The 72,089-nt window shown below is 37.8% G+C and overlaps 3 protein-coding genes across 6 annotated transcripts; 1 reads left to right on the plus strand and 2 right to left on the minus strand.

Moving 5' to 3' along the window:
- Positions 1–30,077: 30,077 nt before the first annotated feature.
- On the minus strand, positions 30,078–42,275 carry LOC103339113 (alpha-L-arabinofuranosidase 1-like). Of its 2 annotated transcripts, none has more exons than XM_008242392.3 (18): positions 42,064–42,275; positions 41,409–41,604; positions 41,058–41,112; positions 40,057–40,268; positions 39,643–39,764; positions 39,387–39,540; positions 37,913–37,982; positions 36,068–36,213; positions 35,924–35,969; positions 35,787–35,839; positions 34,924–35,068; positions 33,715–33,833; positions 33,505–33,576; positions 33,322–33,425; positions 32,764–32,820; positions 32,449–32,647; positions 31,137–31,283; positions 30,078–30,458 (listed from the first exon to the last, which is right to left on the minus strand). In XM_008242392.3, exons 2-18 carry the CDS (start codon positions 41,580–41,582, stop codon positions 30,300–30,302), a joined length of 2,034 nt encoding a protein of 677 aa, XP_008240614.2. In that variant the 5' UTR covers positions 41,583–41,604; positions 42,064–42,275; the 3' UTR covers positions 30,078–30,299. The 2 variants fall into 2 exon arrangements, with proteins under 2 accessions (XP_008240614.2, XP_008240615.2); XM_008242393.3 differs by having other exon boundaries at positions 41,959–42,086.
- Positions 42,276–49,561: 7,286 nt separating this feature from the next.
- Positions 49,562–54,298, minus strand: LOC103339115 (histone-lysine N-methyltransferase, H3 lysine-9 specific SUVH1-like). Its single transcript, XM_008242394.3, has 3 exons — positions 54,123–54,298; positions 51,212–53,692; positions 49,562–49,962 (listed from the first exon to the last, which is right to left on the minus strand). Exon 2 carries the CDS (start codon positions 53,471–53,473, stop codon positions 51,266–51,268), a length of 2,208 nt encoding a protein of 735 aa, XP_008240616.2. The 5' UTR covers positions 53,474–53,692; positions 54,123–54,298; the 3' UTR covers positions 49,562–49,962; positions 51,212–51,265.
- A 4,195-nt stretch (positions 54,299–58,493) lies between these two features.
- LOC103339124 (crossover junction endonuclease MUS81-like) lies at positions 58,494–66,384 on the plus strand. Of its 3 annotated transcripts, none has more exons than XM_008242404.3 (12): positions 58,500–58,676; positions 58,772–58,850; positions 58,981–59,067; positions 59,181–59,306; positions 59,826–60,060; positions 61,002–61,150; positions 61,901–61,958; positions 63,137–63,295; positions 64,240–64,319; positions 64,609–64,846; positions 65,306–65,392; positions 66,157–66,384. In XM_008242404.3, the coding sequence occupies exons 1-12, from the start codon at positions 58,619–58,621 to the stop codon at positions 66,259–66,261; spliced, it is 1,461 nt and encodes a 486-aa protein (XP_008240626.2). In that variant the 5' UTR covers positions 58,500–58,618; the 3' UTR covers positions 66,262–66,384. The 3 variants fall into 3 exon arrangements, with proteins under 3 accessions (XP_088899639.1, XP_008240626.2, XP_016651679.2); XM_016796193.2 differs by having other exon boundaries at positions 58,624–58,676; positions 58,971–59,067; XM_089043513.1 differs by lacking the exons at positions 61,002–61,150; positions 61,901–61,958 and having other exon boundaries at positions 58,494–58,676.
- Positions 66,385–72,089: the final 5,705 nt, after the last annotated feature.

The following is a 72,089-nucleotide window of genomic DNA, read 5'->3' on the forward strand; positions in this document are numbered from 1 at the left end:
GCAAGAAGAAATACTGTATTCGCAAATATATAATAAAGAAGTTAGATCTTTAATTATGTGTAGGCATATCTATATAAGATAGCAAAATATGCATATTTTTCCTGCTGGAACTTTGAAGAAAAATAATTTCTGTAAGGAAAATATTGTAAGCATTCTAGAAAATATTACAGGAAACAAATTCTTGAAATGCTACAACAAACCAGTTTTTCTCCAGCCTAGTAAGAAATGCAGCTTCACCTAGGGCTGCTAGGAGACTTCCAGTTGTGACGGCATTACCTTACCTTGGGACCACTACATGATGTATGATCAAAATGATGAGACATAGAAAACATGTTTTTGGCATCGTCTGCATAGAACTTTACATGAAAACAGGTGATTCCGTGTTGCCAAATCAATGATCCGATGCATTGAATGGTAAAAAAAAAATTCATTAGCAAGTGCAATACAAGTGGTGGTGTTATGAAATTTACATGAAAATCAAACAAATCAGCTGGATGATCCAACTTTTGAGAAGATCCGTCACAGTTTGAAATTATTTTGATGTCTGGATAGCCACGTTTTATGGCACTATAGAACTTAAGGTAATTTCCTGGTCAAGAAAAAGAGGAAAAGCATAAGCGTCGTTGAGAATATAAAATCCTCTATTATATATATTACATTGAATCACAAAATCTAAAATTCAAGGTCCCTGCATCCTTTGCCAATTGCTTATGTGTTGGATGTGCAATTTTAACATGTGTTAGGCTGGCCAGATGACTCGCTCAACTTGAACACATTTGAGAGGGTGTGTTAATAATATAAAAACTCCACATGGGTTTTATATTCTAACCAGTGCGTGACAACATGTAAAATCTAGGCTCTCTCCACTACCAAGTAAGAGCAATCCTTAAATATCTATATTGCAATTAAGAATTTTGCAACCATGGGCTTGTAAGTTTATTTGGAGGAAATAACAGGTTACGAAACGGAAAATCAATAAGGCTTGTCTCCCAAATTTACAAGTAGATCCCATGTATGTTGCATTGAAATCAGTGGAAATTGTCCTCTAGAATTCTACTCATTCGAGAATTTGGGAAGTGAAGCGGAAAAATGTCACAGGTTGGAAAACAAGGGTTTTCAAGAATCTACCTCTTTGAAGTGTTAGTGTTTTCTTGTATTTGGGAGGCAGAGTGATGAAGAAGAAAAGAAAGATGAGAGCATTTTAGATTTTGGCAAAGATTACTCTGCTATACGTGTAGCAGAGGAATGTTCTATTCCATTCAGTCTCTCTCTCTCGCTTACAATCTCACACACTTTGTGTGAGGGGTTATATGACCGTTAGGATTAATAGCTGGATCCCTTACATATCAAGGAGATCTTAGCCATCCCTTTAGTCATCCAATAGAAAGCTTACACTTGGCTTACAAAGTGAGTTAAAACAAAAACTGTATTTAACTACTTGATAAATCTGCTTACGTGTTTATAAATCAATACTCCCCTTTAAATCTTGAGCTGATTTAACTCTAAGCGTACTCCTGAGATAATTGAATCGATCCTTGGGTAATGGTTTGATGAAGTGATACCTTCTATCAATATGCTTTGTCTTCCAATGAAACACAAGATTCTTAGTAATGGCAATTGCAGATGTATTGTCACACTGCAATGGAGTTGCTTCTGTCTGAAGTTCTCCAAAATCTTCTAACACAAATCTAAGCCAAATGGCATGTGCAGTGGCTTCTGATGCACTGATGTACTCTACCTCTGCAGTAGACAATGCAACACATTTTGCTTGACTGAAGCCCAAGAGAAAACACCACTGCCAAAAGAGAATGCATATCTAGATGTGCTCTTACTATCTTCAATTGCTCCACCCCAATCATTGTCACATAAACCAATCAGCATTGCATTTTTTTCCTTTCACATACTGTAGACCATAGTCTAAAGTCCCGTTAATATACCTTAGCACTCGTTTGGTAGTTCTATAGTGCTTACTTGTAGGGCAGTGCATGAATCCAGCAAGCAGGCTAGAGGCATGCATAATATCTAGTCTAGTAGCAGTTAGGTACAAGAGGCTACCTACAATGCTTCTATATTGCTCCTCACTTGTTGCTCCACTTCCATCATCTTTAGTTAGCTTCTTAGTTGCTGCAAGGGGTGTGGTCATAGTCTTGCACTCATTCAAACCAAACTTGTTCAATAGAGAGCTTGTATATTTCTTTTGGTGGATGAATATGCTGGATCTTGTTTGAACCGCTCCCATACCAAGAAAATGATGCAGGAGGCCCAAATCTGTCATCTCATATTTCATCATCATATCTTCCTTGAATTCATCTAACAATTCCTTGCTATTTCCTGTATAGATAATGTCATCTACATAGATAGAGACAATTAGAATGTCTTTGTCTTCCCTTGTCTTGGTATACAATGTAGCTTTCTTAGACTTTTCTCAAAACCACACTTAGTGAAGTAGGTGTCTATCTCTCCATACCAGGCTCTAGGTGCCTATTTTAATCCATAAAGAGCTTTGTGCAGCCTATACACTTTGTCTTCCTTGCCTTTGATCACAAACACCCTCTAGTTGGTCTATATAGACCTCTTCTTACAATACACCATTTAGAAAAGCTGATTTTACATCAAGTTGATATAGCTTCCATGCTTTCTGAGCAGCTAGAACAATGAGACTTCTAATGATGTCCAATCTAGCCACAAGAGCATAGGTTTCATTGTAGTCCAATCCCGGTTTCTGAGCATACCCTTTGGCGACTATCCTTGCCTTATTCTTTTGGACTAAACCATCCAAGTTTAGCTTGGTTTTGTATACCCACTTGACTCCAATAACTGGTTTCTTAGTTGGTATGTCCACCAGTTCCCATGTACCATTTTTCTCAATCATGTGCAGTTCATCTTCCATAGCTTTCAGCCACGAACTATCTTGAGCTGCCTCTACATATTTCTCTGGTTCAATGATGCGTGGATTGCACTGTGCAAGCACATCATCTAGTCTTCTCCATTTCAATGGTGAGTGATCATAAGCTTAAGTGTTCCTTTCTTCACTGCTTATGTCACTTGAGATGTGTTGTGATGGTGCTTGAGAAGATAATGGACTCCTTTCATATCGAATTTGAGTATGAGGTGTTGGTGCAGTAATCTCATTTTTATCTCCTATAACGAAGCCATGCTCACTTTGACTTTCATCAGGAAATGGTGTCACAGCTCTGCCAGAGTTTTTTGTCCAGTTCCAAGATCCCTCTTCATCAAAGGTGACATCTCTAGACAAAGTGAGTTTCTTGGAGATTGGATCAAAAATTCTATAGCCTTTCTCACAAGTTGCATAGCCAACAAACACTCCCTTCACACTTTTAGATTCAAGTTTGTGTCTTAGTTCAGCTGGCACATGAACATAGCACAAAAAACCAAAGGTTTTTAGATGTGCAATACCAGGCTTTCTTTTACTGTAGGCTTCAAACAGTGTAATATTGTTCAAAGCCTTTGTAGGACATCTATTCAAGATGTATACAGCTGTGTGAACAACTTCTGCCCAAAGGAAATACGGTATTTCCATCTCATGTAGAATAGACTTGGCCATTTTAACTACTGTTCTATTCTTCCTTTCTTCCACTCCATTCTGTTGAGGAGTGTAGGCCATTGTGAGCTGACTTTGAATGCCATGATCTTCACAAAACTGCACAAACTCATAAGATAGAAACTCTCCCCCTCTGTCACTCCTTCAACATTTCACCTTGTATCCGGATTGCAGTTCACTCATGGATCTAAATTTCTTGAAATAGCTTAAGGCTTCTGACTTGTTTCTTAAAAAATAGACCCAAATCATCCTTGTAGAGTCATCAATGAGTAGCATGAAGTATTTGTTCCCTACAATGGACTCATTTCTCACAGGTCCACAAAGATCAACATGAATTAATTCAAGAGGAACATTTTCTCTAAGAGCTTGGCCTTTTGGAAAACTGTTTATGTGTTGTTTGCCAAATTGACAACCTTCACACACTCCACTTTGTTCTTCTAGTTGTGGCAGTCCTTGCACCATGTCTTTATCTCTCAATTGTTTTAGCCCTCTAAAATGCAAATGTCCTAGCCTTTTGTGCCAAGTCCATGTGCACCGAGTGATACTAGCCTTCATGACCAATTAGTTCTCTGCTAGAAAGGGTAAAGGATAGCATCTGTTTCTCTTCATTGGAACCTTGATGATGAGACAGTTCATTGAAGAGTCATCAAACACTTTACACATGCCTTCTCCAAACACCAAGCAGTATCCATGCTCATCCATTCGCCCAACACTCAACAGATTTTCTTTCAATCATGGAAGATACATCACTTCTCTAATGAATTTCTTTCCTTTAGTTGTGTCAATAACTAATGAACCCATGCCAGCCACATTCACAAGTTCACCAGTTAGCATTTGCACTTTTCCAGCCACATTTGTCCTTACATCAACGAGCAAATCCACTTTTCCAGTCATATGGTTGCTACAACCACTGTCAATGTATCATTCCCCTTGTGTTTTTGTCTCAGTGGTTGCACAGTTAGCATAGAACAAGTTCCCAGACACTTCCATTTGACTTGCACAGTTTGCCTTCTGCACAGACTTTCCTGCAGTGGATTCCTAGCCAAATGACCAAATCTGTCACAATTGTAATACTTTGGCTTGCCTTTATACTTGCATTCTCCAAAGTGATACTTGGAGCACACCTCGCACTGAGGTTTTACAGCTTCTTGGCCTCCTAGTTGAGATGATCTGTGAGCCTATGTAGGATTGTTGTTGTGAAATTATTGGAAGCGCATAATCCGCACAAGTAACTTAGAAGTAAGTAGAGTATCGTTCCCACAAAGATTGTAATTTGCTATTAACTACCAATTATGATTAATTCAAAAGTTTATTTGAACAGTTGATTAAGATGATTGATTGATTTAAGTAAACTAAAATAATTATGAAAAATAGCAATTTAATTAATGATGGAAAATCAAGTTGATGAGACACTAGAGCATCCGATTTCACTATAACCAATTCCACTTAATTCTTATAGCCAATTAACCAATTCCACTATCCATGTTGACAGTTGGTTTCTCCTAATTCATTCGATATCCCCTCTCAGGCTCAACCAAAAGTACTCTGAATTAACAACCTATTCTCTCTCGAGTAATAGATTTACAAAACCAAGAACCTATTAAGTTCTATGAGAACCTATAAGAAAACTACATGAGTCATGTTAGTCCTTCTCAAGCACTCATTCAAGACATGGTCTTAGTTACGAGAAGCAAACACCAAACATCTCCTCTCGGTCTCCGCTTGGATCATCAAATCAATTAAATATTGGCCAGATATTCAAAGCATTAAGAGCAGTAACAAATACTCAACATGGGATAATAATTAGAAATTAATATAACTATAAAAATTAAGTATTCATGGTTAAGCTACATTGTAGCCCTAGCAAAGGAAATTAGTTCATGACAGAAGAAAATATAAACAGGAGAATTATTGTCATAAAACAGATTTGGCCGATAGACTTGATCTTCAGAATCTCCACAGGAACACCTTTGAAAGCTCCTCAAGTAGTGCAGCATCAAATTCTTGGCTCTCGCTCTGATATATTTGTCGGTGTATGAAAGTTGTATATGGGAAGATGACGGTATGAAGAAATGATATGAAGAGATCTTAGGGTGACCTTATATAGTGTAAAACAACTAAACCCTACTCTAAAAAGGCCTAGAAAAACTCTCCTCAAGCAAAACAAAATCCCAAACAATTAAGGAAACAAACTAGGAAAGAATCCTTCTTTGATGACTTGGAAACACGTCAGCCAACTTGCACGCACGTTTTGGGATCGTTCCACTTCCTAGAAAATTCTGGAAAAATATGAGAAACGTAGCTTTATCTCTAAGCTTTCCAAGCATCACCAAACAACAGATAAGTGTTATTCACCTTAATCCAATTCAATTTAATACAATTTCTGAGCATAATTCATGCCAAGACAATCTTCCGTAATAAACGAGGCTGAAGGGACCAACTTGGCAAATGACTGAAAGACTTGTTGCCGGATCAATTGCCCAAGTCTGTCCAAATGACACCATTATTTTGTCTTCTCTGATGGATCAATCCACCGAGTGTTTCCCACACAGATAAATGCTGCACTGGCTTCTCAAAGAAGCTAATAAGTTTCAAAATTGGCAGCCCATCCCACATGTCACATTGCCTTTTAAAAGTTGTTTGTACCATAGTTGACCCTACCACTCACCTCATGACATGTGGAAAGAGTACGGAGTTAGGAAACATTTTGACTCACCAACAGACTGGTTAAAGGTGCGAATGGGCATAGGTGACCAATTCATCACAAGGCATAGTCGTCACCCGCTGATCGGCTTGCGCTCCCTGAAGCTTATGAGAAGTAACGATTGGTACTCCATGCCAATTATAAAGGATCTCGAAAAGTCCCCACTGATATCTTGCAGGCTCGTGTCGACCTCGGAGGCCACTCCCACGAGTCCCACATAGAAACTAAGTACTAAGAGCATCCCAAATGTGCTCTATAATTAGGTCCCCTGCCTTAGACAAAGGGTAAGATCTCTCAGCTTGATTTATGCTATGAATACTTGCTAAAACAGAGAATGCTCCCCCAAACTTACTTTGTCATCGGAGGGTCTTGGGCTGGTACCACACCGGTATTCTCAACCTCATCCATTATTTCTTGTCTTAGCCCAGAACCGAGCATCATATCTCACAGTGTGGCATGCTCACAGCGAAGGGTCCTCCAAGCCGAATCATCACATCACATGTAAGTTACCTCTATCTCTATCCGTTTAGTTTTAGGGCAAATAGATTGGCGCTGTCTGTGGGAAACGATGGCAACCAACCCATATCACCATTTCTCGAACCTATGAATCCATCTTCATCCCTCGCGACCGATGGCCCTATCCTCGACCTCGCCAGAGCAAGCTCCGCACTTACCGCATGCCCCGAACGAAACGCCTGCTCGCAAAACACCTGGAGGTTAGGATGGAAGCCCTACAACAGGAAATGGGGAAATGCAAGAACACAACAATATTCTTTCCTCCAAGCTCGACCAGACTCAGAGGCACTTTATGAACAATAATCACACTCGCCCAACAAAGAGGGGCGGTTCGGGCGGCACCATGCGGCTTTGCCAGAGCACTCCTTCATATGCATACCAAAACCTAGCAAATCATGAGAAAGGAAAGAAGCCAGACAAGCAGGCCATATACTTCCAAAAGTCGTTTGTACCCTCTCGGAGGAACGCCACCAAGAATACCAAGTTTACTCTGATTGTCGGGATAGACTCAATGATTGCCACAAGGAACGTCGAACATCCCCAATCTCGGTCCAAGCAAAACTCGACGATTGGCACTGGATGCACTATGACCGAAATCTCCCCTACACCGAAGGTACAATGCGATCGGTTTAGAGGAAACGGACGAATCGGACTATGTTACAACTTCACCCGAACCACCAATTCATACTGTTCGGCAGATCGGAAATTCTAGACAATAGCATCCTAGCTACCGGTCAGGCGGAGAGGACGATCGGCAGAAGAGAGTTCGAGAGACACAAAGACATAGTGTCTGCCAACCAATCGGTCCCCAAGCATCGAAACCCTTCTGCGACGACCTCCTTCCTGCCGATCCTACAATCCGCCTCTTCCTCCAGAAGGTCAATCGAATAGAGGAAGAACATAACCAAACTCGGATACCAACTTGGGGAAAGGTACAACCAAGACTGTTCACTTGCCGAATCCGAATTTTTCGACATGACAAAGAAGTCCAAGCACTCCGAATATCATTTTACACAGGGAGTGGAAGATCCTATGACCCACATCCATAATTTCCAATCAGCCAGGGTTGCAAAGGGCTCACCGATGAAGGCCAGTGCTTACTATTCCCATCCACCCTAGCCGGAGCCGTCCTGAATTGGTTCTATTGACTGGAGCCAGTTATAGTAGACTCTTTCAATCAATTGAAACAAACTTTCCTCAATCATTTTATGATACAGACCGATCGCCTTTACTCTGTGGATGACATTTACACCATCCGGCAACGAGAAGATGAGCCCTTAAGGGAGTATGTAGCCAAGTTCAGCCACGAATACTCTCGATGCCCTGAAATTGACGATCGAGCAACCTTTAGTGCTTTCAAAAGTGGCTTGCAAGCGTCTCAATTTCGCTATCTGGTCCATAGCAGCAACTAGACAACCTACGGCGAATTGATGAAATAGGCAGCCATTCACGCCAAGGAAGAGCATTTTAACTCCAAAAGAGTACCTTCGACATCCTCCTGCCCCGCTGGTAAACGTGGGTCATATCCCGGCACCAACCTATGATCGTCTCTTGCCCCACCAACCTACAAATCAAGCCCCCTACCGAACAGCACATACCGTGTCTGCTCCTTACACAACGGGAGACAAGGATGATTTCAAGGTCGACAAGACGAAAGCAAACGAAATAAGGATTCGGGTGGTTGAAATGACTTCAAAAGTCAAAAACGCTCGATCGGAGGGAAGCCTTTACCTTGCTTAATTCAACTTACGAATACGTCCTCATGGCGAGAATTAGATGCTTCCTGCTAAGCAACCGGAAGCTCCTCGACAAATCGACAAGGACACAGAGTATTCGCCGATACTACCAATACAACGCCACGATACAGAATCATGCATTGCTTTCAAAAGTCGTTGAGCGCCTCATCGCTGAAGGTAGACCAGATCAACACCTCAGTACATAACTAACCGAGCACCAAAGGTGAATCGGCATATCAAAATGATCGTGGAGGAGCGCCCATAGCCGACACCAACAACCGCTTTATTAAAAGGTACATGCGTGCCATTCAATCCTCGGATCCTCAGCATAGCCAGAGGGCTCAACGACAAAATTCGATGAATCGGCTAAGAACCCATCACCTTTTTCGAGGAAAAGGAGAAGGGCATTATCTTTCCCTATTTCGATCCTATGATCATCCGAGCCGATGTTGCGGATTTTGACGTAGGACGAATCCTTATTGACACCGGAAGCTCGGTCAATGTGCTCTTCACCGATGCGTTCAACGCCTTCGACATAGAAAATGGCACCTCAACACAGATATCCCCCCTCTTTTGAGTTTCTTGGGTGATGTTGTCGAGCCAATCAAAAATATCCAACTCCACTTGCCGTTGGCACCGCCCCTAGACGAATGGTTATCTACACCCATTTTTTGGTAGTCGATTGCCCAACGGCATACAACGCCATCATCGGCAGACCGGCGCTCGCCAGAATGAAGGCTATACTCTCTCCACACATGCTCCTCCTCAAGTTCCCCACAAATGCTGGCTTTGGCCAAGTACGAGGGGACCAATTGAGTGCACGGACATGTTATGTTTCAGCGACTAAGGAATCGGCAAGGGCTACGCCTTGCAAGTCATACTCTATTTCTACCCCCGCAATGGTACCAAACGGAAGGAGAGCAGATCAACCCGACGACCCCAAAGATGAGGTCATCACTCCGCATGCTCAGCCTACTAAGGACATGGAAACGGCAAATCAAGATTGGCACCACTCTCAGTTCGCCATTACAAACCAATTTCATCGCTTTCCTTCGCAACACGAAGTCTTCACCGTCTAACGACGATATGCCCTCGATCGCCCTAATTTCAAACCAATTCGGCAGAAATGGCGGACCTACTATGCCGAACGCGATTAGCAATAAGGCTTGATGTGGACAAATTACGGGAAATCGGCTTCATCCAGGAGGTTCTCTACCCGATTTGGCTTGGAAAAAAAATCAAACGGTGCAAGGCGAATATGCGAGGACTATACCGATCTGAATAAAGCATGCCCCAAAGACAGCTTCCCTTGCCAAGGATTGACTAGCTAGTAGACGCCACAGAGGTCATGAGCTCTTGAGCTTCATGGATGCCTATTCGGCTACAACAAGATCTTCATGAACCCTGCTGACCGCGAACACACAACGTTCATTATCGACAAAGGACTCTACTGTTGTGATGTCATGTCGTTCGGCCTAAAAATGAGGGAGTAACATATTAGCGTTTAGTCAACAAAATCTTCGTCGAGCACATAGGCACTGCTATGGAAATCTATGTGGACGACATGCTGGTCAAAAGCAAGACTACTGATCGGCATCTTCACAACCTCTCCCTCATGTTCGGTGTTTCCTCCGGCAAATTTCTAGGATTTATGATTAGCCAACGAGGAATTGAGGCAAATCCTGAAAAAATCAAGGCATTACTAGACATGGGGATTCCGACAACACAAAAAGACATCCAGTCTCTCACCGAAAAGTTGCATACGCCCTGGCGCGATTCACATCAAAGGTCACCGACCAATGTGCTCCCTTCTTCAAAGCCCTGAAAGGGAGTAAGTGACAAATCGACTGGACTATCGAATGTGATTGGGCCTTCCAAGACCTTAAAACTTACATGAGCCGAGCACCTCTACTGTTTACCCCTCTCAAATTCAGCAACGGCACTCAACTTTGTGCTCATTCACAAGCGAACGGAACCGAGCTCTGATCTACTATACCAGCCATGCCTACAAGGCGCCGAGCTTCGTATCACAACTAGAAAAACTTGTAAACGCGGGCCCTATTTTCGTGCTCACACCATTGCAAAACCAGAGACGTCCGGAAGACTAATCAAGTGGGCCATCGAGCTCGAGGAGTTCGACATCCACTATCACCCCGTCCCCGCTGAAAAAGGACAAGCCGTATCTTGATTTCATCTCGAGTTAACACCTCTCGGAAGAACAAAATCGCCTGAAACGGCCTTGCATCGCTGAACTCTCCACTAACCGAGGGACCATCTAACCCGAAGGGTCCTCTTTGGACATTATACGTCGATGGCTCATCCAACCAACAGGGCAGCGGAGCAAGTCTCGTCCTAATTTTTCCCAATCAGACGATAATCTAATACGTCATTCGGTTCTAGTTCAAAACCTCTAATAACGAGGCTGAATATGAGGCACTTTTGTCCGGCCTTCGACTAGCTAAAGAAATGGGCATTGAACAACTCTGAATCTGCAGTGACTCCCAATTAATCGTCAATCAGGAGAACACCAAATTTGAGGCTAAGGACGCATCGATGGCTGCCTACTTAGCACACACCCGCCGATTACTCGAGATTCTGCGCATATCAAATCCAACAGATCCCGAGATCCGAGAACAGTCACACCAACGTACTTTCCAGGACTTGCATCCGCGATCGACGACCAGGTGGGACGCCATGTACCAATTGAAATTCTCGCTCGGCGGAGCACCACCGAGTTGAGATACATGACATTCGGTAGAATCCAAGCTGGATAGATCCAATCCACACCTACCTAAGCGATGGCATGCTTCCTGACAAAGCGAGGCCCTGCCATCCGCCGTCAATCAACATGGTATCTTCTTCTACATAAAACACTATACCGACGCAAATCATTCTCTACCGTTCTCGCGCTTATCTCACTCCACAACAAGGGGACTATATTTTGCAAGAGATTCATGAAGGTGCTTGCGACTTCAGCCCAATCCTTGGCCTTCAAAACCATTCGATGGCTATTATTGGCCCACTCTCCATTCGATGTAAATGCGGCTTGATTTCGGTTGCTCACAACCTCTCACCCAGATGGTCAATCCCGCCATTTGCACTGGCAGGGGATCTCATCGGCCCGATGCAAGCAAGGCAAGGGACAACTAAAATTCACGGTCATCGTGGTAGACTACTTCACAAATGGGTCGGCCGAAGCCCTTGCTACAATCACCACTGCTAAAATCGAAAGTGCTTTGTATGGAAAAATCATTTGCCGATTCGGCCTCCCTAACGCAATCATCACGGACATCGGCAAGCAATTTGATCGCTCTTGATTCAATATCAACATCTTCTTTGCATATCCAGCGCATCCACAATCCAATGGACAGGTCGAGGCCATCAACAAGATCATCAAGAAGACGCTAAAGAAGAAGCTCGGAGTTGCTAAAGGCAAATGGCGGAAATACCACCAGAGGCCTGTGGGCCATCAATACATCTGCCAAAGGTCAACCGGCGAGACGCCATTCTCCCTTGCCAAACGGCATCTTAGGATCCAAAGCAAGCGAGGCCCGGTTTCTTTAAACCTCAATCTTATCAACGAACGCAGATCACACGGCGAATGCCGCTACAAACAATGAACTTCCGGATACTACGATGGCGCGTAGAATGCCGATCGCTTTAGAATTGGTGCATGGGTCCTACGTAAGATCTCCCCGACCCCTCATGGGAATGCCCTTACGGTCGTCGACATCTGCCGACCGGGGACTTACTGCTTGTGTGGTTCCATCAAGTAGACCCTCGGCCACCCATGGAATGTAGATCATTTGAAATATTATTACAAGTGACTACACCATCGGCCAACACCTTTTTGTAACCTACAGACAATAATGTCGATGGCTACTTTTTCTTCATAAATTGTCTTCGGCATCATCATTATTACCATTACTGTTATTTCCTATCCTATGCATTCGATAGGCAAGACCTTTAAAAAACACCAAAGTGTTGATGCATACTTGGTACAACATACACATGTCAGCATACAAATAACTGATTCAAAGCAAACTTGGATAAAAATCCACAAACATGGCTATATTGTCTTACAAAAATGCCGAACGGCACTATCCCCAAAACAAATTGCAAAACTAAATGTCTAAAACTACTGCATTGGAGGATTGGCAGCATCGGCTGTAAAGGCATCGGCAGCAGATGGTGTAGGCAAGGCCTCATCCTCCTCACTACTCGAGTCGGTGTCATATGAGGAATCAGCATCGGCATCTTCACCCTTATACGCCTCTACCATCTCCTCCAGAACACCTTCGCAACGGAGGAGGATCCCTGAGGAAGTTCAGTTCAGCTTCTTATGCATTGTAGCGCTTGAACCGGTAGACGAGGTCGTCTGGCGGTCCATGACCCTTGTCCAAAGAAAGCGGTTAACTCCCCCAACGATCGATAGTCACCATGCCTTTCCTTCGCCTCCTGCACCTCTGCACGATCGCTCAATCGTTCCCATGGCCACCTCCACCGCCGTCCCGGCCTCCCGAGCCTCAACCATCGCTTCTCGGCTATGGCCAACCGATGACAACTCTGCAATCTTTTCGCATTCTCTTCGACAAGACGATTGGCATCTTGAATGGCTTTACCACCTCGAGATTTTCACTCGCTTTCTTCAAATCTCTCTCGATATTGTTCGGCAAGATCTGTGGCACGCTTTATGCAGAGCTACATCTCCATATCAGATGCCAAATAGCGAATCTCTCAATACCGATCCTATAAAACTTAAAACAACCACACAAACACTTACCGCAGCTTGAGTTGGAAGGCTCGACCACTCGTTCGCATCAACTTCACCAAGAACTACTCCACGATAACTCCATCCGGGCGCCGTTAATCATGGAGTTCATGAACGGCACAACCTTACGAGGGCATGCCACGCTCACCGGCCCGGCATCCCCCTCCGCTTCATTACCAGAATCGAATAGTAGCCTCCTCATTCGCTCCCTTGGCCTCCTCGCTCCCTTGGCTAAGCGAGGTCACATCGAGGGCACCATCGATTTGCCTTTTCCTATCATCTTATGGTGGGCCTCACGCATGGCTTCTGCCTCGCGTGCTCTTCACCTGCTCAACCATAGTCACTCATCACCGACGTTCCTTCGGCTTGGCGTGGCTTCGTCTTTGGCCTATCACCTTCTTTTTCTCACTGAGGTGCTCGAGACTCCAACCGCCTCCTTGTTGCATCGGTCATCGCCTACCCCGGCAACTCGCAAACAAACGTCAAGTTAAAGCAGGAACAACGTGCAAAAATAAGAAACAATACAATACATGCCAAACGGCATCACTTATTGTTCCTCCTCTCTTCTTCCTCTTTCTTTTTTTCCTTCTAGGCGTACTCGGGCTCGCCATCGAGCCAGCCTTGAATAGATTGCCAAGTCTAACACGGTCTTGAAGAAACGATCTTCTTAGGCAATCTTCGACCGAACGTGCTTGATCGTCTCAATGTCCCACTTGGATGCGATCGGCCATTTCAAAGACACTGAAATGAGAATATATACAACCCGAGTAAGCTTGAGGCAACAAAAAAACATTATGGAATGGCATCCTACAGACTTACCGATTGTTTGAAAGGTCGTAGGATGGACCTCTCCACAATCACCAGTGCCGATTCCCAAGCTCAAAACCAGCACACGCCACATCTTCTGCGAGCTCGGCACCCCCACCACGAAATGTCCACTCTAACCCGCAAATGAGCAGTTAGACTGAACCCACCCCTTGGTTAGCACTTTCGCCTTCTTCACGGTATAGATGGGCAATATGCTCATTGCTTGGCTCTCCCTCGCTAGCTTTGCCGAACGCCGTGATCGTCCGGCAGGCGTAATTCGAAGTTCGATTAAACTACCGGGGCATAACCGATGGGCGGGATCTTACGCACTCCAATGTCTCAACGGCACCGGCCCATGTTTGAAGACATCGGTGAAGAAGACCACCTCACCGTCTCGGATTGCTCAAAGACTCAACGCGGGATCCACATCACTACCGAATATAGGATGTGACACTCACTTAATTTTTGCCAACTCTGCCTCGTTCAAGGCGTTGGCTCTAGGAAATCCACACCAAAACAGGGCCCTTTGGCTTAGCCATCGGCACTGCGGCCGTAACCACAGAAACCAAGGATTGGCAATCGAAACATTAGCCTCGGTCGCCTCGACTGACGAGAATGTCAATGGTTGAAAGTTATTAACCTCAACCACTCTATACTTGAAGTGCTCCCAGATTTAGTAGACACCTCTGGACCCCTACTACCTTAGTGCCCTCAAAATCAACACTATCAAGTCCTGCAGTCAAGCTCTCCGAAGCCGATTATCCCTCAAATGCTCTTGGGCTATCACTATAGTCTGATTTGGTATCTGACATCTACAAACAAAAGCGAAACGAAACTAAATGCCATGCCAGAATCAAACTCCTACCCTAAAGCCCAAGAGCTCATGTTCATCTACATTCATCTATGTTCATACATATTCATGCAACAAATGAAGAATTTGATTCAATTCGAAGGAAAACACGGCCAAATACATTGTTCACACAGTGGTTGAAGAATGACGAAAATCACCTCCACCTTGCAAATCTCGCTTAAAATCGCCTATGACGCTGCAATACACTCGTCAGAAATCGCCTCTCACAAGCCCTGTTTGCTCTCAAAATATCAAGTACCCTTCTTATCGCCGCTCACCCATTTATAGGACAAACCTAGCATCGGGAAAAGAAACGATCGACTCTTCGTCGCCCTCCCGACACGTGTCACACATGCACAGGGAAGCCTACGAGTCATAGCATCCCACTTGAGTGAGCGCAACTTCACCAACATACAATAGGCGCACATTAGTTGAGTTCTCACTCACCTCTCGCGCCAAATGGTAGGCATACATTGGTTGAGTTCTCACTCACCTCTCATGTCGAAAGGTAGGCACACATTGGTTGAGCTCTCACTCACCTCTCGTGTCGAATGGTAGTCGCACATTGGTTGAGTTCTCACTCACCGTATGGTAGGCACACATTGGTTGAGCTCTCACTCACCTCTCATGTCGAACGGTAGGCGCACATTGGTTGAGTTCTCACTCACCTCTCATGCCGAATGGTAGGTGCACGTTGGTTGAGTGAGTCACTCACCTCTTACCGAACGGTAGGCGCACATTGGTTGAGTTCTCATGTCCGGGTCAGAATGTCGAAAATCGAAGACAAGTCCCCAACTAAGAAGTCCTTTCTTAATCGAAAACTTGGGGGACTCTTGTTTGTACCATAATTGACCCTACCATTCACCTCATGACACGTGGAAAGAGTACGGAGTTAGGAAACATTCTGACTCACCGACAGACCTGTTAAAGGTGCGAATTGGCATAGGTGACCAATTCATCACAAGGCATAGTTGTCACCTGCTAATCGGCTTGAGCTCCTGGAAGCTCCTAAGAAGTAACGATCGATACTCCATGCCGATTATACTAAAAGATCTCGAAAAGTCCCCACTGATATCTTGCGAACTCGTGTCGACCTCGAAGGGCACTTCCACGAGTCCCACATCAAAACTAAGTACTAAGAGCATCCCAAATGCGCTCTATAAATAGGACCCCTTGCCCTAGACAAAGGGTAAGATCTCTCAGCTTGATTTATGCCATGAATACTTGCTAAAACATAGAATTCTCCCCCAAACTTACCTTGCCATCGGAGGGTCTTGGGCTGGTACCACACCAGGCACTCTCGACCTCATCCATTATTTCTTGTCTTAGCCCAAAACAAAGCATCGTATCTCACAGTGTGGCATGCTCACAGCAAAGGGTCCTCCAGGCCGAATCATCACATCACCTATAAGTTACCTCTATCTCTATCTGTTTAGTTATAGGGCAAACAAAAGCCACACAACCATATTTGTACAATTTGAGTGACACAGTCAAAAGAATTTTCCACAGAAAAGAATTGATTTGTAGGCCAAAGAAAAATCAAATCATGATATAAGTTAGTGTTCCCAACATTTTCCACTAAAAGATTATATCCTTGTTACTGAGCTTGCTTGGATTTTACTTTTTGTTGTACTATTGTGCCCTTTTGTGGTTTCTTAATAAAATCTAGGGTTTGTCCAATATAGGTCCCTACAATTTCTATTTTCTAGACATATACCCATCATTCTATAAATCTATGTGTAAAACCCAATTTTAAACTTAAACGACCAGTAAGATATAAGAGGTCATAGTATTCCTATGTTTTTACATTGTTGCCATCAGACTTCATATTTTTTTTTATAATGTATTCCAAGCATTTCATTAACTGCCATAATTGTAATTAAAACTCCATATTAATAGCTAAAATGCAAGTTCAATATAAAAGGGAAGTAAAAATCATAGAAGTTAGGTGTAGGGCCTTTTTTATTCTAGCAGCTATAGATAGGTCTGCAGGCTGTTGTAAAGAGCAAATGGCTGGAGTTGCCCCTGTGTCTGAGTTCAAGAATCAGGCCCCAAGAGTGCTTCAAAAGGTTCGTGGAGCCTTAGGAAGCACCTTGGGTTCCTTCACCAACAAAACCAACAATTGCTTACATATAAATATTTAGGCTTGGCATGAGAAGCTTGTGGCATGGGACCTGAGCATTCATGAGCTTAGCATGAGATAGAGAAATCTTGGATTTTCTATGAGAAACAAAGGTTCAAAGTCAGGGGAGAGGGAGTTTTGTGAGGATTTGTTGAGGGGAGAGAGGGAAAGATGAAGATGGAAGAATGGGTGGCTTTAGCAGATTTCTAGTAGCTAGACGAAAGTTTCGTCAGGCTTTTGGGTGACTTGCCAGAAGAGAAAAATGGGAAGAAATGGAAGAATAGAGCTTGAAATCGAAGGGTTCCAGAGGTGAGAGGTGATGCTTGCTGTCCCTGGATGTGTTTATATGAAAGAGAGGGGAAGAAGATGGAAGAAATAGAGCATGAAATTGAATGATTCTAGTAGTGAGAGGATGTTGCTCGCTCTGGATGAGTTTGCCAGAGGAGAAGGAAAGCAATGGAAGAATAGAGTTGGAAATTGGAGAGTTCCAGTAGTGAGAGAGGATGCTTGCTCTCCCTAAATGTCCCTCTTTTGCTGGGTAGAAGGTGCCTCCTTTTATAAGCGCTGGAAGCCCCTACTTTTATCAAGTCTTCTTCTCCATTTGTCCTCACTTTCTTCCATTCAATCCTCTTTGGTGAACTCTCCCCAACCCTAGGACATAGCAGCCAAGTTTTTTGGGGTTCCAAGTCTTTCCTGCGGCTGGACTCCTCCATCTAGGTGAGGAGCCTCTTGCTTTTCCTTCTTGTTTTCTCACCAAAGCTTGCATAGGAAAGAATGGGTAAGGGTGCTGGTCAAAAGGTGATTTACTTCCAGTAGCCTATGCATATGGGTTTCCCTTGATCTTGACAAGGTGCTGGGAGTAGCTTGTGTTCACGTGGGTTTGCCTTGGTTTTGATAAGGTGCTGGATATTTTGACTGATGTGGGATATTTCCAAGTGTTGTGGGCTATGGCTATTAGATATTTTCTAAGATATTTGGACCTTTTCTTAAGGTGATGGGCTATTTCTCTCATAATATGTTTGGGCTTAAGGAATGGGCTTGAGTTTTGGTGCTCCTAAGTAGCCCAAAACTTCCACTCCTTGGACCATCAATGGGCCTCATGAGTACTTGTAACCATCCAAGACCTTGGGACCACTTAAGCTTGTAGCCTAGCTTGGTGCAAAAATAAGGATTTTCTGCTTGGCGTGGAGTGTTATTTGGCGTGCTTGTGCTCGAGCTTTGCCATTTTATAAGGGCTATGGCAGGGCCAAAATGGAGCTTGACAGGACAATAAGCATGGGTTCGTATAACCAGCACATTTTATTGGCTTGTTAAGACCTTTCATGCGTGACATGTTGCATATTTGCTTGGCGTGGCATGCCTGCAAGTGCATATGACGAACTCTTGGGTACCCAAGTCGGGTTTCTTCCCAAGTTAATTGTCGTACTATGCTAGAAATATATTTGGGCTTAGCCTTGGATTTTTTGGGCCTCAACATTAGGCAAGGAAGTTTATAGTGCAGTAATCTGCATACAGAGAAAACTTTTATCTTGATGTGAATGGAAGAAGTATGGCTTATGTTTCATATGCTTCACAATTCAAATTCATTGTATACTATTTTCTGTTTAATTCACCCAAAAAAAAAAAAAATTTGTTGTTTTTCAATTTTTTTTATGTGTACCCTATATGTAATATAATATAATATGAAGAATAGACGAAGAAGAAACTGAATGTGTAGATTTGTTTAGTGTGTTTTGTTTTCTGGTTTTCTGGTTTTTTGTTTTAATTTGTTGGTGGGTAGGCATTAAGATTCTGCTTTGGGTTGATTTTAAAAAAATATATATATTTCTCTGCTATCCATTAATTGATGTGTAGATTTACAGCAGCTGCTTCTTCCCGGATAATCTTCATCGTACATCCCTCCAGATTTATAACTGCTACTAGTTCTTGGTTTTTTTATATTTATATATTTCATTTTTATGCTTTTAGTTGACATGTTACTAATTTTCAACAAACTTTAATTATGGTTCTTATTGAAAAAACTTCTAAGCTGCTTCAGGCTATGGAGTTATGTTCTAAACTAGTATTTGCTAAATTGAAAGTTCAACAATGATTGCAGTGCTATTTTATCATATTTGCTTTTGTATTGTAGGGAATTTTTATTCCTCAATTCTTTCCACTGAAATACCATTAATCTTTCCCCTGTATTGTAGGGAATTTTGTTTCCTCTTACCTCAATGCAAAGACTAGGTAATTTGGATTTGAAACGTTTGTACTTTGATTTCTGTTCATGTACGTAAATTTTCTTGCTTTATATGATTGCTTTGAGTGTTGTTGTTTCTATTGCATTTAATTTTGTTTATGTAAGTGAAAGTTCAACAATTGATATAAACTTTTAATCATGGTCGTAGTAGAAAAAAAAATATAGTGGAGGTTGTTGTGGTCTCTGAGATAGTTGCAAGCCTTTACAAAGGTAGTTCTAACTTCTATTCTATTGATGTGGTCTCTGTGATAGTTTTCATAATGTAGCTGCTTCTTGTTGCTTGTGTTGGGTTGATCTGAAAAGATACGTGCAGAGAAGGAACAGTGAGAAAAGGAGCAAGTGCCTTTTGGTTATTTTCTTCCTGTCACTTTTAAAGTTTTAGTAGGTAGTTTCTTGTCCTTTTATGAATGATTTGTTATGTTTTCCTATTTAGATCGGTGCACTAGATACTAAGTTATATCAAGTTTTTAAAAGAGTTTAAATTAAGTTATACCTTGAGGCCCAAACCTTGTGGAATAAGGAAAGGTTTTGAAGCCTATTAAGGGGTCCAGTTTATTTCCTTTTTTGCTTGAACCGATTAAGTGGGCTTGGAAGATTAGTCAAGTCGGTCCTCGGTGATGAGTAGAGACGACTTGACCTAGCCCTATATAAGCTTAAGGCCCTGCTCTCATCAGACACGTTCTCTAATCCTATTCTCATAATAAAGAAATAGCTGAAACAGATTCTGAGATAGAGCAGAAGTCTTGAGCCATTCCTGTTCTTGCTAAGATTGTTGCTGCTGCTACGGATTGGATGAGTTCAAAGGTCGTGTACTCAAGGAAGATGGTTCCAGATATGTCCTTATGTCTTTACGTATTTCATATTGTGTGAAAGATCTTGAACATGTTTTAAAGAAATATAATAGTTGGTATCAGAGCATAAGGTTATTCGCACACACTGAAATCGTTTTTCAATCATGCCCATTACGATTTCTTATCTGTTCATGCCATAATGAGTTTTGGTTATGCTTAAAATTTGAAGATGGATTAAACATGTTTTCTAAATATCAAGAATATTAAAGAATCTGGAAAAAGCATGTTTTACTTTGATTTTTCATATCTTCAAAACTTTAAACATGTTTTTGACCTACCAGATGACCTTAAAACCCTAAATATGCCTACATATCACAACAAAGCTGTGTTTCGTGTTAATTAGGTTATTCCCTATTCAGAAAGGTATTTTGCGTCAAAAACGGACCACCAGAAAACCCCTAAAATACTATTCAAGGCATAAATTACTATTCACTGCCAATTTAGGGTTTTCTCTCTTGAACTGTGTTTGTTTGGTTATTTTATGAGCTAGATAGGTGTTTATCTTTGTTTTGAGAACCATCAAATTTTTCATAACAAAACCAAACCTAAATACTCAAACCCTAAAGAAATAACTAAAATTGCATCATACCTAAATTACTTGATAAGTTTCTTCAACAAATAGAATATATCATGTAATTTGTTTATGAAGGCATAGGATAACACATAATTTGTGTAAGCTATAAGTAATCTTGCTTATCACAAAGGTGTGATACTTAATTAAGGAAGCTTGCATATATTACTTGTTAGTTTTATGAATAAAGTTAAACGAAAAAATTGTTTTCTCTTAACAAATTGAGAATCGGTTTCTTGAAAAGTAATTATGCTTTCTTTTGCAAATCCTTACAGCTTTGAACACTTCCTCAATCAATTTCTCGCAAATTGAAATACTCGCTAATCAAACTTCAAAAGATGGAAGTTTGGATTTTAAAGATATTCCCATAATGAATGAGATCAATTATGATCTCACTCATGTTATTTGTTCGTTTATGTATTCTATAGAACGACTCCAAAAGTTTGGGAAAAAGGAGAAGCATTTGGTTTTTAATAGGTGTCACTCGTGACAAGTTGACATGAATGGCATTCTAGTAAAGAATATAGTGGAGCTAATTAAGAAGCGGAACGAAGATGAGATGGAGCGAAAAAGGGTTAAGGCACAGCGATGTCGTCGACCTTATGGAGGAATCCATAAGGATATACACGGCTACAAATTTAAGGACAGCCTTTGAAGTCTCAGGATCGCTGTCAAGCTCAATGTTTATACGCTTATGGGAGAGGACAAAATATCAATAAGCTACTTCAATACAAGAATCTCCTAGTGCAGTCTGTGAAACCTACGCCCTAACGTGAATCACATGTTGAGATTTTCGATACCACCACTAATAGGGAGATAGTGGTACTTGACCCATTCCCTGTTAGGGAGAACAACACTTTCATGGCAACACGTTATGACAAGGAGGATTAGATAGCTACCTATTTCGTTTTCATCTAATAGTGAAATATTATTGGAGTAGTTGATTTTAAGTTGGATTCAGGATTTATTTTAGAGTTGGATGATGTACTTTCAGTACCTTAAATAAAGAGAAATTCAATTTCTGTTTCAAGATTATTAAGACTTGGTTTTATAAAGAAGTTTTTGTATCTCAGAATTCAAAGACAATAAAGATGGATTATATTGTCTCAATTACAATAAAGATTGGTCAAGTTTTAATAGTTGAATCGAGTGAGAAAAAGAATAGAAGTGAAGGAACATCCACTAGGTTATGACATGGATGTTTATGGCACATTTCAAAAGAAAGAATGAAAATTCTTGTTAAGGAACAAATCTTGTCATTACTGACTTTCGATGATGACGAAATTTGTATTGAATGTGTTAAAGGAAAACTCACTAAGACTAAAAAGAAAGTGCAACTCGCAGTAGTGATCTTTTGGAAATCATCCACACAGATATTTGTAGACCATTCCCTCATCAAAAAATTAATGGAAATCACTATTTCATCACCTTTATAGATGACCATTCTCGTTTTGGTTATATGTATCTCATAGCAGAAATGTCTCAAGCTTTTGAAATGTTCAAGATTTCTCAAACTGAAATAGAAAGGCAACTTGAGAAGAAGATCAAAATTGTGAGGTCAAACAAATAGGGTGAATATTATGGATGTTTTGATGAAGGAGGACGACGAGCTGGACCTTTTGCTAGGTATCTACAAGATAATGAAATAGCTGCTCAATACACAATGCCAAGCACTCCGCAACAGAATGGTGTGGCTGAGAGAAGAAATCGAATTTTGAAGGATATGGTCTGTAGCAAGATTTCCAAAACTATTTTGTCTACACTTTTTGAGAGAATCGATCAAAACAACAAACTATAGGGTGCTTAATAACTCTGTACCTAAGACACCTTTCGAAATTTGGACTACCAGAAAGCTTAGTCTGCGACATCTTCATGTATGGGGTTGCAAGGTTGAAGCTAGAATCTATAATCCTCAAGAGAAGAAGCTTGATCCTAAAACAATTAGCTGTCATTTTACTAGTTATCCTACAAGGTCAAAGGGTTCTAGATTTTATATCCAAATTATGGTACCCGAATTAGGTTTTTAAGTTTTTTTTTTTTTTTTTACTATCCAAATTATAGTACTTGAATTGTTGAGACTAGTTGTTCAATCTGAAGAACTAGTTGATCAATAACAATAAGAACAAACTGTAGAAAACCCACAACAAGAAAATTCACCCGAACCAATGCCGTTAAGGAGATCTGATAGAATAAGAAGATTGACAGTAATTTCAGATTATGTGTACTTACAGGAAGCAGATTTTGATATTGGAGATGAGGCTGATCCAACAATTTTTAAAGAAGCTATGGAGAGTCAGAATTCAGACAAATGGAGGGAAGTGATGTTGAATTAACTCGAAAGCATGAAGAATAATCAAGTATGGGAATTAGTTGAACCTCACAAGAGTTAGAAATTGGTAGGCTCGAAAATGGGTATTTAAAACAAGGAAGGATAAAGATGGAAGAATCGAAAGATTTAAGGCTAGATTGGTAGCCAAAAAATTCACCCAAAGGGAGGGAATTGACTACACTAAGACGTTTTCTCCAGTTTCCACGAAATATTCTTTCCACATCATTATGGCTTTGGTGGCACATTATGACCTACTTTTACATCAAATGGATGTCAAAACTGCCTTCCTGAATGGTGAACTCGAAGAAGAAAATTTTATGAGGCAACCTGAAGGTTTGTAAAGGAGAGAAAACAACATATGGTTTGCAAACTTGACAAGGCAATTTATGGACTAAAGCAAGCAAGCAGGAGGTGGTATTTCAAATTCCATCAAACTGTTTCATCTTATGGCTTTGAAGAGAACATAGTCGATCAATGCATTTATCTGAAGAAGTGTGGGAGACGATTTATTTTTCTAGTGCTGTATGTCGATGATATACTTTTAGCTACAAATGACCACAATTTACTGAAAGACACTAAGGAGCTACTTTCAAAAAATTTTGAGATGAAGGATTTGAGAGAAGCCCCTTTTGTGTTAGGCATTGAAATTCAGAGAGACCGAGCTCGAGGCATAAGCCTATCATAGAAAACTTACATTAAAAGGATACTCAAGCGTTTTGACATGAGTATGTGTTCTGGACAAAAAGTTCCGTTAGCTAAAGGAGATTTAAAGAATAAGTATTGCCTCAAGAATAAAGAAGAAGAAGATGATGAGATGAGGAACAAGTCATAGGCTTCTCTAGTTGGAAGCATTATGTACGCATAAGCGTGTACAAGGCTAGACCTAGCCTTGTGCATTAGCAAGATGAGGAAATTTCAGTCAAATCTGGGAATGCAACATTGGATAGCTGGAAAGAAGATTCTGAAGGTACCTATAGAGAACAAAGGCTTATATGTTGATTTGTAGACGCACAAAGAATTTAGAGCTTGTTGGTTATGCTGATGTGAATCCTGGAAAAGGAGAGGATGATTACATCTCTACTTTAGGTTTTCTTTTCAAGATGGCAGGAGCAGCTATTGCTTGGAAGAGTGTTAAATAATATAGTGTTTCAAGTTCAACCATGTTTTCAAAATACATAACTTGCTATGAAGCCACTTCTCATGCAGTATGGCTAAGGAATTTTATTAAAGACATTAAGGCGGTGGACTCGATTTTTAGACCAATACAGACATATAATAACAACATTGTGGCTATTTTTCATTGAATGAAAAACAAGATGTCATCTGGACTTCAGCATATTGACAGAAAATATTTAATAGTGGAGGAGAAGGTAGCCAACAAACTAGTCAAGTTTGATCATATCAGAGCTCAAGATATGATTACAAATTTGTTCACAAAGTTTTGCCATCAGAATCTTTTCTAAGACATGTTGAGAGCATGGGATTATTTCCTACCTTTAATGTTGCAATCTAATGGGAGTCTTGTTTCCATTCTGATATTTTACTAGTTTGTTTATTTTGTTTATTTTTGGATTGAGGGATTTGCATTTAAGGATGTTAATTTAGTAGATAGTTTTATTTATTATTGAATAAATTCTACAATTTTGACTATTTAGATATTTAAACTTGTTATGCAATTTTATTTAGGGAGATTTTATTGGCACCCCATTATTTGCTTTTTACACCCCATACTAATTTTAAACATAAATAACCTATTTTACCCTTGTACACAATTACCATTAAGGACAAAAAAATTTAAAATTAAAATTAAAATTGCTCACTACACCCCGCATATGTTCCTGCAACCCTAGTTTGACTTTTTTCTCAAACTATCATGTTCCTAAACCCTAAACCCTAGATTTATACGTTTATATTGGTGAAAAAATATCTTGTATTTATTCATGAAGGGTGAGGTTGAAGTTAGAGAGGCTTCGAATTAGATACGAGTTTATTTTTTGGCGTTTTGCAAGTTTAGTATTTCATAATGGTCGCTGGTTGCATTTAGCACATCAGTCCGAACGCGACAGGTAAATTCGGTGGGATGCCACCAAAATGTTGCACCTTTTTCAGTTGGGTTTGACCGTTCATGAACTTATTATTTGGTGAGATCCACTGTAACATGGAACGTAGTTCAGTGGTTCACTACCGAACATTTACCCGGTTTCAGTGGCATCCAACCGAAATTTATTTATTTTTTCAATAACTTATTGCCGACCACAAATTTAATGCAAGCTATTTTGATCTTACTCTATTGAAGGTACAAAAACAAGGTGACGCCCCTACTGAAGGCAACAATGTGGGAACATAATGTGTAATGGACTATAGTGATCAATTCACAACTTATTCGGTAATTATTTTTCTGAAATCCTTTTTAGTATCATTAACGTGGCATTAATGTTTCAAATTTTATCTTTGATACATACATGACAATTGGTTAAATCCATTTAAGGATAGGTTTGTGGCTGCATGAACCAAGCTACATGAGATTGCCATTGGTTTTGTTGACGATAATCACTATGTCCAGGTATGAATTTATTTGTTTACGCAATATAGTTTAATTTTATATGTTATGCGTATATAAATGAATTCTTGTTTTATAGGTTCATTTGTCTCCAGATCATCCTATTCCACCAGTTTCTAGAATGTGGCATGAACAAAGTGACATATGCAATGTAACACATTTATACTCGAGGTACCAAGCGTATGTGAATGCGTTTCAACAACTTCCGAGAATGGAGAATGTAGCTACTACAGATACGGTCATCCTAATGACTGCGAAAATGCACCCATTACAGAATTGAGATTATAGATCTAATAATTCTATTTAATTTTTTTTCAACTCTTTGGCTCTGGTTGCTTCCTTGGGATGATTTCATATGAGTATGGGGTTGCTTCTAGAAGATTCCTGTTGTTTTTGGCTCAGGGGCATGGTTTCTAATCAAGGTGGATTTTTATGTTTTAATTAGATAAATGTGGAGAGTTTGTGTTGTTCTGCTGCCAATGGAAAACAATGCAGTGGCTTAATGAGTCAAACATGATAAACCTGATTTTTTTGCATGAAAGTGTCAACCTTACAAAATGCTTTGCAACGTCCACTTCTTTATGCTAGGCTAGCCTTTCATTCATACACGGACGCATTGTATCTTCAATTTTTTAATTTTCTTGTGTGATTGTTGGCTACCTGTATGAATTCAATATAGGTGGTGGCTTCTTTATTGACCATTATTGATTGTGGTTACTCTTTTTAATATTAGGACTCGTCTTAAGTCACCTTGGGCCTGCCGGAAAAGAAAACATGCCATGAGTTCTAATACAAATTTCATAATTAATCAAAACAACAAAAGTTCCATGAGTTCCAATACAAACATGCAATAACTAATCAAAACAACATAAGTTCCATGAGTTCTTAATAAACGCATGCTAGCAAGTCAGTTAACCATGACGACGTTGATATGTCATGGTAGATGCTATCTATTCGGTCGAGATGATGAAGCCTCAGTAATACCTCTGCGAGTCTCTTCATATCTAAAAACAAACAATATTAAGTACATACTCGAACGTATTCGGTAGATGATCACTGAAAACGGAAACAAATTCGGTGGACTATCATGAAAAGAACACATATTCGTGGAGTACCATCAAAAATCCAAATACATTCGGTAGGAATCTCCAAAATTAGAAACAAATTCGGTGGACTACCACCGAAACAAGGTAATGATTTCGGTGGTAACCCACCGAAAGTAAAATGTACAGATCATGTTCAAATTCGGTGGACTACCACTGAAGCAATGTAACCATTTTGGTGGTAATCCACCAAAACTAAAATCCAATTTCGTAAAACCAGGTTCAAACCATACACCCACCACGTTGAAATCAAAAATTAAAATCAGACTTTGGCTTTTCAAAAGTGAAATCAAACGTAGGCTTAATCAACACTTAGAAACGTAAATATAGAAATCAAAATTGAAATCAAACCTTGGCTCTTAGAAAGGATTTGTGAAAACTTGATAAATTCGTGATGGATGCTTGAGATGGCTGAGGAGATGGTGGTTTGCAACGGGGTGAGGCGTTTGGGGTTGGCTGTGGGGTGTGATGGCTCTGTTTCATAGATGGGTTCGGGTTTGCACAGATGGGTTGTGCAATGGGGTTTGGTGGTTTGCAGAGATAGGTTGTGCGATGGCTCTATTTCAAAGGGGATGGGGTGTGCGGTGGAGCTTGTTGTAAATCTGATGGGGTGTGTCCGCAAGAGGAGGAATTTTCGATGGGGTGGGGCTTGATATCAGATGGGGTGGGGTTTGATTTCAGATTGGGTGTGTCTGAAAGGGAAGGGGGTTTTCGATGGGTGGTGTATGATATGGGATGAGGTTTACACAGTGAGGTAGGGAATGAGGTTCATAAGGGCAATTTATGAAACAAATAGGGTATAATGAGTAATTTAAAATTTTATTAAAATTTAGTGGGGTGTAAAAAATTATGGGGTGTAAAGAACAATTAATGGGGTTCATATAGAATTTCCCTTTTATTTATGCATGTGAGTTTATGGTCTCTTTTGAGATACTATTGTTTTAATAACATTGCGGATTGACTCTTGCTAAGTCGTAAAGGGGCACTTGTACTAAAAGCATAAAGATTCACATTAAAGATCAGTACATATTAAGGTTCGCATTGTAGGTGCTTCATGTGTTTTGAGATTGCATTATGTGATTATAGATGACCCGTTTTTAATAAAGAGTGCAGTGCTTGTCTATATTTCGTTTTGTTTAAACACTTTTCACTGTAGCTTGAGGGGCAGGACTTAACTGTTTTAAACTCATGGCCAATAAAGATTATCAACCCTTTCGGAATACAGAAGCTTAGTGCTCTAGTGCTTGATTTAGTGGGAGAATGTTATGTTTTCCTATTTAGATCGGTGCACTAGATACTAAGTTATATCATATTTTGATAAGAGTTTAAATTAAGTTATATCTTGAGGCTCAAAACCTTGTGGAATAAGGAAAAGTTTTGAAGCCTATTAAGGGGTCTTAATTATTTCCTTTTTTGGCATGAACCGATTAAGTGGGCTTGGAAGACTAGTCAAGTTAGCCCTTAGTAATGAGTAAAGACGACTTGACCTAGCCCTATATAAGCTTAAGGCCCTGCTCTCATCAGACACGTTCTCTAACCCTATTCTCATTATAAAGAGATAGCAGAAGTCTTGAGTCGTTCCTGTTCTTGCTAGGATTGTTCTCTGCTTTCTGATTGATGCTGCTACTACGGATTGGATGAGTTCAAAGGTTGTGTACTCAAGGAAGATGGCTCCATGTATGTCTTTATGTCTTTACGTATTTTAGATTGTGTGAAAGATCTTGAACATGTTTTAAAAAAATCTAACATGATTTTCTTAATGCCTTTTCTTTACAATATGCGACATTTGACTTTAGACACCACCCAATAGTTGAACAGTGGGTAGTTAGTTATAACTATTGTTTTATTTGGCTTGTATGTTTTCATGTTTACAGGACTTCCCAACCCACTAAACATGAAACTTCATTGCAATCAATGGTACCATGCATATGAAGAGTCCTAATTTACATGAATTCTAAATCTTCTACATGGGAAAGGGACTCACTCTTCTTGTGTTTCTTAATTTGAAATTGGTTTTGATTATGTTTTGCAGTTAGGTATTGTTTTTATTTTGATTTTGGGTTTGCAGGTATTCCAACTAGCAGCCCATCTGCCTTTCCCAGCATTTCATATGGGTAAAATTTTGTTTTGTTTTGTTTTTTCTTTAGATTTATCTCTCTTTGTCTCTGTCTTTTATTTTGGTGAATAGTTGGAGATTTTATTTATTTATTTTAGTGATGCATGAAGAATATATATATTAACTACATGTTAAAAGCTATCATGCTATATTGGAAGTGGTATCATTTGCCTAATCTTGGCGTATTGCTAAGAATAGTTAAGTTTCGAATCACAAAATGAGGACGTAAAGACAAACACTAGGCCATTGTACATGGCCTTGGAGATAATGGTTGAAGCTGGTCCCATGTTTTGGCTGCTTTCTTTGCACTTTTTTGTTTGATATTCAAAGCCTATAAGATTGATTATCGTTATACAATCCAAAAAGTAAAAAAGAAAAAAAAGAAAAAAGAACAAAAAAAAAAAGAACAAATCTCAACCCCAAATTGGCTTATTGCTTTATGTTTCCCATTCATTTTATTTATGGTTTTGTTATTGTTTTTCAGGTTGGGTAAAGAATTAGGCCAAGTACAAGACTAATATACTATTTTGGAGTCTATTTATTTGCCTACTTGAATTTGTAGTATTTTCATTGTATCTGGAGATTGTACTTTTTTTTATAAATAATGACTTGAGATTGTAGATTTATAATTGTTGGTTCTGTAAAGTGAATGTATTGAACAATACTTTCAATTACATAATGAAGTTTATGTTGGCTTTGATGAGGACATTGAGAATAAGCTTTTAAAGTTAATTTGATTGCTATATACCAATTGAAATAATCATCTCATTAGCATTGTGAATGGGCATTGTACCATAAAGTTGTGTTTTGAGATAGTAAATACAATATGTGATTTGCAATTAACAAACAAGTAGTGTAATTTGCATTCTAATAGTGCAATTGACAATCAAAGTAGTCTCATTTGCATTTCAGTCTTGCAATTATCTGTGCACTAATGATAAATCCTTCATAATTAATTGCATGTTCAAAAGGTTGCAACCCATGTGCAAAAAATACTTAGTAGAATGCATAAAAACATTGCTTAATAGAATGCAATTGCATTTTTCTTTGCAATTCGTAATTTCTGTCCTTGCAATGGATTTCATGTACATTATAGCAAACGTGGTTTATTATTAAAGAATCAAAATCCAAAGACTGAAATCCCAAAAGTCTGTTATTTGTGCCCTTTCGCAAGGAACCCCATTAGGACTAGTGTTTCCTTACCAAGAACAACAGTTCAAACCAATTTAAAAGCCTGTAACAACAATGTGAAATTTATTGCTTTTTTGTTCTTAAATCTTTTGCGGGCACTGTTTTGGCTTAAGTAGCACAACTGGCTAGCAACTATACAAACTATTTCAGTGGGATTATTTCATTTGATGACATTGGATTATTTCATCTAATTACATGGAATTATTTGATTTACTTACATGGGATTATTTTATTCGATTGCATATGATACTTATTCTATTTCTAACTTTTAAATAGAAGATACAGAGACAGAATCAGCTCCAGTTGTCCTGATAAAGCTTGATTCTATTAAGAAATCAATTGAAGTGAAAGAATGCGGAGAGATTGCAACCTCCATATCCTCACCATCCTCACCAGCCTTCTCAAGTAGAATCCGGTTCGGTATCACCTGCATTTAATTTAAAACAAAAGTAAAAAGATATGGATAGAAAACATGGTCCAAAGCATTGTTATGTTCAACACTATCAATATTGGTTCATCATTGTTTCCACAAATTTAAGCTTTAGGAGGATATGGGCCAACTACTTTTTTTTATTTGATTTCTTTTTTAGGACTTTTCACATATAAGTCCATTATTACTTTAAATAGAAAAATGGTAAAGCAATTTTGCACACTAAGAACCATTTAGAAGATGACAAGTGGCTAACTTGCGAGTTTTCTTTCTCCAATTGGGCTCTCTAATTGTTTCTGTATAAAACATACAGTTGTCAAGGTGTTTGTACTAATTTACTATATATTTTTTTCCTTCATATCCTCATACTCATCCTCACTTTTGAGCCTCTTTCCACAACCAGAGAGGTCAATACATGAATTTTACATAAGTTGACAGATTAGGGGTCATTGACACTCTAAACTATGCTTAGATGCTTTTTAAGTCCCCATTATCCTAAAAATTTAAAATATGTGACATAGGTCCACTATTCTTTTATATTTCAACAGTTCATGATTGAACAAGTCAAGATAAACTAATATAGGCACACAGCATCTCCAATTATATACAAAAGCAATGCAGGGGCATGTCTTCAACAATATGAAAATGTTAAAGGATACAAGTTGACTCAGATACCTTCTTTGGCTCATTAAAGGAATTCTCATCCATCAGGTTGGTTGATGTGAGCACGGTCTTGGTTGACTCAGACAGATTAATGGAATTCGGCTCCAACCCGTCCACAACAATCTTGAGATTCACTATGTTTGTTCCGAAGTTCACAATCTACAGAAAGAAATAATCATCACAAAGTAATAAGATGTCACAGAATATGACATGCACCATATTAGTAGAAACTGTTGAACGAAGCTGCACGAATTTGGAATGAAGTCATAGTTAAAAAAGAAACCTAAACATAAAAATAGTGAACAATCAATGGCTGCCTAAAAGATGATTTTCGTATATTAGTTTGAGTATGGACTTTGGCAACTTCCACTGCCATCTACTAAGGGGTAGAAGCAGAATACTGCTACAGAACTTATCCTAAAATATCACTTATTTGCATGAAGCAATAACCGTATTGAAATAAAGGTATTCTAAGCAAACAGAAACTCATTGATTAAGAATGGGAAAGAGAAGTTAACACAAACCCTAGTTCCTGTAAAAGTTGGATTGATGGATACCAGACGTGCACTCAGCATCAAAATTGTTCATTCATTTATTTTTGGGAGAAGGATTTCAAGATAGTTATATTATTTTAAAAAAATATTAACATATAACATGCACATCATACTCTGACTATTGTAACTAAGGTTAACATGTATAAGTTTCATCTCATACTTTCTACTGGATTTTAAAGTAGAAAGACTTCTGTGCAGAAAAAAAACGGGCAAAGGTTTAAGATTCACAGCCTTCACATTAAAATGTAATTTTACTTTGTAACAGCAGGTGGATACTGAGCAATACAGAGGAAAAAAAAAGGCCGACAGACTCACCATACTGAACAAAGAAAGATGACACCAAACACACAGAAAGAATGCAGTACAAGCAAACACATGTTACTTCAGACCAGATGCGCCTGGAAAGTTGAGCAGAAAAAAGAAAACATTCCAAAAAGAATGGACAATAAATACACGCCCTATATATAACTGACAATTCATGTAAAATTTATTGCTAAAGGAATTCAGATTCATGCATTGATTGAGTGTTAGTCTCTAATATTTTCCATTTGAAGCAAAGCAACGTAGTCGTAATAGTTCTAGAGCAACGTGAAGTTTGAGCTTCTTTCCATACTAGGTATTCCAACTATGTATTAGATGGCAAGAAACACTATAAGGGCATCGAAAAACTACAATTTACACAGAACAAAAAAGGTTAGATGAACACAATCTCAATTAAGCATCACGAAGCACAAAACTGACTGAGATAATGTACTAGCACAAACAAAAACCTTGATTCTTAGGTAACTATTCTCATTTTCTGAATTTTTCCAAGAAATTGCAGATGCAAGAAGCGAAGTAGACAAATTTGTTTGGAGTGTTGCATTGAAAATAGTTGCTCCACTTGATTCGTTAAAAAGACATTGCACCCAGTAGCTAGGAGTCCCATAGAGATGTGAGGAGTTAAAGACGATTGCATCTGGGTTCCACCTTGATGACAGAGAAGTTTTCAGTTTTAGTAATAACTACACAACAATGATCCCCTGTTGAAAACTTAATAAATAAAAATTGCATTAGAGAAAAAGAATGAGATGAGAAAAGTATACCTCCTGTTATTGGCATTCACAAAGAGTGGTGCATAACTTGCCATCTCAACAATATCACTGCATTTGATAAGAATAAACAATGAAAGTACTCAGTAGCTGCCCGTCTTTGCAAATATATAAATCTTTTGGTAAAAACTAGGTATAAAGATTTCTACCCTAGAATCCTCATGTACATCTGTGATCTATTACCATTTATCATTTTTTATTTCAGTTTAATACTATCTCTATAGGTTGGGAATATCAGAAGCCTTCAACTCCATAGAAAACAGGTGTGCAGCGGGTCACACAAAGAAATATGGCAACACACAATATGGATTTGTGGTAAACAAAAGTGCAGGAAATGCTATGCATTTCTTTTGCAAGGAGAAATACTGTATTCACAAATATATAATAAAGAAGTCAGATCTTTAATTATGTGTAGACATATCTATATAAGATAGCAAACTATGCATATTTTTCCGGCTGGAACTTTGAAGAAAAATATTTTCTGTAAAGAAAACATTGTAAGCATTCTGGAAAATATTACAGGAAACAAATTCTTGAAATGCTACAACAAACCTGTTTTTCTCCAGCCCAATAAGAAATCCAGCTTCACCTAGTGCTGCTAGAAGACTTCCTGTTCCAGCATCTTTCCCAGTGACGGCATACTCACTCACAAAAGCCTGAATCATATTGAATGTTAAGAAAATTAATAGAAGCCATTCAGAGCAGATTAAATCATAAGAAGGCACATTACCCTACCTTGGGACCACTACGTGATGTATGATCAAACTGATGAGCCATAGAAAACATGTTTTTGGCATCTGTATAGACCTAAATAAAGATCAGAAGGTAAGATTACTATTGCAAATGTCATTCCATGTTGCCAAATCAATAATCCAACGCATTGAATGGTAAAAAAAAAAAAATCATTAGCAAGTGTAATACAAGTGGTGGTGTTATGAAATTTACATGAAAATCATACAAATCAGCTGGATGATCCAACTTTCGAGAAGATCCGTCACAGTTTGAAATTATTTTGATGTCTGGATAGGCACGTTTTATAGCACTATAGAACTTAAGGTAATTTCCTGGTCAAGAAAAAGAGGAAATGCATAAGCGTCATTGAGAATATAAAATCCTCTATTATATATATTACATTGAATCACAAAATCTAAAATTCAAGGTCCCCGCATCCTCTGCCAATTGCTTACGTGTTGGATGTGCAACTTTAACATGTGTTAGGCTGGCCAGATGATTGGCTCAACTCGAACACATGTGAGAGGGTGTGTTAATAATATAAAAATTCCACATGGGTTATATATTCTAACCAGTGCATCACATTATGTAAAATCTAGGCTCTCTCCACCAACTGCCAATCGGTTCTGGGTTGGAGATTCCGACTTTAACAAGTCTCCACTACCAAGTAAGAGCAATCCTTAAATATCTGTATTGCAATTAAGAATTTTGCAACCATGGGCTTGTAAGTTTATTTGGAGAAAATAACAGGTTACAAAACGAGGGTTCAATTCAGTTGACTGATTGCTGAGAAAATCAATAAGGCGGGTCTCCCAAAATTACAAGTAGATCCTATGCCTGTTGCATTGAAATCAGTGTGGAAATTGTCCTTTAGAATTCTACTCTTTCGAGAGTTTGGGAAGTGAAGCGGAAAAATGTCACAGGTTGGAAAAGAAGGGTTTTCAAGAATCTACTTCTTTTAGCACTTCCATTTAATTACTTCTACAATATGATGCCATTATTATTGTATGCAAAACAAGACTTTTCAATAATGAGAAACCGTTATGGGTCAAGTACAAAAATTCAAGGAATAAAAGACAATGAAGTAGACACAAGTCATCATTTGATTCACAAAAAATAAGGAATCGCAAGTTTGCCTTTTCAGAGAAAGAATTGTGGCAGAAGAACTGAAGTTATTTTGGAAAAAAAAAATCTGATCTTAATCAGAGTTATTTCCCGAAGCATATTGCAAAGTTGCAATTGTTTTAAGGACTAAAGAGTGAAAACTGCACTAAATTGTAAGGACATTCATATACACAGATTAAGTTATGCATGACTTTGCATGCAGAAAGCCATCCTACGTCCCATATGTAAAAAACTCAATCCGTTCCATCTAACCAACTAAAGAGCAAACAAAAAGTATGAACTAGAAAATAGACAAACCTCGGTAGTTCTTTTTTCCGCAATCCTCATTCCCAATAGCAACATATCTCAAGTCAAAGGGTTCTGGGTGTCCCATTGCAGCACGGAGAGAACCCCAGGTAGAATTAGGACTGCCTCTAGCAAACTCAAGACCATCAAGAGCTTCCTGTAAACAAGAAAACATGAAAGTTAAACCGTAAGTTTGAGATTTATTAACACATAATAGGTTTACTAACACAATCTAGAATTAAGTAGAAAAATTTATCTTATATAGGACATTAAAACTTCATCTTATCCATGGTTCTTCTCATTTATGTTCAAATTGCATTAGATAGACATATAGCATTGATACTTATAATGTTAATGAGTCAATACAAGTTCTCATATCACATTGTGAGTTCAATGTAAAGTTTTCCTAGTAGCAGACAATACACCACATTAACACATATTTCACATAATGTAAATACTTTTACTGCATTTTGTTGCTATGCTTTAGTGTTTTTCAATGAGTGACAACACCTTATGTCACCTGCAGCTCTGCCCTACCCTCACCACACCAACCCCACTTGTATGAACATCCTATAGTGGGAACCCAAATGAAGCTAGGCTTGGAGACAATGAAACCACTTGACCGGAAAAAGGAGGCAAAATCTAAATTTGATCTCCTAAAACCATATTTGCAAAGATGTTTCATACACCAAAGCACATAAAGCCACAGATTTATACGGATGAAGCATATTTTGAAAAGCCTAAATGTCACTTGCATACATTTGCTTTAGTTGCAAAGATATAATCCCGATTAGAAAATAATTAATGGTTTGCTACATCCGTTTGGTATCAGTTACTGATTAGCTAATGAGAAATGGTCAGCAATGCAGACATACCTGTACAAATGGTAAGACACTGGAAGTATCAACTTGATCAGTGTGACTGATTCCTATGAAATTCATACAGTCAGTATTGGCAAAGGTAAACGTGATTATTGAAAAGATAAAGGAAGCGCTAAGAAAATGTGAAGTACCATTATTAAATACCCATATTGGCAATGTACCAAGGTCCTCTGCTAGCTGCATAAATAAAATTTTCAAAACTGGTACTGACAGAAGCAGGATTTTAAAGGAAACTCCAAGCATCCTTGAATGACAGAACTAAAAAAGATACCTACTTGGAGAAACTCAAAATAACCAAGTCCGTCGTCAGTCCAGTACATCCAAACATCACCAAAGTGTCCAGGTCTCTCTTCCCAGGGTCCAATTGTTTCTTTCCAACGAAATGCATTTCGTAGCCATTCACCTTCGACGAAACAGCCGCCTAATGCAACACAATAGAAAGAAAATGCAAATTTGTTTGAATTATGAGGAAACAATATAATAGCTCCGCTGTATTGACCATATTAGAACATGTATCATCTCTTTATCACAAAATCAAGCATTTTTAGCATGGTTTGGCATTTAAAAAGAGTCCCAAGTTATTTTTGTCAAGTGGTCAGGCAATCAAGCCAGCAAGGTTACCCACGAAAAAAATTCAATAGTATATAATGTCCCAAAGATAAAAATGAAAATAATTTGAGAGAAAACAGTGGATGTCTTTCATATCTGCAGGTAAAACTGATAGCAGCCAAAGAAGGACAAGGTTGCTTTTATTTAAGCTTGTCTAATAAAGATCTGCATCTTTGTAAAGAAACAGGATTTTTTTTTTTTCCCATTAAGATTTCAATCATTTTGCTTACAAAGTTTCTTTAAAGCCTGCTTTTCGCTCAGAGGCTTGAGAAAATTAGTACATACCATAGAACATTTGTAGATATAGTGGACAGCAGGCAAATATAAACAACAAGAAGATATGAAATATATGAACCTCCACAACAATAATGTCAAAGCTAGAATCTTCCATCAACACGCCCCCACAAATGAGATGTCACTCAATCCAAGCCACATGGGCAACATTTATTGGGTGATGTGAGAGCACGCGTGGCTGTTGGGCAAAACACGTAGATAACATGCTCTGAGACCATGTTATAATATGAACATCCAACCCAAAACCGAATGGCAATGAGTTGAGATGCCCAAGATCTTTCAAACTATTATGCAAGACTTTAATTCCTGATGTGGGATTCACACTCGCAAACAATGAGTTGATCTTATATACTAAAACAAGATCTATTGGACAAATTTGAGTAAAGCTAATCACCTTTTATCTATTGAAAATATAGAACGAATCACTGGGATTTAGATGTACCACACAATAACCAATCCAATTTTTACCTCATAAAGAACTTATTGGCCTTTAATATTAAAAGCAAAAATATGTAAAAGGGTAAAAGTAGAAATAATAAATACATAGGCCCACTCTTACATAGGACCCCACAATTACAAAAGAAGATCAAATGGCCTCTCACATCTTGCATTTAAAAGTGGATGCCCATTCTTATATATAAAATTATTTGCTCATCCACACGTTAGTCTACGGATTCCGTCCAGATAGAAATACCTTTTTTTTCCAGTTTATTATCCTAATCTCAACAGGGTTACTTATTTTAGGATATAGAATAATCGTACAACTTAGATTTTAGGCTTTAACTTGGGCCCCAAAAACTCAAGAGTTAAAACATAAAATCCAAGTGTGAACCTACATTGATCGATCAGGAATGAAAAAATAACACCGCCTAGAGACTGGTGGATGCATCTGGCCTAAAGATTGGACATTAACATCCAGATAGGAGAATGATTATAGAATATATATATATATATATATTATCAAGAAAAGAAAAAGAAATTGTTAAGAGAGATAAAAATAAATTTTAAAAAATGTTTAGAAATAGGAATAATTTGACACATAAATAAATTTTAAAAACATTAGGGGCCACCTTGAGCAAGGGCACATGCCCCTGGGGCCAAGGTGGCCACAGCCCGGCTTGCATAGTTCAGCATCCATATATTTTAGCTGAGAGTTATATATGAAAAGCTCAAGTTTAGTAACTGTCTCGTATTAAGACAAGTAAATCCAAATTTACCTGGAAATCTCATAAATTGAGGTTTTAAATCTTCCAACATTTCAACAAGGTCCTTCCGAAATCCATGTCCCTGATCCAAAATAATAGATTCATAAAGAGTAAAAAGACACACAAGGTATGCATGTAGCAAAGCATATCACACAGCTCCTTACAAGTTACACGTTGAAAGCTGGCAAGCCAATAAAACGGCATAAAATTTAATAAATTAGATCAACTTCCAACATGACCGAAATTGAACCTGCAAAGTTCAAACTTGTATGCCTGCAATTTTTCAACTTCTTTTTAAAGTATTCCTGAATACTTTGTTTCATTCTATTTTTCATCATAAGAAACACAATTTCACTAATCACAAATGATCTAGAAAAAGGAGACAGTGTATCCAGACACAAACTAAAAATCAAAACATCATCCCAACCTAATAAATCCGGTAGGAAAACAACAGCTCCAAGATCAAGTCATAGCAACTAGACTACTACAGTTTTCCAATTAGAAAATACCCCGGATAAAGAAAACAACCCTAAAGACTATCAATCCAAACATGGAGAAACTTTCTATCAATATTAATGGCAGTAACAGAATTGCGAAGTAGAAATGATGACAGATTCAATGTAGATTTTGTTGTGATCCTGAAGAAATTATATTTTCTATAGCATTTGCTGCAATGTCATATATTTTCCAATGGTTAAGTCCATAATTCACATTTGAAGAATAAACAGAGTCCAGTTTGCATTCAATAAGTCACATTCAAACAAAATATAACAACAGAGGCTAAAATAATACAGCTGTTAGATACATGCTCAGATGATTAGCTGAAAGTGTGGATGTCAGATCCCAGGGACAGTACAAGTGTGTTATTATGTTTTCCGTCTAAAATATCAAACCATGCATTCTTCATTTTGAGAAATTTTCATCAATGAAAGTATGAGGTGTTTGTTACATCCTCAAATTCATTGGCTATCAAAATCACAAAAGTTTCAATGATTGATTTCAACAGCTCCAAATTCAATTATTGCGAGAAAAGGAAGAATAATTTTTCAACGAATTATGATGATACCACACTGAAGTCAATAAATATAACATATTATGTATAATTCTCTCTAAGTTACATGCCTACACAAAACAGGAAAAAACTGGTTTATAAATGAAGTCCACAGAAAAGTACAGTATGGAGATGATATGCAACCTAGAAAAACTATATCTGAGGAAAAGATGTTCTAGACCCTTAAATAACAGATAGGTGGTCTAAAAGCATAATGCATCCTTCATGGTAATACTCCACCCCTAGTATGAACTTCGCATTAATCAGCTTTCATATTAATGTCTTTCAAAAGACTATAAAATCTAGAATTTCAAAACAGAACATTATACTTGTAACAATCTTGTGAAACACGGGTGAGACGATTAAACACATACAAATATTGATGACATAATCTCACGTCACGAGAATGAGTGAATTTGTGGAGAAAAAAGGTACCTTATATGTATCCAGGGGCATGACTGAAACTTGATCAAACCATATAAACCCTTTTCTGGTTGTTGTCAGTTGCAGTCTTGAATTAGGATTTGTTCCTTGGGCTTCCAACATAACTTCAACTTTTGTCCAGTTTGAAACTTCTGAATCAGAAGCTCTGCAAAGGCAATGAAATGTACTGTCAAACTCTTAAATGGAGATAAAACTGTCACTAAGGAACTGCTGATTACAAAATATCAGCAGAACAGAGGATGCTCACATAATGTTTGCAGCAGCAAGTTTCTGCAACCCATCTGAGCCCGTCAATGATACGGACACATTGATTGATCCAGATGAGCGGACATAAAGAACAACACTGTAGGTCTTCCCCTTTTCAATATTCTGGACAAAACACAGGTAAGAAACCAGTAGCAAAGAGCCAGAAAGAAAAATGTAGTAAATATTTACATGTGTGTGTGTGCAGTTTTGTTGTTCTTGTTCTCATGCTGTGTGCATATGCATGCACACACACACACACACACACACACACACACATATATATATATATATAGAGAGAGAGAGAGAGAGAGAGAGAGAGAGCAATTGTCAGACAAATACTTATGTTGCAAACTGTGAATTTGGAACATAAGCATTTAGAATGAACCCATTAGATGATATGTTGAAGGGTTCATACCATGCCCCAGAACCCAGGATTATAAATTCCTACACCACCATCAGGGCAGCTACTGGCACCTTGGCTATCACATAGCACCTCCATTCGAAGTGCAACCTTGTTGCGGTCAAAGCATGAAGAACGGTCCGTTGACACTATCAAAGATGACTCATTCCCAATTATAGACCAAGGATCAATGTTGGAAGGAACGTTAGGGCCCCCAGCTTCAAAACCTGTGGGAAAACGTTATTAAGAAGCCTCAGCTCTAAACATTCAGTCAAAATTATGAGCCAAAGGCTAACTATAACATTTTATATTTAGCAATACAGTGAATTCCACATTTCACATGATTCCGAAGAGAACTTTTTAACCATGCACTGATAATCTGAAGTCATTCAACCTGTTGTTGAACTTAAAACTGACATGACAGAAAAGAAATCGAAGGAAAAAAAAAAGGAGGGATCTGGTAGTGCATATTAAATGCAGAGAGTAAGATGGAAATCAGTGTCACAAAAAAGTAGAAAATTTCTCCATTTTGTACTCAACCACACTTGCACAAGAAGGTAGCACATTAACTCAAATACAACAACTTTGTATTAAAAAAAAACATTCATAGGATAATCCTAAACATCTCAATGAAGAGTTAATCCAACAGTAAAATGTTTCAGGAAGACACCAAACCCTCCACTTCCAAAATATAAGAACAGAAAAAATGGTGTCTGCCAGCTTGACTCGTACTAAATATATCAGATTTGAAAAGAAACTCTGAAAATGTAATGACAACAGAAAGGCATTCAAACAGTTCCTTCAATGGTTCTCACACACATGAATTTCGAATTTTGTTGTCAGAATGCGAATCTGGACCACACAATCAAGCACGAATTATTCTGAAATGGTCTAGCTTTACAATCTAGCAACATAATGAGCATCTTATGTTGCCAAACAATCTGGCAAGAGAACATTTTCCTATATGTTATTTTCACTTTTTGTATTAGCTGGAATTCAGAGGGTAAGGGAAGTACCTCTGTTGCTTACAAGCTCAGCCCATAGCCCGCCAGCACCAGCATGGTTAATCTCCTGCAGTGAACAAGCATTTGAGAGAATGCATATACCTCAAAATTAATAACATCTTAAATGAAACCACAATGTTAGTAATATAATGAGACAGGCATGTTTAAGCGACAGAAGGTTTATAATTGCCACATAAATCAGGATATTTCCACACATAAAATAAAATAAAATAAGAAAACAAATGAAAAGAGATTCTAAAAATTGTAAGATTACAGTAATAGCTAACAAGCTATAGACTATAGAAGTAACAAAAAGCAGTTGGAACTGAACAAAAATTCACCATTCCAAGCCAACACACTAACCTCAAAGAAAATTCCAAACAGTGTTTCAGATATTGGCCGTCCCGATGCTTCAGAAGCATCCACCAGCAGCTTTGCTGTCTGGTTCGTAACAACTCCAATAGCGAAAGATTGATACACAAAGCAAACCAAGACATATAGCAGAAGAACAGCATGAGGGGACTTGCAAGAGCCCATTGCTCAGTTACCACACCCAATACTTCCACAGCCAAAAAATCATAGACAAAGGAGATACTCAGTTACATTCTGATCAATTAAACAGAAAAAGAACAAGGTAACACAAACAATGCAAAATGGTCTCTCAGTTAATGAGTGATCGCCAAAATATAGAAATCCCATAAACACTTACTCACAATGACTTTTTGGTTCAATCAAACTGATAGATGTGTGGTAACATTATGAAAGACCCACAAATAATTAAGACCAATTAAATAACTACAAAGTTGATCAACTCAAGGAGATTCTAGTGAACCAAGTCTCTATTGTTTAAAATTGATAAATAAAAAAAAAGATAAAGAGAAAAAACCCAATTCCACAAAGAAGAAGAGAATACCCAGAAAGATGGTGATTTTCAGCGATGCTCAGATAAGAGTGCATTATTAAGTTCTCATCCATTTAGTATAAAATTCAGTTCAGAAACTAAACAAAAAAATAATACCTGAAATAAATATTCTTGTTTTCTTTTTTAACTCCAACTCCAACCCAACTAAGGAAATTTGTTTTTGAGTCGATATTTCCAAGAGACAGTGGGTGAGTTGACTCGGTCTTTCTTCTGCGCTTATCTATATAAGCAAACAAGGAGAAGAGACGGTCGTCTCTTCTCTTACTTTTGCCTTGCTTTCACGTCAGCAAAGGAGACTGTGGATTACAAGCAAGACCAAACATATCGTTTTGTTTAAGAAATCTTTGTGGGTCCCACCTGGGCTCCTGCCGTAAATGGAACATGACATAATTTTCATATCCGTGCTGAACCTGGGTCTGGTTCCTGAACCAAAATAAGACAAACACATAACTAACACACACATATTTGTCTCTCTTTTAAATCCTTTTTGTTTTTACAAAAGATAATAAACCTCCTTTATCCGATCGGGATGAGTTAAACTTTATCCCCAAGCTTAACAGTAGGTAGATAGCATCCACTCACATGGTAGTTTGTTAAGCAAACTAACAAATATCTCGCGTATGACTAGACTAGTTCTATTAGAGCAACTCATTTGTCATGGCAAAGGGTAGGGGAGGCAAAGGTTGTTACTATTCATATAAATAAGGTCTGCTCAAGCAATTTTTTTGTTAGTTTTCCACCCATTGCCATAGCAAACCCAAGGGCAACCACTATGCACGTGAGATATGAAGAGATAAATTTGTATAGAGTTTTGGTGTAAGAAGTGAAAAATATGACTAGGTATTTATTAAAACAAAATTTCTGAAATTTTTGGTTCTTTTTTCCTTTTTTTTTCAATTTTTTTGTTATTTAAATTAGCTGGTCAGTTTGCCTAGGCAAATCTTGCCTTTGGGCTTGCCCAGGTTTGTGGAGCCCATCTCTTGCCTTGGCAAGAATGGGGAGCTGGAAACACAAATGGGGGCCTGGGGCCTCTTGTCCTGGTTGGGGCCTTCCGCTGGAAGTGCTCTTAAGAGCACACAACATCCCTTTGTCTAAGGTAGTGTTAAGCATTCACGAGGATCATCTAATTCCTCACTACCCTTTGGCCCCGTTTGGTTCTTGGAAAATGAGGCTTGGGCTTGGAAAATCAATTGTTTTTCCATGTTTGGTAAGTCCAGGCATAGAAAATTGCTTTGCACATGAGAAAGTAGTGGCGGGAGTGAAGCCTTCCTCCCCCTTATAGAGTTTTGTTTTCCTCCACATGGCAAAGTTTGGGAAAATGAGTCAACATTAAATACACATTTTTCATGACCATATTGTCCATATTACCAATTTAGAATTACAATATAGCATTAAATGCATTCTTTTTTCTTTTTTTAATTTGATTTCATATGAATATAATTGAAAAATTAAACAAACTTTGTTTTACATTCCTACACAAACCAAACATATGAAAGGAAATAAAGTGGTATTTCTTAGTTACTTTCTCAGGGTTACCAATGATATGTTCATAATTTCACATGATTTTATATCATTTTTACTTAATTTTGTGAATTAATTTGGACTAAAGATGCTGAGTATAGTTATTTCCTGGTTTTTCAGCTTATGAGCCACAAAATGTATAAATTCGCCAAATATTCATCGTAATAGAGTTTGACATGATTCTAATTAAAGATGGAAGACAGCATCTTGAAGTTTATCCATGAATATTTTCATAATTTTTGAAGACTGCTAAGGTGCCCATTTTTAATTAGACAACTCAGCATAAACCAATTCCGGGAGAATACTGAGTCAGCAGGGGTATTTTGGCCATAACGCATTCATACGACCTCGGATTGAGGTACACGATATATGGCTGAAAAGAAGACATCCAGAGCTTTCCAAAGAGTGGTCGTACGCAATTTTTGGAGGTTGGAAAGGTGTCCAAATCGCATTCACAATGAGGATCACGTGCAGTTTCCTGGAGGTTTTAGGAAACTTAGTTTTAATTACCTTTTCTAGTTAGGAACTGACTTGGAAGTCAAGTCTTCGTGTAAGGCCACTTGTTTAGGCTCATTCTAACTAGGTTTTAGGTTCTTTTAAGAGGGAGTTCATGGGGTCTCAAGGGAGACCGAGAAATTTCATACTTCAACCGTGGAGCAAGGAAGAGCAACCGTGCCTCTAAACTCTAAGGGTTTTTCTTATCTCTTTCTCCATGTTTTATTTTTGCGTTGCTACCATGATTATGAATTACTAATTTTCTTTTACTAAGACACAATGTAACCCTTTTCTAATTATTCAAAGCTTAGTTATGTCATGCTATTAGAATTTCCATGTTGTTGAAATTTAATCGCTCTGCTTATTTTCTTGACTAATGATCTTGATGCTTAGCTACCATCTAGGCTTTTGGTTAAGTAATTTGATGCATGTTAGGGTATACGCCATGCCTAATATGAGTTTTGCTTCTTGTGATTAAATTCATGAATGCGCCTAAGGTAAACACCATACTCTTAGGGGTTTGTGTGATTGTGTGAAGTTCTCATTGAACCTAAGGTCTTTTTATATGTTTATATTTATGCCTCATGCCAAGGATAAATTGCGTGTAAGAAGAAGTGGTTAATTGCTGTGAAAAGAGTTAATCATAATTTTGGAGAACTAATCATCAACATAACTTGGGAATTTTGATAATATGCATGCTAAGGTTTGGATAAGAGGAATTGTGGTGAAATTGTTGTCTTGGTAAGCTTCCTTAAAATCTTTCACAAACTTATTTAGTTCACATTTTTCTTCGTTATCTTGTCTTTTAATTTTTCTTGTTTTCAATGTTCTTTTAAAGAAAATCTTTCAAAACCAACTTTCAAAACTCCTCTATTAAGTTTTAGTTGAGTCATTAGTTTTAAGTTTATTAATTAGGGTGTCTAGAGTAATTTAGGATTTAAATTAGTTTATAATTCACAACAACTTGAGAATTTATTCAGTCTCTGTGGGAACGACCTTGTACTTGCCTTGGCTATATTGCATTAACCTTGTGCGCTTGCAAGTTTATTTCTTGAATTTAACTATCTAATTTTCAGGTAGTAAAACTATACATCAACCAAACATGGGAAATGAATCTCCATTTCCCATCCCTTGAGAAGTACATGGGAAGTGATTTCTCATCAACTTTGTTTCGTGAACCAAATAGGGTCTTTTAGTCTAATTATATTTATCTTTTGAATCTTGAAAAAGGTCTTAAGTTTTTGTTCTCCCTAAAAAGTGTTGTGTATTTTAGCACTGGTAGTAGTTTTTAGTCAATGAAACCCAAAAAATGAGCTTTAATATGCTTTGTGGAATGTTATTATAAGCTTGCTACTATGTACTTGAAAGCTTAAAAGAAAGAGAGTGAATCAGACCAAAAAATGGGCTTTAATATACTTGTAGTAGTTTTTAGGTAATTGGGGCCCAAAACTGGGGTTTAATATGCTTTGTGGAATGTTATTATAGGTGTGTCACTATTGGTACTTGAAAACCCAATAGTAAGAGTGTGAATCAAAGGTGATGTTAATCTGGTTATCTTGTGCCATAATAAATCTTATCTTCTTATCAAGTCCTTCTGCTCCAAGTGGGGAACTGGCCGAAACTGGTTTTTTTTTATGCCTGGTTTGATAAGGACTTTATTCCACTTGTGCGATTTATAACTCAAACAAACAAGGTTGTGGCAAGAGATCATATCGAAATAGTAACTTCTATCGCTTATAAAATTGTGTCCGAATGGATATTACAAACTAAAAGAAGCAAAATGATTCGATTGGACTAAAATACAACAAAAGGAAAGAAAATGTAATTGAGTGAACTTCAGTCTAGATAGACTAAAGTGAGATTTGTTGATGCTCTTTTTGGGAGGTCAACTTAGAGAGAAGTGGATAGTCTTCAGCAGGGGAAAAGGTGAGGATCTTCGGTAAGGGAATAGCCTGCATAAGACAAAGTACGAGAAGCAATCGTCAAGCTTTGGACACCGTTGTGGTGCTGGGCGAAGGCTCTCTGATGCTTAAGTTAGTTATGAGTGGTAAATTTGGGAGAGTAACAGTAAAGGTGAGAAAATAGTTACCCTTTTTACTTGGGTACTGTTCTCTATTTATAGGGAAGTGAAAGTGGGAGGTTTACACAAAATTTCAATTGTGGGACTTTGTGCAAGTTGCTCTGGTGATAACACGTGTCCTTGGAGATTAGGTTCAGCAGTCGAGAGTTTCGGCAGTTTGGAGCTTCGGCATGTGTATAGCACCTCGGAAGAGTATCTTTGTTCGGCAGGTGAGAAGGCGTGTCTGCCTTGGTGTTGGTCGTCTTGAGGCTGGATATGCTTGGTTGATTATGGTGTAAACAAGATTTAAATCAAACAAAGCAATCACAGTTGTATTGATCGTCAACTGAAAATCATATTATCAAAGAGCAAAGGCATAGTAAATAAATAAGAGATTTCTTAGGAGTTGTCAATTGCGAATCAAAGAGTGAAAGCAAGAAGGTTGTTGAGAAACTTGATACCAAATTGATCAAGTTGAAATCTATTTTGAAAGGCTTAATTATGTACATGCCCCCTGTGCTTTCCAACTTATCTCAGATTACCACACTGTGGTGGAAAACGTCTCAAAGTACCCCCAACGTGCAAAAAGCTGTCTCACGCTACCTTTTCCGTTTTTTGAAGTTCCGTTACAAATGTTACTGCTCATCTCCCCAAAATTCGAGCAGTAGCCCCTCCCCTTTGTTACTGTTCATCGCTTATTTACCCTCCAAAACTCAGAAATTTCTCATAACCAACACAACTAGCAGCAAGAACAACTCGAGAGGTTGAAAAATCATACCTGGATCGAAGAAAATGGTGCTCGGAATCGCCCGAACGAGCAATGGAGATTTTGGGTAAAAACCGGCCAATTTCTTGCTTTTTCCGGTGATCCAGACGACGGTTGGCAGCGGTTGAGATGTGAGGGTGGTAGAGGACAACGTGCTGGTTCTTTTGATATCCATGTCGTCGCTTGGGGTGGCGGAGGAGGCGATGGCAGCCCAAAAATTGGTGCGATGAGTAACAAATGGGAGCAATGCTGTTTTGGAATTTTGGGAGATGAACAAGAACGTCAGAACGGAACTTCAAAAAACTGAAAAGGGTAACGTGAGACAGTTTTTGCACGTTGGGGTACTTTGAGACGTTTTCCACCATAGGTGGTAATCTGAGATAAATTGGAAAGCACAGGGGGCATGTACATAATTAAGCCATTTTGAAATATTGATTGTGTGTCCTTTCTTCAATCTTGATTTTCTAATAATATAGTGGCAATGGCATAGTGACAACAAGAGTATACCTTGGCTATTCAACATCAACTCTCATACTTATTTCAAAATAAAGTAGAAATTAAGATTATATATTCTATAATCTGTTAGCCAATTAGAAGAAACAAATAATATAAACAACGGTTTTCTTTGTAGTATGTGGGTGCTAGTTTTGGGCCATAAGAGCTGGATTACTTTTTCATTTTACGTAGGAGTAATTGCAATCCTTTACCGTTTCTTTTTCTAATTTAACAATTGAAATGTAAGTCCCCATTTGCATATATGTTAATTTGTCTTGATATCAATGAAATAAGTTGTTGGATAAGTGAACTTGTTTGACATGATATCAATGACAGAAAATTCGATTTAACCAAAAATGAAAGTTAAATGGGCTAGTGGTTTGGCTCAGTCTCGGGCCGGATCCGAACATGGCATAAGCACGAGCCGTCTTAATGTGAGTTTGAGTTTTGAACCAGGTTGGGCTAAAAAAAAAAAAATTTAGGTGTACAAGCACGATCATGTTCCAATTAATTAAATAGGTCAGCACGACATGACCCGAATCACTTAAGTAACACAATTTTAAACAGATTGGGCTGGCACAACCCATTTGATACGTCTAGCTTTGTGGTAGGGGAGAGAGGAGGGAAGGATAGGGGAGGAGATGGGTGGGAAAGGAGTCCAGTCTCTCTCCGCTCACAAGGGACTTATAGCTCAAGTGGTTAAGAGTATTTATCCATGCATCTTACGTCCTAGATTCGATTCCCCCTCCTGCAATATCACTTTGTATAAATTAAAAAATACAAATTTATAAATAAACCCAATCCTAGACATGTATTTATAAAAAAAACTCAAACACTATTTAAACATATAAACACACCCAAAATCAACCCCAAAATCAACTGTTGTATATTTTTTAGGTGTGTTTATAAATGAGTTTTGAGTGTGTGTAATGATAAGTTTTGGGTGTGTTTATAAAGTGTTTTGGGTGTTGAGTTTTTTTATAATTTCAGCCCCCATTTTGGGTGTTTTAGTGAAACTCCCAAACTATACTACTCAACACCGTAAATTGAATTTTGGGTGTTTTAGTGAAACTCCCAAACTATACTACTCAACACCGTAAATTGAATTTCCTAATTTTCATACAAGTTTCAATGTTGAAGCTTATCTCCTCTCCTTCATCATACCTTCAGGCTCGAGTCCACAATTTGAGCTCTAACTTGGGACTTCGGCTTGGCCCTCCGAGCTCTCCTTGTCATGACTCCGAGTTCTTGGCTTGCTACTAGGCAATATGCGCAGCAACTCCTTGTCATGACTCCCAAGTTCTTGCTCGCTGCTAGGCAATTATGCACAGCAACGGGTCAAATTAAATGGTAGAACTTGAGAGTTAAAAAAGTGAGGCGGCCGATGTTGGGTTGAAGGAGAGGGAGGTGAAGGGGTTGGGGAGAAAGAGAGAGAGATAATGACTGGATAATGCAACTGACCGAGATGAGGTGAAATGCGTGGAGTACAAATGTAGAGATTCGGAATTTGAAGCAAACCAACCCAGGTTGATTACCAGGTTTTAGGCAAAAAGGCTCCGAAGAAATTGCCTTTGAAATTTCTTATTTCCGATCTGCTGAAGCAGTTGTATTTAGATTGTAAAACTCAGTAGTTGATTATAAAGAGGCCAATAAATATGACATAATATGTATAATTCTCGTGTTGTAAAACTCAATAATTTCTTCGTAAAGAGGCCTATGTCTTCGGAGCCTTTGTATATATTTACTTTCGCCTAAACCCTGAACCCTTACATTGTAAAGAGCCCTATATCTTGCACAATTAAGCCAAATTTGATTATGTAGTGTTTTCTAGCTTAGGAAAAAGAACCGACCAATAAAATTTTTTTTTTTTTTTTTTTTTTTTGGGGTGTATGAATGTCTCGTATAGGCACCTTGTTTTATTTTTGCCTACGGCCCCAAAAACTCAGGGTCAGCCCTGTCCCTTGTCCACAAAAGTGGGTACCCCTCAGCCCCGGGCGAAGGACAAAAACTTCTATATCACCGGGATACCACATGACAAACAAGGCTAGACATACAGTTGAACAAATTTATCTCTTTCCTGTGGCATTTGTCCTTGCAACTATACTTCCAATGCTCATCTGTGGCACTTGAGGATCGTATTCGCATTCAGTCATTCATATTTTTGAGCAAAAGAATAGTCAATCTTGGTCTCCTCATGGAGGAGAATGTGGATTCACCTGAAAAGGCTTGTTTAAACCTATTTGAATTTTGACTCAAAGTTCAGCAAAAGTCACGTCAAAAACATTTTATTTGACAGACCTAACATAGTTTGTGCCAAAATACCCACCCAGCAACAGGCCTAGCAAATCTTCAAAGCTGAAGCGTGTATTTGCCAAAAATAGAAACCTAATTATACAAGGAAAGCGCATAGAAGAAATTAAACTAAACCCACCGCCGCCGGAGGTCTCCTAGTAAAATTCATATTACAACTTGATACAATAATTAGTACATTGACAGTGCTAAGAAAGGATCCTGCACACATGCCCATTAACTAAAGTCATATATGAGAAAATATGGTGTTCCTGAATACCTGTGAAACCAGATGCCTTCCAAGGTAATGAACAAAACACAGGAACAGTCTGCATGAGCCCTTTCTTGCTGTGAAAAAAAAGCATACCAACTGCACAAGGGCCAGGTCAATATGGAATGGGTAAGAGCATAATTTAAATAGAAAAATGCTTTTATTATAAATTTTTTAAGGAATGATGTTGTTTATAAGCGATAATGCTACAGTACACTATTTGGACATTGAAAAATAACAAGATATCAAATGCCCATAGCAAGATTTTGATGGAGTATGAAATTGAACTATTAAATTACAGGATTTAACAACAAAGACAAGAATTCCTGACCTGAAGTGGCATGGATGTAAATCTACAACAGAGGTGGAGTTGGAATGTGGGATTTTAAGGTGTGACGCACTGGTGATTATAGCGTGGACCAGACAGGATGGTACTATGGTGGATTTCCACATATTACAGCAGATTTATAAATTCATAATTCATCTAGTAACAATCAATAGAGATTCATGGAATGGTTATCGGTTTTAGTTTGCTTATAATGCATTTATAAGATCCGAATATATTTTCCAAATGGGTTATCGGTGTTCTGAGCTGACAATGACTAGTAAATATATTTTCCAAATGATATTTCTTCTTGCTAATCATATCTTGAATCTCAACGAATAAACTGAGATGGGAAGAACGTCCGAAACTTCAAATTAGAGTTTTAAACAAATATCAAATATGCTGGATTAACATTGCCATAGTTGGAAACTGAGGGACCAGATAGAATCATTTCAATAGCTTGGGTATTAAGTGTGGATAAACTTAACTCATATCATCAAAAAAATCACAAGTTCATGATCATGACATAATGCTACATTAATTGGAGTTCTAGAACACTCAATTTTACTTGTTTATAAAATCACAAGTTCATGATCATGACATAATCATGACCGAAGTAAACTGTCAACACCAAATACCATACTGGTGTTTGTGACAAACATTTACTTTGGAATGTTAAAAAACTGATTCAACTAAGAACGCATTCTTTAGACACTTTCTGAATACAATTTTATGGACAGTTCCCCCTTTCTTCTACATACTTTGTCTTCAAAACAGGAGAAACATCCACACAAAATCAACAGATTTCATGATAATCCATAATGGAAACACATAAACCGAAGAACCACTTTTAAGTACTGAACATAAACTATTTTCATGATCATACATGCTTTGTTCTAGAATTGATCATTATTTTAAAATCCAATTAATTTCAGAAGCATTTAAATGATGAAACAAGAAAACAAAACAGAAAAAGTATCACAGTAAGAAACAAACTCTATCAGGGAATTGAAGGCCTCTAACCTTTTTCTAGATGCATAAGGTCCATCTTCATCTGATAAACCCATTACCAACCCATTAATAAAAAGAGTCTCTGCACTTTACTGACCCACATAGACACACTTTCTTCCTCTGGTATGCTTTCTCATGAGGGACCAATCCATAATCATATGTCAACTCTGTCATCGGAGGAATGTGTCCAACCGCAAAAAACGCAATATGGAGGTCAGACTCATTTTTATTTTCACGTAATACTGGCTGCCAAAATACATTCGGAGAGCAGCTGTGATTCATAAAACGAGCAACATTTCCAGCAGTATTTGCACTTATAATTAGAGGAAATGGGACCTTTGGAGTCTCAGTTGAATCACCAGGCAGAACTCCCAGTGGCTCACATGTACGAGTAGCATCAAAAATATAATCATCTTCATAATCACCCCCCAATTCTTCTACCCCAGATATATTAAGAACTTGTCCTGCATATTCACATAAGAAAGAACCAGCACGGATGGGATCCCAGGACCGCAAACCCCAACCTTTATCCTTAGTTTTAAATACCTCCAAACGAATTTTCAGGCCACCTTGAGACACTCGATTCCGACAATTAGAGGGGCACTGACAGGAAAGACCACATTCATGTAATAGGGGTGTTTGGTTAACAAGAAGCCCATTTGCAGTATATGGGAGAAAACCTCCATTTTTCTTAATGCAAGAGCAGTTGGAATTACCAGGGAGGCATCCTCCAATACAAGTACATCCAGCAGAAGATTCTGTAAGATTCACCGGTTTTGAATACTGGAGACTAGAAATATATGTGAAGTGTGCAGGGCCTTTCTCGCCATCAACATCATTTACCAGAGAAACCGGTAAATTTTCTGCTCCTGAAGTAAGATCGGGCAATATAAGTCCAACCCTTGTAGTAGTAGTTTCTACTTTCCATTGTTCAATTGATTTCCATATTGTAAACGCTTCAGGCTGGCCAGGTAACCTTACCAATTTATACTTAAATACACTGCAACCACTCTTCCCTTTGTCCACCCATGATTCATGGATTTTGTATAGACCATCATAGACATATACCTTCCCAGTTGGATTAGATATATCCTTTAAACCTCGAATTACTCGTACATCATTAGACCGATGCAAACTTTTCTCCAAAGCGAGGTTACCCCTTTCAAGCTTCTGATCCTTCATTTCCCTGTTGTTTCGGTTATCATTGCTAGCATTACCACCTTGGCCACTGTATATCAACACATTTGCATCCTCCACAGAATCTTCATATCCTCCTGAAGAAACAATGCTCAAGGCCAAAGGCTCGTCTTCTGTACTGTTCTTGACTCCCATGTAATCAATTCCACCCATCGTTGGAGCATGTAATCCAACCAAACACAACTCCATTCGAAAAAAGAAAATATCCCCAACTTCAACACCAGGCACTGCACCAATCCTCCTCTTGGTATTTGTCCTAATTCCCTTATTCATGAAGAGTGTTCCTGCCCTCAGATCGGGGCGTCCCGTTCTTGACGCTCCTGGTATTTTTTCCTTCATCTCTTCAAGTTGCGTAATCCTTCTTCTTAGCAAATCATAGAACGTGAGTGCATATCCAACTGATTCCTTGTTGCCATCAGCATGCCGGAATGTATCAGTATATGATGTGAGAATATTATCAACTATTGCATCAACATCAACATCAGGCAATGCAACATTAATGTCCTGGCCACCCCTTGTCCTCTTCTGGGACCGGAACTTACCCTTTGACCTCCCCCCCTTCCTTGTATTTTCTCCATCAGTAACACTCATATTGAAACCATCTTCCTCTGCGATCCCACTTTGGGATTGTGGCTGAGCACGACTTCTAGTAATCCTTCTTGATGGCATAGTATCTCCATTAGAAGTCCCCGTATACTGGTTTGGGGTTACCCTAGCGGTTGAGGATGGAGGTGTCCTAAATGAATTTATTGGGACTGCATTTGATATTGGGTTGTTGAAGACAAAAGGTGTATTTTGGTTGCCTACACCACTTGGTGTTTGTTGATTTTGTTCAGGTGGTCTTTGAGACTCTGCCGAAATGTAGAATGGGAAAAATGGGGAAACCCCAGGTGGGAAAGGACCAGCGGGCGAAGCACAAACAAAAGGAGCAGCACCTTGGGGAGTTGAAAATGAAGAACTACTAGAAGCGGATGGGAAAACCGGAACAAGACGCCTCAAAGGCCTTACATCCAAAACCCTAGACTTATCAAATGATCCAAAACCAGGAACAGAGTCTTGACCTAAACTTTGTTCCATGAAATACTTCAGGCAACAGAAGCACAGTTTTCTACTATCCCAAATCTGATAAGAAAGACTGTCTCCGCTACAAAAGTAGCAGCAACACCATCTCGTCACAGAACGAAGTACATAACAAAGTACATACAAAATAAGTGCAAATCTTTGCAGAATGCTTAAAATAAGGGCAAATCTTTGCAGAATGCTGGAAAGTACAAAGTTGTGGTACAGAATAATTTCCTGCAACATGCAAGTAGTAAATAAATTAGGCATACCATAAAAACTTCAAATCTGCCTTAAACTTATTAAACTTTCATAGGGGAAAAAAGGGCACAAGAAATAATTTTAACAAAAACGAAAAGAATAATTCACTTCAAGCTACACGCAATACAACATGCAACTAAAGTTCTTTAATTTTCCAGTTTTCACAGCAACTGAGCAGAAAGGAAAAAGGGCTAGCCCATTATTTCAGCCAAGTTGAAGTGAGAGATTCAACCAGTATTCTTTTCTTTTTTTAATTTTCAACATTTTCTCAGCTACCAAAAAGAATCTTCGATTGGCAAGTACTGGAAGGAAATCAGAGAAGGGAAAATCAAATGCAGAAGATGCTATCTTTCTAACAGATCTAAAACAACAAACTGCTTCAATGAAAATCCAAGCATCGGTATACCTGGTTTCTTCTTCTTTCTTCCGATATTTTCTTTTGCTGACAAAAATCACTGAACAGAACAACTCTTTTGGATTGAGCTGAACTTGGTTGAGTCAGTCAAGTAGTTACTGTTTTCCTTTTTCTCTCTCCCCTTTAAGTTTTAACGACAAAAGAGAAACTATTTCTGGATCGCCGTTGGACCGTCCGCTCTCTCACAGTTTCCACTTGGTTGGAGGAGAGATAAATCAGCTGCTTTACACGTGGATTTCCACTTTTTCTCTTTTAAAAACTAGGATAAAATCAAACTTTTTTTTTTTGGGGGGACAAAGATCAAATCAAATCGTGCTGTCTTTTTCGGGTAAACCGTTGAATACCCTAGTTGTAGAGATTCTAATATGAAATGGAGAGATACTAATATGAAATAGAGATAGTATTATTTTGTTATTTTTGATTCAATTATGATATGTAACACGTTATAACTTTTTTACGTGGCAGTTTATAATTAGAATAATAAAACAATATTATTCTCATTTCATACAAGTTTTTCTGCTAATTGTAACATACTTTTAATTTGCTCTCTATTCTTTGTTTTTAAGAAATTAAGGATTTGAACTACTTTTTTTTAGTCAATTCATCCCTACAGTCACATTCCATCTAATTTATTATTTTAAAGATAATTTACTTTAAATTAATCTAAACTACGACTATTTGGTTAGTAAATCCATAGTTTGAAATCCAATTCAAACCGAATCGATCCGGCCTTTTAAAAAAAATATGCAAATATTTACCTTTTCTAATGCTCAAACCTAAACCACCTTTCACATTATACTTACACCAACGCATCACACAATTTTGTTGATATTCTTTTGAAAAAAATATATTAATATAGCATAAAAATTCTAGATTTCTAACTTTTTGTGTTGACTTTAGCCTTTTTTTTTTTTTTTTTTTATAAAGGAATGGATGTAACTTGAACTCTAAAATTTATTTATGTCTATAACATGGTATTTTCTAAACTTTATTTATGTATATTTATGTCTAGATTTCTAACTTTTTGTGTCGAACTTTGTGTTGTACTGTTGTTTTCTAAAATTTGTTTATGCCTATTTAGTATAAACTTAATGATATTTTATATCGGATTGAATTCTATATTATCTTTGCGATTATCATATTTTATTTTAATAAATATTTTATTGCATACAGGGTAACAATGGGTGATATTTTGCTGCATGAGATGATGCATGCATGGTTACATCTTCAAAGTTCGAAATCAAGATTACGCCCCACTTAATTTGAAAATAATTAAGTTTTTCTTCATCTATTTTTCCCTTGTAATGAAACATATGTACATTACTATTAATAAATAAAAAAATTAATGGACAGAGGAAATGATGTCCACAAATATATTATATTTATTAACACTTTTTGTATCTACTACATTAATGGAAAGCCCTTTAGTATATTAGGAGCCAAAAATGTCGATGCAAACCTTTTTGGTTAACAAAAAATATTTTTTTGGGTAATGGTAATTGTAATAGGTTGTACAAATTTGGATAAAACAGTTTGTGAAGGTATTTGCGAAGCAATCGGACACCAATGGTTAGATTGGTTTTGTGATAAGGAGAAGAATATTTTGGAGTCTTACACAACCGAGCAGACTCAGTTTACCAGAAAGTTGAAACCATATTTAGCATACACGATGGCAATGAATCCTAACCAAATTTATGGACATGGATTTAGAGAAGCTAAGTGGGCGGTTAGTGAATATAACCTCCACAAAACTCTGCAACATATCTTTTGACACAAGAGACTCCCTCCATAGCTAAACTTGGGGGGAAGAAAACAATATTGAAGCTTATAAGTTCTCCAAACGGAGGAGCTCCTCTTTAAGTTTAAGGCCAAGCAAACCTCAATTTCTAAATTCATACTTAACTACTTTTGTGGAAATGTCTCTCTGTATTGGGTAAACTTATTAGAATTTTATCACGTAACTACTAAATTTTTTTAAGATAAAAAGAGATGAAGTTTTAGTGACACGTGGCACTACTAGAGAATGACATTGATACCCGTTAAAAACACTAATGATGGATCCTTTTGTTGCTGTCACGTGTCATTCTCTTCCTCTTTTTTTTTTCTTCATGCTTTAATCTCCTAAATTCGTAATAAATACATTAATAACTCAAACTCAATTTTGTTTTTATACTAATTATAATACTAAATTGAATCATTAGCCTTCTTCACTAGAACTCTACTTCCAATTTTTAGTTTCTAATTTTCCTAAATGAAAATTTGATTTGGAACTTCATAATCGAAGATAATGTTGTAATAAGCTTTATAGCAAATTGTATTTTTATGATTTTTGAAAATAATTTTGTGTGAATTTTTAAAGATAAAAACAAGAAAAGTGAAGTTTAAATGACGTGATGCTATGGTAAAGAACACCCGTCAAAAGCGCTTATGATGCCCCTTTCCACCATTGCCAAGTGTCATTTTTTTCAATTTATTATTATTTTTCTATGGTTTAACATTCTTAGTCTGTAGTAAATACATTCAAAATTAGAAAAATACACTGTCAATTCATAGGAATTACTTCTAACATTTGCTTTGTTCATACGCTCCAAAACTCATTTTGACTTTGTAGGGGTCTTTTTATTTCAGCAACTTGACGAATAGGTTTGGGTTGCCGAAAAAGAGAAACAGATGAAGCTGCCCTTATGTCCAATTCAAGGATCAAGCCCCAAGAGTGTTTCAAAAGGCTAGCTGAGCCTTAGGAAACACTTTAGGTCTTCTTCACCAATGAAACCAACAGTCGCTTACAAATAAATTCTTGGCTTAGTATGAGAAGCTTATGGCATGAGAGCTGAGCATTCATGAGTTTAGCATGAGAGAGAGAAAGAGCTGCGATTTCCAGAAGAGAAGATGTGAGGAGATTAAGGAATATGGCTCGAAAATGCAGGGGTTTCAAGGATGAGAGATGATGATTGCTCTCTGGATGTGTGTTTATGGAAAGAGAGGAAGAATATGGAAGCATGGGTGGCTTCAAAATATTTCCAGCAGCTTGATGAAAGCTTCATCAAGCTCCTGGGTGATTTGACAGAAGAGAAAATGGGAAGCAATGGAAGAACAAGGCTTGAAATCAAAGGGTTCCACAGATGAGAGATGATACTTGCTCTCTCTGGATGTGGGTTTTGAAAGAGAAAAATGAGGAAGAAGGAAGAAGGAAGAACAATGCATGAAGTTGAAGGCTTCCAGAGGGGATGCTTGCCTTCGATGAATTCTCATGGTTGCTGGGAGGCTTGCAGCAACCAAGGTGAGTTGTCTTTACTGGGTAGAAAGTGGCTCCTTTTATAGGCACTGAAAACCTTAATTTTTTCAAGCCACCCTCTCCCCTTTACTTTCTTTCATTCCATCTTATTTGGTGAAACTTCCCTAGCCTGAGCATGTAGGCATGAAGCTTTTTGGAGTTTCAAGATCCTCAGGCAGCTGGACTTCTGTATGTGGGTGAGGAGCCACCAACTTTTGTTTATTGTTTTCTTACCAAAGCCTAAAGAGGAAAGAATGGGTAAGGGTGCTAGTCAAAAAAGGTGATCAGCACATGGGTTTGCTTGGTTTTGATGGTTTTGACAGATATGCTGAATATTTTCCACGATGTTGGGTGGGTTATTGGTATTTTGTTTCCAGAGTTTGTGAGTTTGCTCGATCACTGGAAACACCTATTTGATCAAGGTGCTTGAATATTTTGGCTGATGTGGGATTTCTCCAAGTGTTTGCAAGCAATTGGATATTTTCCTAACCTATTGGGCCATTCCTTCTCTCTCAGACTTACCCATATGTTTGGGTACAAGTAATGAGCTCGAGTTTTGGTGCTCAAGTAGCCCAAAACTTCTACTTCTTGGCCCATCAATGGGCCTCGTGAATATTCGAACTATTCATACCACAACCCACTGAGCAAGTCCGGGAATTTGCGTGGCTTAGACTCACTTAAGTTTGTAGCGGCATGTTACTTAAATAAGGATTTTCCGCTTGGTGTTGTACTGGGCCGGAAATATATTTGGGTCAAGCCTTGGATTTTTTGGGCCTCAATAAACTTACAAAAAAATGAAAAGTTATAACTCAAATTCAATTGTGTTTTTATCCTAACTACATCACTAACTTGAAGAATATTAACCTTTCTCATTTGACAGAAGAAAAAAGAATATTAACCTTTCTCACTAGAACTACGATCCACCAAATAGTTTACATACTCACATATACAACATGAGTTTCATATATAGGAGGCATAACGACATGGCATTATTGAAAGAAAAATGAAAATGAAAAAGGGTGTCTAGAGACAGAAATTGGGTATGGTGTAAAAAAAATTTCCCCTCATTCCTACATACATTGGGCCGAAAACGCCTACTTAATTCCGCTGGCCCGTTAAGGCTTCCTCCCAACTTTCTCACCTTCTTCATCCCTCAACACATTATTTTCCGAAGGCGTTCCAAGCGACGTGGTGAAGTTGATTTTCGCGCCTTATGCAAGGGTTTTCCGAGACCGGTTCAGGCTCTGAACCAGAGGACTTGTCTAAAGACTGTGCGTTTCATTCTTCGTTGACTTTACATTCTCTGTTCATATGATCTCCATGTCAAATTCATTAGTTTTGTTGTCCAATTTGCATTTTGTTTTAGATAAGAGAACCAAAGGAAGCAGACGCTATGTTCCTCAGAAGAATTCTGTAGCATATGCATTGTTGATTACACTTTACAGGTAAACTGGAATTTTCTTTAGCTAATATGCAATGCAGTGCACTCTCACACAGCTGTGGTTGAGTTTCTATTGTCACTTTTTTTTTTGTTGTTGATGAAATTGGATTTTTCTGATGTTAAGTTATCATCAGGGGAATTGGAAATGGGAATGAATTTATGCTTAAACAGGAGCTTATCGATGCAGCTGAAGCAAGTGGGCTTTCTCGTGTGCCAATTATGTATATTAATTTATGATATTAGTTCTGTAATTATATTATATTTTATTTTTGTTTATTTGGGTTTAATTTGAATGTATGTGATGTTTTGAGACTGGGTTTCTCTGCTCTTTTAGGCCAGATAAGGGAAAGGGAAAAGCTGGACGCTTTGGGAGTTCTGCAAGGGAGTGGTATAGTGGATGGTCCTGCATGAAGACATTGGTAACCAAGGGGCTGGTTATCAAATCAAGTTGCCCAGCAAAGTATTTATTTTGTTTCTACATTTCTTTCTCTTGTTTTGTTATGCTGTCTAGGAATTTTATATTTATCTTATATTGTTTTCCTGCCTCTGTACTTGTAAATTTGAATGGCAAGAGCTCTCACCTTATGACCGTCACAAATTTACGCAGAACAAGGAAAAATAAACTACATTGTCTTTATGAAAAATGAATTACTTACAAAATCATTCACAACCAAAAGTATATAGTAGGAAGGATCTGCTTCACATGAATGATGATTTACAGATAACTATCATGTGAAATTTATTAGAATCGTTGTTGCAATACTTAATTCTTTTCCATTTAATAGAAGCATGTCTTGTCAACCGGCAATGGGCTAATATTTTATTTTTAGGTAATTGACATTTGAGTTGATTACAGGCTTAAGCAAATGATGATGTATTATGGCGAGCAGTTCTTATAAACGTAGACCTGGAAGTTTTCAAGTTGCGGTTTGATTGCATTTTTGCTATTAGCATATGGTAATGTATCTAGAAACTGCAGGTACATGCTTAGTCAAGAAGGTCAGGAAGCTGCACGTGAATGTCTCATGAGGTCCGGTATGGAAAACCCCATTGAAAAAACTGCTAATGCCAAAGTGCTTTCTGTTCTGGATGTGGACAATATTTCACATCAGGAGCTTGCTCATCCTGACTCATCCACAGAAATGATATTGTTATCCACTGCTGTGAGTAGGAAGAAGAAATCATTTGATATTCCACAGCTGTACATTGAGAAGGTAGATGTCTAACTAGCTTTTTAATTTTATCTTGACTTGTGGACTGGGAATAATATTCAGTTTCAATCTTCATTGATTTATTATAATTGCTGAACACCCTCCTTTCCAAGATTAAACTTTTAATTAAAGCATTTGGTCTTGGTTGCTCAGTTCAGTTTAGACCTTCCCTCTGATTTGGGCTTTCTTTGTCCATAATATCCTGTCATGTCATGGGATGTGGACCCACTTACTTTCCCCCTATTTCTTCCCATCCTTTGAAGCTCAAAGGGGAGTCGTTAAATAGATTTATTTGCTAAAATGTCGATAAGAAATGTGTTAAATTTATTTTGAGATGAATGAAGTTAGTTTGGAAATGATTCCTGGGAATTTTTGAACAGACGAAGTTGTTTTTTTGTGTGTGGCTTTTCTTATGCACAAAAATTGTCTGCTCAGTATTTTAAGTGGAGTAGAATCCAGATCTTGTTTTCCAATTGTAAACCCAGAAAAAAGTTTTATTTTATTTGACTGCGTACATTTTTTTTTTTTTTGGTTGTGAAATTTCAGTTGAGGCTTCCTCAGTGCTTCTTCCAAAATCTACCTATGGGTGAGGGAGAATCTCAAAAGCTCTGTTAATATTTATGATTATCAAAAGGCCCGCAGAACCATGAATCGTATATGGGGCTTAGATCCTTTGGATCCTTGTTGCTAAGTTTGATGCCTTCTTTTAAAATGTTATCTATCTGAAAATATCATGTCAAATTGAAAGTGTCAAAATAGTTTCATACAGAGTTTTACTAAAAATCATACTTAGTCACATACTAATTTTAGTTGTAGATCTGCAACACTGAAGTAGGAACCTCTTAGCACTTCTTTATTACATTTGAAAGTCACCTTTTCCAGTAGTGTTGAACACAGCTGAGTATACTGTTATATGTTGCTCATTGACTTGTTGATTTTCTTAGAGTCATCATGTGCCAAAGTCTATATCAGATGGGTTCAAAGCAAGTTCGAATGTCTCTTCCTTGCCACCTCTAAGCTTTGGGGAGAGATTTGAAGATGCATATGAAGTGATCTTGATTTTGGATGATCGAGAGCAATTTGCCACTCGGGGGTCAGTCACTTATGATTTTTCTTCTTCCATATTTCTTTTCATGTTGAAGCTAGTGAAATATACTTGGTTTTCTTTCTTGACATCAAAGAGTTTTGTGGTTAAGTGATAATTATTTTGAAATGAAAGACAGAGCAATACTTATCAAATTAATTTAAAGAATTTACAAATAAAAAGAGAAGAATCGAAGACTGGGAGAAACCTTGGTTGCCTTTGTTCTATGTATTTACACTTCCCTACATAGGCTCTACAGGGGAAACATGAAACATAAAACACAGATGAGGAATAAACCAAATAACTCGTTTGGGCTTTTTCTGTGGGCATTTTATGAAAACAAAAGAAACACGAGCAAATGGTAAGAGAAGATGAAAGCTGAACAGAATTAAAACAAAATTCTTCCCCAATCATCTCCTCTGATCATCCCTCAGCCCTCTTCCCACCCTCTCCCCTGCGACCTTCCTCAAACCTAGTCCCACCACCTCAATTGCTCGAAGGGAGGGAGATCAGTGAGAGAGAAGAGAGAGGGGCAGTTGTGAGTGAGAGCACCTTTCACTGTGTCCATTTCCTGAATTTTTTAGATTTGTCATGTCATCATTTCTATGTCGTGTTGTAACTGGTCTCCCTTGTATGTACTCTTCATGTTGGATACTTGCATTTGTACTATGTTCAATACTAGTGTCTACTCCTATTCTTTGTCCATTGGTTTGCTAGTGTTCATAAAACTGTGATTAATTTTGTATATATTGTGTTTAGATCACGACCTGGGAGAATAATTGAGAATGTTCGTACTCAATTCAAAATCAAAATAGAGGTCAGTTCTCGAAGTCGTTCATGCGCTAGTTCTTCTAATACTTTATTTGAACATTAATTAGAATTTGTACCGTCGAGTATCTTTTTTATATGTTTTACTTTGTATTGGTTTTGCAAAACATGCCAACTTTTGGTTTTGCTTTTTGTTACTTTTTGTGTGTTTGTATAGCGTTGACATATTTTGCTACTTCATGATTGAGTCAGCTGAAACTTTTAAATACAATGAGGAATCTTTTCATCTATCCCTCTTCAGTTATGAGCTAGTTTTTTATGTAATGGCACAGTGAATTCTGTGAAGCTAAGATAATGGCCTTTTTCTGAAAAGTATTACATGTGGAATTGTCAGTAATATTATTGCAAGTGTGTTATTTTTGTGCATTCATCTTTGTTTTGCTCGTTACCTTTTTGGTTTGTTCCCACATCAATGCTGTGTTACATAAAAACATTACCGTGAATTTAGAGTACGCAGTTATGAGAACCTAAGACATTGCAACCGGGGCTTATTTTGGCCTTTTCCCTGTCCTCTATAAAGCAAAAAACCTACCATGGGATTTTGGTTTCCCCTGTATGAAGGACTCAACTGAGTTGCATTCATACTTGGATAAGTAGGGCTTCAGCTAGTCAGTTTCACTTTCAACTCACTGGAACATCTTAGTAGTTTAAGAAGGCCGCATGTCTCCTCAGCGACCCTATTCTTTCCTGGGATTTGCAAAATCTCTCCACTTGCTTTGAGTCCTATAATTAAACTCCACATTTTCCACTGACTTTAACATTGGTCTCTTGCTACTTATGATGGCAAAGTCATACATCTAATCCATTCTACTTGTTTTTACCTTTTTGTAAATAATTCCATTGCTAAGACCCAAACTCAAATTGGCTAGTTTTCAGTTATAACTTTGAGAACTTGCAAGTATTTGGCTCCGGAACCTTCATTCTTCTTGTTAAAAATATTTTGGTTTGTTTTAGTGTTCCTCATGTGTGTTTTTTACTTCAAATCTCAAATTGTTGATTGTTAATCCACATGGCATCTTAAGATGATTTTTGAGATTTTTGAGAACAGTGAATTTTCCAGTTGTTGTTTCACAATGTAAACAATTGTGGCTTACTAAACTTTCTTGTCTTTGTTATTGTTACAAATCTTCTTTCCACTTGTTGGAGTTAACAAAGACTCTTCTACAGGTTAGGAGGTTACCAGTTGGAGATGGAATCTGGATAGCTCGTCATAAACATCTTGAGAGCGAATATGTACTTGATTTTATTGTTGAGAGGAAGAAAGTTGATGATTTACGTTGTTCAATCAGAGACAACCGTTACAGGGATCAGAAACTGAGGCTTATGGTACTGCTCTTAATGAAAAGACTCAAGGTTTTGTCTTTATTTGATGTGTGAAGTTGCTATTATATATTGCATGCATATTGTTTTACAGATGTTGCAGCATAACTAAGCTGTTTTTTCACATGCTTAGTACTGCACAACTTGGGTTTCTTGCACTTTACCTTCACCTTTTAATATCTTTTTGCATTTACTGCATCTTAGTTGGAAAATGTTAAATAACCAACGTTAGTTAGAAAATGAAAAGGAGAATATCAGAATCTGAAAACAGAATTTGCTTTTAGAAGAAAGACTGAATACATATTCCTATTGAGGATTTGTAACATTTTTCTATGCTCATGTCAAGGATGATGAACTTGAAAGGTAACAATATATATCCTGTATAGTGTATACATGTACCTAGGCAAATACCTTGGTGCCTGTTTGTTTTTGGCCAGATGCACTTCTGGCATTCTTGATGACTGTCAAAGCTCTTATTTTCCCAGTCTATAGACCGACTGGTAGGCATTGAAGGTAAACATTTGTTTGCTTATTGAAAGTAGATTAATCAAAAGTATGTGTGGAGAAAACATGTATGCATGTTGATGACACCAGATTTTGTCTGCATGTGGACAACAGTACTTGAATGAAGATAGAATATCATCCTGACTTTATGCTTGGGCAAGGATACTATGATGCACTACATTCAGGTGTTGTGAATGACTAAAACTGATTAGTCATGACTCATGACTAAAACAATGATTGGTTTGTCTTTGTTTATTATTTATTTTCTTTTGTCTACTTATGTTGGGCTCTTTTGGCGACAATGTTTACTAGAGAAATTCGTTTACTTCTAGTGTGTGTTTTACATGCATTTAATGGTTCAACTTTCATGGATGTTGGATTTACTGTGAAATTATATTATTTTTACGTTATTCTGATATGTTTGGTCTTTCAATTGCATATGTTAGAGGTGTGGACTTAAGAAACTGATATATCTTCTGGAAGGCGATCCAAATTGTTCTGAAGCTGCAGAAAGCATTAAAACAGCGTAAGCATTCCTGTAATATTCTTAATTGCTCTGTTTCCTACTGCATGACTATAGATATTCATTCAGTGTGAGTCATCATGTTTAAACTAGGAAAGTAAACCTCTGGCTTTGGTTAAAAGGTATCTTGTTATGAAAAACTAAATATTTACGAAAGATATAATTGTTTTTTGTTTTTTAATCATAAGCTGCACTTAGGATCATATAATAATCCTTCTATAGATGTCCTAATGATTGCAAAAGGTAACTATTAGTATTTCGCTTCAACAGTTATAATTCTTATCTTGTGCAGCTGTTTCACAACTGAAATTTTGGAGGGATTTGATGTTCAGAGAACCATTGGCTTGGCTGATACACTGAAGAAGTATGTTTATCTTACTCAAGCAATAACTCAATACTACAAATCAGAGTATTCTGGGGAACAACATAGACATACCGGGATTTGCCCCTCTTTCGATGAATTTATCAAAAGGTGTGAAGAACTGGATAAAATGACAGTCAGCGATGTATTTGCCATTCAGCTCATGCAGGTATTTACTGTTTCTGACAGAAAAGAATATCATTCCCTTATTTGACAGATGTTGGCTCTGATCCCTTAATATAACAGACTATGGATTCATTCATGTATAAAAACAATGGATAACATTAAACTCTGCGTTCCTACATTATTTCCTTTTTAGATTTATATGTAGAAAAAAATCAAAGTAAGAGACATTTTTATCAAGTTATGTAAAAAATTCTCCTGTCTTGGATTCTTCTGGATGCGTTCTTGTCCGTGGTGTACCGCACCCTTCTGGTTGTACCTTTTTTTAGCATAAACACTCCATTAAAAATATCATGTATGCCCTTTGATGAAGAACTGGGTAAATTACTCCATAGCTGTTCGAATCAACATTTATGACACAGTTTGGTTCTCGCTTGGTCTAGAAGTAGGATATTTGTAGTGATGCAGTGATGAGCAAGACGTACATCTTGAATTTTGAATGCAGGTCCCCCAGGTAACTGAGGAAGTTGCCTTAGCGGTTCTGGATTTGTACCCGACGCTTTTATCTCTTGCCCGTGCCTACTCTCTACTTGTAAGTCCTCACTCCTTTGGAATTTAAAATGTGATAGTTACCATCTGTTTCACCAAAGTGTGCCACATAGGGTGATCTTATTTGCAACGCTTTTTCTGTGCATCACATCTCCCTACATGAAACATTTCCGAAAAGTTTTCCATTTCACCTTCATTAATTTTCAATCTTTTAATAACTTAAAAATAATCAAATCAGCACTGGCGGTATCATGGCCATAGGGGAAGGAGGTACAGGGTGGAAAAGGACAAAATGGGAATTATGAAATTTATGGAGTGATGAAGTGGGGATGCAAATAGAATTGCATGTTTTTATTGTTCAATCTTGTTGAGTTGTGTTGCATATCATTTAATAAAGGAAATCCTTACATTGATGATCCTAAAGAAGATGTTCTCTTGAAAGTGGTTAAAGATAAAATGATTTGTTTGGAGAATTTTGAAATCACATTGAAACTTATACAGTCCATTATGTTTTGTCTAGTGTTTGAAATTATAATTGGTAGACTAGTTTGGTGAAGATCATCCTTTAGCTTTTCTATTGAAGTCATAAATGTCATATGACTTCAATAGTGGTTTCTATTCTTCTTCTTTTCTTAAAGAGTTTACCTAATTTCATTGATCTATTTATTTCATAATTTAATCTTCTTCTATCATTTCCTTTATATTTGTTTAATTCATTTCTGCTGTATGCTGGGTGGTTAAATGAACTGCACCTTTTTTTGGCCCCTTCGTTGTACTCGTTCAAATTTAATAATTTTATTTAAATAGGAGGGTGACGTGGCTGCACAACAGGAGATGCTTAGAACACAGAGCAACAATGTTGTCAATGCGGGTGCTAGTAAAAATATTTTTCACTTGGTTTGGGGCAATTGATTGTTGCTTCTCTCTCCCATTGTGAAGTACATTGTTGGATTATTGCTCTTGTAATCTGCAAATCTTGCACTGTAAATAAGATAGCACAGTTACTGTTATGAAAGTAGCTTTCTGATCTGTACAGTACTGCTGAATGTCATTTCATCTTTGTCTTTGTCATGAGCTCCTGAATTATTTGTGAATTGAATTAATTCGCCATCCAAAATTACAATTTGGAACGGTAAGTAGGAGTCATCATTAGGCTCGCGAGCCCATGGGCCGATGGGGCTTGCCCGGGCCATTGAAAAAAAGCCCAGCTTGTTGTTGAGTGGGCTGGGCTTGAGCTTGGGTGTCTAAAGCCCGGCCCGGCCCGTTTGAACCCATGAAAGCCTGGCCTGGCCCGCCTATAAAAGCCCGCCCACGGGCTCACGTACATATAAATAAATATTAAAAAAAACCCAAGTTAAATGAAATATGGAGAAAATCATTATCTATTATCATTGTAAGAACTAAAAAAATGAAGTATGAGATAAAATATAATTTTATTAATATGGGGTTGTATAACTATATCTTTATATTTATGGGAAAAAAAACAGAGAACTATGAAGTTATGAACAAATAAAAAAATGGAGACATAAACATATACACAAATGTAAATAGAGAACCATGAAAAAGAGAGGAAAACATAGAAACACACCAAAATATAGAAAAAAAAAATAAAGAATGACAAAAAAATACATTAAAAAAAAGACAAAATAAAGTAGGCCCATTTAGGCCCGCCTTGTTGGGCTTAACCCGGCCCGGCCCATGGCTAGGCTTGGGCTTTGAATTTTCAAAAATACCCCACTGCTATTTTCTCTCTCTAAACCCCGCTTGGCTCGCCCATTGACGAGGCCTAATGGTAAGTACCATTCAATCGCCATCCAGTGTCTCCACTGATGGCCTTCACACTGCAGAAGATGGTCAAAGATATTCTAGACTCGTCCGCAGACAACCACGATGTGCGGATGTGTGACCTTACTGGGTTCTCAAAGAATGGGACTCCTATAAAACCCTTGAGCCCAACAATTACATAATGGTGAAAGGAAATTGTGGGTGTGTCATGGGTTTTTCCGCGAAGGTTTGTATGGCCTTTTAAAGGTTCTTTAGAAAAAAAAAAAAAAAGAAAAAAAAGCTAACATGTTGAATGTAAAATTAATAAACTGGCCCTTGTATGAATGCAAATGATTTCGTGTGAGTCCAGTTAGTTATTCTATGATTAATTTTCAAGAGATGTAATTTGTTAAGTTTTTATTGAGAATAAAGAACTTTCATACTATTAACACATTGTTAAGGCCCAAAAAGTCACAAGAAATCCAAAGACATTTAAAGCCCAATATAACATATAATGTTGGTCATGCATTAATCTAAGCTGTATTTTGGAAATTAATTCATTAAATAAATATAGAAATAGTGTGCATGCCATGCCAAGCCAATAATACATTTTTCATATGTCTATCACCTACCAAGCTCACATGAACCCAAGTCATGTGGTTTACGGGGCTTGCATGAGGGATTGTGGTGTGGAAGGTTACGGAGGTTCACAAGGCCCATGGAAGCTCTTGGATAATGGAGACTTTAGGCTAGCTACTTGGGAGCACCAAAGTCCAAGCCCATTACTTGGAGTTTTCCAATGTGGGTGAGCAAATAAGATATTCTTAAAGCACTCCCTATTATCCACTGAAAACAAGCCAATTCCGACACTTCCTTTTACCTATAGGAAATAGTCATTTTTCAATGCCTAGCTTTACCTATTGGAAATAAGAATGTCCCAATACTTCCTTTTACCCGTTGAAAATAGACTAGCTCCAACACTTCATTTTATCTATTAGAAACCAAAGAGAGCCTTCACCATTTATAAATTGGGAGGCATTGCCCAGGCAAAACCAACTCCTCTTGGTTGCTGCAAGCATTCCAGCAGCCATCACAATTATTCCTGAGCCATCAAACTCCATCTCTTGGTTGCTCAAGCACCCCAGTAATCATCAGACCACCTTCCTTCATCCTTTCGGCTGCTGCAAGCATTCCAGCAGCCATCCTAGCCATTCCTTAGCTATCACAACCATTTCTTCTACTTTCTCATCCTTGAAATCCTCCATCTTCCTTATAAAGCCTCACCAAGCATAACTCTAAGATTTTCCTTCCTCCTCATACCCTTTCAAGCTATAAACACCATAACCTTCAAGCCTCAAACTTTTCTTTGTTAGAAATATGCCCTAAAGCCAATTAATTATGTAATAGTTAGAGTTAAGGACATCTTTGATAAAAGACATATTATGTTATCAATGGGCAAGAAATGTTGTTTTATACATTAAATCATCCTATGTTATCTTTCAATATGTAGAACAACCATAATCCAAGGAATACACAAGTGGATATGAGAGCTATGTAATGAGATTGTATACATGGAGACTTCTCATCATCACTAAATCTTGAATATGTTCCTGGTCATAGGAATATTGATTGGGCGTCAATATTCCGCAAAGACCAGTACACACAGTATCATCTCTATATGTAGGGAATGACAAGGTCTCAAGTCATTAAGTGTGGAGACACATCGATTGTAGAAGAACAAGTACACTGAATGCGATCCAACACATGAGTTACAACATGGAAGTCTTTACTCACATGTCAAGACGGAACTCATAAATTGTAATGGTGCAAACTAATCCTTAGACCCGAGGCATCATAGATGTTTTGTGGCTATGTTGTTAATCTTTGAGGGCACTATACGGTCATGTTGAATTAGGCATAGCTTAAAGGTGCTCATCAGGATTCTCAATATAGTCATGGAAGCAAATGAATGTACAACAAGGAATCTCTACTCTCAGTAAAGAAGAGAGAATACTCCAAGATATGATTGGTCAAATCTCTGCGCAAAGTAGTAGATAAGACTTGAAAGAAGAAGTCTTCAAATCTTATTAGGATAATCATATAAAAGAATGATTCACATTAGGATATTGACAATCGGATTCCATGATCTAATAATGTGAATAAGGAGTATTGACATAAGAGAATGATTCAATTGCATGGTCATTCCAATTTGAATAGGTTCTTTCACAACATCTCATTTAGCTCGGATAAACGTGTCTTGTTGCTAGGCGACAACCATAGTTTGTGGATGTCCTAAAAGTTTCAATTAACCTTTATTAATAGGAAGAATTAAATTGTGGAATTTAATTCGTATATCATCTCTGAAGAGTTGAGTCAACCCACTACCTTGCTAAAGGGAACCTACGAATCTGCACACCCAAAGAATGTGATTAGAGGTACAAATGAGGAGAAATGAAATGAGAAGACACAAGTCAATGGTTGATAATCGAATTTCAAAGTTAATGGTCAAAAGTCTACATGTTGACCGGAGCAATTGACCAAAGTCAAATAGTTTGACCGGGTCAATTAAGTAAGACTATAATTATAATTTAATAGTTAAATTATAATTAAAAGATTAATTATGGAATTAATATTTACATATAGAAATATTGAATTGGGCTTTTAAATATGATTTAAAAGGAAAGGGACAAAATAGCCCAAAAGGCTATTGGGCCCAAGGGATAAGTGACATAAGATGACATGACCCATGGACCAAATGGAGCCCTAAATACCCACCCAATTTCCTTTTGTGTTGTCCTATATAAGCTAAGCATTAGAGAAAACCTAGCTAGGGCTTTGGTTTCCTACTTTGATTGATTAGTGATCATCTTTGTATTCCATCTTCCATAAACCAAAAATTGGTCCAATCAAGAAGTAGACTAGCATCTATACTTCTTGATTGCCTTCTCTTTATCTCTAGGAGCATTTGGTGTGATGAGGTAGAGGACTCCAATCCTTAAGGTGAAAGAGTCAAAATCAGTAGAAAGAAAAGGCTTTTCCAACAAAGGTGTTCATTCTTGAGAAATCAAAAAAATGTCATCAAGGGTAAAGATCTATTCCCTTTTTCCTTTTTCTATTTGTATTCAAAGAGACTAGGCTAAGATACTTGGTTTAAAATGAAAGAGGTTTAGCTCAACTAGTTTAAACAAAATGAATCCGCCATTTAGAATGTTTTTGTTGTATAGGTTGTGACTAAAGTTCATTTCCTAAGCATTAGATGCATGTTTCCTTCATTCCTTCCATCATCCTTATGTTGAAACTCTTAAGTCACCATAGCCATAGCCACAAACAAGTTTTCAACACCCAAACTCAAGCCTATCCACAACAAGCCAAGCACATGCATTCTCATTTGCTAAACTTGCGGGTCTTTAGCTCTCACACTCCAAGCTCTCATGCCAAGTTTGTACAAACTCAGTTCAACAACATCAAGTCATCTTTAACCATGCAAAAGCATGACCAAAAATTTGTCAAGCTGCTGTTAATCTACTCAAGCCACCCATCCTTTATCTCCATCTCTCTTTCTCTTTCTCCTCTCTCTCTCTCTCTCTCTCTCTCTCTCTCTCTCTCTCTCACTCAAAAAGTTCCATCTCAAATATGAAACACCCATCCTCTCAAGCTAAGTTAGACATCGCAAGCTCTTCGTCTAGTTGCAAAAAACACCCAAAATCTCAAGCCTTAATCCTTTCTTTATGCTCATTTTCTCTTAGCTCCCACGCCACAAGCCTCTCATGCCAACCCTAGTAGTATCTTGATTCACCAAAGCAAACTCTCATGCCAAGCCTGTGCAACATCAATGCACCATCTCCATTATTTCGTCTAGCTGCTGGAAATATCAGCCTAAAACACGCAGCCGCTGGAAGAAAAATAAAGTACTCCCCTGGGACTTGCTTCTCCTTTGGGATGCTTTGCTTCACCACTTTATGGTGGTCCAAGAATCAACAAGCTCGGATGAGCCTTCCGACGGAAAAAGACCCCAACACACATAAAACAGAGAGACATAACTCTTGTATCATTAGATAGAAATATTTGACAAAAGAGGATTTGAAAAAATCTTTACATCTAAGCAATCACCTAACAAAAAAATTTATTTAAAAAAAAATTAAATTAAATTATAACTAGAATACTTTTGTCGTGGAACGTCTTTATTAGAATATTTTTGCTTCTCATTTTGAGCAATTACCAATAATTTTGTCATAGGACGAAACATAAATGTGTTTCTTTTAATTTGGAACTTGTAATTATTTTGATTCTCATGTTTTCTTTTTGGTTTGCATTTTTCCACAACTTCACCCATGTTTTGTAGGGAAAAAATGTGACATGGAAGCAACAATTTTTCCTTGAGAATTTTCTTGTTATATTTTAATAGTTTCCTAAGCAAGTAAGGATGCTAATTTTTTCTTAACACTTGTTGTTATATAGGAGTTCTTGGTGATGGGTACATGGCCAGTGGGCTCACAATCCAGAACACAGCAAGCGCTGATATCCACCAAGCAAAGAGCCTTTAGATCATACAGTGGATTTCTCCGTGATTGAGAATCGTGGAATTTTAGGCAACCAGACACCTTACGCAAAGCAAAGATATTAAGAATGAGTAGTATATTTCATTGATATCTGATTGATACACAGAATGACTATTATATACAAATTGATAATATCTAAATAAGGTAAATATAACAGGATTGATGTAGAGAATCAATCCAGGTTGTCTAGATAAGGTAAATACAATGGGATTGATGAAGAGAATCAATCCAGATCAGCTATGACAGGAAGGCAAAGATCAAGGTTGACTTTGATGAGAGATTGCAGATGATTGCGTTGATGATGAGATGATTTCCTTTGATGAAGGTTCCCTTTTACGCCCCCGCAAGACGGTGGTCCCATCGGAGACACCGATCTTGGACCGGAGAAGCTGAAAACGCAGACGTGGAAGTGGTTTG

The sequence above is a fragment of the Prunus mume genome, linkage group LG8 (genome assembly GCF_029339155.1).
Source record: "Prunus mume cultivar Tortuosa linkage group LG8, ASM2933915v1, whole genome shotgun sequence".
Classification (NCBI taxonomy): Eukaryota; Viridiplantae; Streptophyta; class Magnoliopsida; order Rosales; family Rosaceae; genus Prunus; species Prunus mume.

Coding starts and splice junctions, on each gene's coding strand:
- LOC103339113 (XM_008242392.3), bottom strand. CDS start 41,582: ATGGGCTCTTGCAAGTCCCCTCATGCTGTTCTTCTGCTATATGTCTTG. Junction 33,577..33,714: donor CTGATTTGTATGATTTTCAT/GTAAATTTCATA, acceptor ATCTTTATTTAG/GTCTATACAGATGCCAAAAA. Junction 30,459..31,136: donor CCTTTAATGAGCCAAAGAAG/GTATCTGAGTCA, acceptor AATTAAATGCAG/GTGATACCGAACCGGATTCT.
- LOC103339115 (XM_008242394.3), bottom strand. CDS start 53,473: ATGGAACAAAGTTTAGGTCAAGACTCTGTTCCTGGTTTTGGATCATTT.
- LOC103339124 (XM_008242404.3), top strand. CDS start 58,619: ATGCAAGGGTTTTCCGAGACCGGTTCAGGCTCTGAACCAGAGGACTTG. Junction 60,061..61,001: donor CACAGCTGTACATTGAGAAG/GTAGATGTCTAA, acceptor TGATTTTCTTAG/AGTCATCATGTGCCAAAGTC. Junction 65,393..66,156: donor CCCGTGCCTACTCTCTACTT/GTAAGTCCTCAC, acceptor TTATTTAAATAG/GAGGGTGACGTGGCTGCACA.